At 39.0% G+C, this 72,089-nt stretch overlaps 1 protein-coding gene across 2 annotated transcripts; it reads left to right on the top strand.

Moving 5' to 3' along the window:
- The first annotated feature begins 32,873 nt into the window (after positions 1-32,873).
- On the top strand, positions 32,874-71,400 carry tsc22d3 (TSC22 domain family, member 3). Of its 2 annotated transcripts, none has more exons than XM_036568551.1 (3): positions 32,874-33,513; positions 69,477-69,528; positions 69,965-71,400. In XM_036568551.1, exons 1-3 carry the CDS (start codon positions 33,200-33,202, stop codon positions 70,217-70,219), a joined length of 621 nt encoding a protein of 206 aa, XP_036424444.1. In that variant the 5' UTR covers positions 32,874-33,199; the 3' UTR covers positions 70,220-71,400. The 2 variants fall into 2 exon arrangements, with proteins under 2 accessions (XP_036424444.1, XP_036424445.1); XM_036568552.1 differs by lacking the exon at positions 32,874-33,513 and adding an exon at positions 68,603-68,908.
- The last annotated feature ends 689 nt before the right edge of the window (positions 71,401-72,089 follow it).

Raw genomic sequence — 72,089 nt, 5'->3', positions numbered from 1 at the left:
AAGGGTAAAACCCACAGGCTGGCCGCTGTGGCACAGTTTGGGCACAGTTAAAGCAGACAGATGGTGGACGGTCACTTCACTGATTGGCTATGGCTCTTCAAGGTCACCTCCTGAGTGGCTGCAAGTTGCCCTGGACAGGACACTGAAATGCAACTGAAGGTGATCATTTCCACCCCCTGTGTCTTTGAGGTATCTGCAACACATCATAGCACGGGGTCAGTGAAAGAGCAACACAACACTTCATTCTGTGTGGGAAGTGGAACAGATATGAATGCATGGTGGAAACCTTAGAGGCTGATTATTGGATTAAACCGCAGCTAATGCCACAAGGCTAGCAACATTACTGTCATAAACAGAGCTCGATGACTCAGTCCTGCTTAATGGTAACATTGGCTTCACAGATACAGTATCAATATCAGCAGAACCCATGAACTCATAAAAAGGGGCTCTTCAAGGGTTTCTTGTAAAGGCAATGGTTACACGTTACCAATAAAAAGTTTGGAATCACTTTCCTTACCATATAGACAACAGCAGGCATTAATGTTTGGCATGGTTCTGGCAAAAAAGGATTATTCTTAGGGAATGGAAATCTGAATTTCTTCCCTCATTTAAAATATGGCTTTCTGAAATGGTTTCTTCTATATACTTGGAGAAATTACGATGTATCAATACAGGTTCACTCAAAAAGCATAAGAAGGTATGGGACCCTTGGATGAACTGTAACTTCCCCCTTGGTAATTTAACTTAAATTTTTGTCTCCTCTAAATTGTCAAGATAATAACACCTGCTATCATGTTTTAGATTTTTGTAATTATTGTTTTAGTCTTAGTGTTTGGCATGGGTTGTATATGTACAGTTTCTGGACTTCGGCTTTTTCATTTCTTTTTTTTTGTAATTGGGCATTTTTTTTGGGGGGGGGTACACTGTATTAAAGTATTAAAAAACCTGTATTAAAGTATTTAAAAAAAAAAAAGCTTTATATATTTTTGATGATAAATGCAGATGTAAGTAATTCCATAATAACTGGCAAAGCTGTACAGTACTAACAATAAACTTTATATTAGAAAAGTGATAACCAAATCCTGCTAATTAAATAACTATCCCCAGTATTTCTGTGACAAGAAATTTGAATAATCAGATGATTACAGTTTATTATTTAATAACATTTACAATGTCAAATGTCAAATGACAATTTCAAAATTTAATGTTGTTGCTAAAATACTGTAAAATGGGAATAAACCTTTTCTTTAAGGTTTGGTGTCTAGAGTTTACAGATAGAACCATGGTAGATAGAACCATGACATCTCAAAGAACTATTTGATTGCTTAAACAGTTCTTTTGCATACTTAAATGGTTTGTCTCCATGATGGACAACCTGTCATATATTGTTACTGTTGCTACAAAATCTGGTATCTCAAAAAATGGTATTTAACTTTGAATGGAAGTTAATGGAACAAGATTGTAATGTAATGTAGGGTAATGTCTGTTGGTACATTCATCCTAAAATTTGAAAACATCATAGAGGGTGGCTGGCATTTTTTAAATAATGAGAAAATATAAAATGACAACCTTTTTTTGATGCTACGGTAGCTTTTTTTACACACTGTAGCTTTTTTTTTTCCTAGCCAATCACTATATGTTTAAGTATGATACCCTGTATGTTTAGTAGAATTTTGGTAGAAATGCAAAATATAAATGAAGACCACTATTTAGTGAGAAACTACTAATTTCAGCCTTACAGATTCTAATGGATCGTAATGATTTTTCAAACCAAATCTGTGTAATTCAGCCATTGATCAAAGGCAGATTGACTGAGATGATTGCACACCCAGTGCATGCCCCAGGCCTTTCAGATTGTTTGGAAGCTCAACATAATTACCTCATGAATAATTAGTACTGTGTCAGAGTGCACTATTTTCCTGTTCAGTAAATGGGAACTGGTGTTCAGACAAATGAATAGCTGATCCGGGAGAAAACAAATGCTAAAGAAAGTAGCAGTTCTGACTGACGAAGGGCCTGAGAAATAATGTTACATGAACAATACAGTACCCAGAGGGGGGATGCTGGTGTCAGTGTGAAGGAGGGGAGCAGAATAAATCTCTCAGAAACATCACGGTAGTCTGAATAGGAAATGGTGGGTGGTTGGATGACTTCCGTGGTTTGAAATAAGGGGCAATTATGGGATATCTTCCCTCTGATGTGTGAAATGCATCTTCAAGGGAGAGCGTTTGTGAAGCAGGAAAGGATAGAGGGAAAAAAACGCTGAGAACTTTTGAAAATTGTGGAGATATAAACATTGAGTGGGCTTGATCACAAAGTATCTGATGATCTGAATGAGTCATAATGAAGCCACTCAGTTTATCAGTGCAGAATGAAAGCAGTGATGAACATTTCTGAGCTATGCCGCAATACAGCAAAAATTCTTCAAAACACTCGCCTGTGTTTCACTGACAATGAATACTGTAGTGTAGTCGTGATGGGGGGTGACTAGGGGTGGTTTTCTCAAGCGAAGGTTTTGTCTTAAAGCTCTTTTCTATTGTTCTTTTCATGCTGAGCCTCGAGTTTCCAGCTTTTATGGCTTTTCTGTTTATAAGCGAGCCAGAGCAAAAGCTCTGCAAGCACAAAAAAGCCTGTTGGAGCAATACTAGAAGATGTCATGTAGTGTAGCCACTCAGGGGCTGTAATATCTCTCTCAGGGCAGGCAAGTCAGGCCTATTAATAGACAGAGATGAGGAAGCAGTGAGCCAAATATACTCAATTGTTTTCTGCCGTCATTTCCTACAAACAGCAGAGATGGGGGGAAAAATGCTGTGCGAAGGCTCAGATAGCAGGTCCAATACTAAAAGACTCTTTGTCTTGGTGTCTTGGGAGACTTACAAGTGGTCAGGCCCTTCAGCACTGGTGTTAGGACTGTCTCAGAGGCAGGTACAAACATGGTGTGATGACCCTTTGCCCCAGTCTGCTCTTATCACTCTTGGCTAATCCTGGACTACTAGGCCCCCCAAGCAGATCACAGCACCAGCCAAAACTTCTCTCACTTCTGTATCCCAGCACTATACTGCACATACTGGGGCATGCACACAAACAAAGGCCTCCCAGATAGTTTAAGGCTATTTTCTTTCAGTAGGTATTGGACTTATTGGCAAATTTAACCAATTTATTGAGCCCACACCTCAACTGACCTGTTTAAGATCTGCCCACAAGTGTGTTCTTTAGTCGCAAATGCAGTGAAGTTGGACAAGATTTATAGAACACTTTCAAATCCCATTCAGCCTATTGAGAAACGATAGCATTCTTTGTTTACAGTGGCTATATAATATTATATTGCCATTTCAAACAAATGGTTCGGCAAAAAAATTGTACACAATTTGCCACTTTCTCCAGATGTAGTTGATCAGCCAAGACATGTTTGGTGCCAAATCTTGCTTTTTTAGTTTAGCACTGGAGCTATGAGGCAAATGCTGCTAACAAACACTAGAATAGTCACCCAAATGTTTTCCATGAATACATACCCCAAACCTCTCTCAACCTGCTTAAACCACATCCAGGTCTTCATTAGGCTCGCACAGACATGTCAGCTTGGTTTAGTACACCTATGGTGAACAAAAACAAACAAAAGGATGAACAAAAACTTTAATGCTGAATGCAATGGGCAGCCATTTTAAACAACAGGTGTCGTACTGAATTCCCATTGCGCTCCCCTTTGCATGCACTCATGTCAGACAGGCATACAAATGCTACAGATTACATTCAGGGTTTCTTGTTATAAGTAACTGTTAATCTTACTGTTTCCTAACCGAAGATATGTTTATAAACAACTTCCAAATGTAACCTAGCATTCATAAGCCTAAATGACCTGTTTGCACCAAAGGGGAGAATTCAGCACAACACTTGTCTAATAAGGCTGCTCACACCATGCAGCCACATGGTGAAGTTTTGCTCATTTTTATAGATTGTGTCCTAAACCACATTGAAACGTCTGTGCAACTTTAATGAAGACCTGAATGCAGTATGAGTGGATTGTAAAAAGTTTTGTAGATGTATTTGCAGAAAAGATTCGTGGATGTCTATTGTCATGTATTTACAGAAAAGATTTGAGGGTCTCTATGTTAGCAACGTTAGCATAGTAGCTCCAGCACAAAAGTAAAGAAGCCAAATATGGACATCAAATGGACATCCAATATAATAAAATCCAGAATAGACCAACATAGCTGGTCAGCAGCAAAACCAGCTTATGTTATGTTTTGGATGCTGCAACATGACCATGCTGGGCGACCAGCTAAACCAGCACCAAACCAGCATAGTCCAGCTTAGACCAGCATGGAATTCTAGACTATAGGCCAGACTAAATCTGGGGCAAGTGAAAAAGTATGTAAATTAGATTTTTGCAAAGCCATTCTGTACAATGCTACTCTGCTTAGCTAAATTACTTGTTCTTGCTAATCAAAACAAGGCACATTGGAAATGACAATGACAAATTTGTCAGCATGTTAACATTAGATATATAGTACGACATAAAACTATATCCAATCTATTCTAACAGTGTGCACAGTGATACAAAATAAAATGAACAATAAAATAAACAAAGGCATGGAAAAGTCAATTCCTTGCGCTCATAGCTCGATAAATTACCTATTAGATTTTGTAGCAGTTGTCAAATAGTTCATACTAGTTAGTAGATAATAAGCCTATCACTTATTCATTAAACAAGATTAACTAAGGAGTACTTACTCCAGCAGTTAAAAGCCTCATGGGCATCATGCTTCAGAGGTAATAGGCAATTTTGTGAACAAGAGTGTTCTCTCAAAGGGGGCAGAAAAATGGAGAATTTCTGTATATTTTGACGTGAACCCCAGCAAGAAGACTGAAATATCTCATCAAGTGGGAGCAGAGAGGGAGATAGAGAGGGGGTGTGTTGAAAACTGACATGACCCAAGGTTAAAACAGAGCTGCTACTGCATGCGTGCACTGCAGCACCGGCGCTGAGTGATTTGGAATAACACTGTGGTTAGCTCGGAGTGATGTTGAAAACAAACCTAGAGAACAAATTCCCTTAAGACCACAGCAGATGTTCAGACCTCCCAGTGACTGAGATTCACTCTTTTTCCTGCTTCTTCAGAAAGACTGTCTGGGGAAAAGCATAAGAAATAGAACAATAAAGTATAAAAAAGACGAGACCGGATTTAAAGAACAAGTTGATACAATGAACCAGGTATTCCAAAGCTGTAAAAACCTTCTACCTAAGGTTTGGAGGTAAACTCAAGTGAAAACTGACAAAACTTTCGATGGCAAAGCAGTGCTCACATCAGAGGCTTCGTGTTGAGGAATCTGATGCCTCAGTTAAAGAGCCTCTTCAAATGTTGAAAATGTCAGCAAAATAAAAATATCCTCCAAGACACTTCAGTCTCTCTGAGTGAACTCCTTCCTGCTTATAATCGTAACCTAAGAGCATGTAAACTCTCATGAACTCTATGCAAATAATCCAGATTGAGCTCAGACAAGTATTTATTCAAGCAGAGTCACCTGAGGGGAAGTCATTAGACAGAAAGACTCACTGATAAAATAAGCATTCGGGAGTGGTGACTGAAACAGATGATGCTGGGAGAGTAGACTGATGCACCTTTCACGAGAATGGCCACTTTAGAGACTAGAGTGGATCTCTCACCTTCAAGAAGACAAACTTATTAGATGTCCTCCACTCATAGTGTTGGATATAGGACCACAAGATATGCAACATGCTAGTATTGTGATTATATTGCTACATTTTGAGATTGAGGTATGCTTTTAAATCTATTAAAATGCCTTGGTAGCTGAAGTTTTACCTGTATCACTTTGACCCAAAGAATTCATTTTTGTTGGACTACATGAATATCATTATTTATTAAAACCACCCACACAAAAGACTCATTTGGAGCTGTTATTAGCCATCACAGCGCACAGTAAAAAACATTGTGAATGGATCTGGCACTATTCTCGAAAAAAAATTAAATATACACTCCCTGAGCACTTTATTAGAAACACCTGAAACAACTGCTAATTCATGTAATTGTCTAATCAGCCAATCATGTGGCAGCATGGTACTTGGCACCAGATGAGCTGGTTTGAGTACTTCTATAACTGCTGATCTCATGGGTTTTTTCACGCAAAGCAGTCTCTAAAGTTTACTAAGAATGATGCAATAAAGAAAGGCTGCAGTGGGCACAGTCTCACCCAAACTGGACAGTTGAAGACTGGAAAAACATAGTCTAGTCTGATGAATCTTAATTTCTGCTGAGGTACACAGATGGTAGGGTCAGAATTTGGAGTGAACAGCATGGATCTATGGAACCAACCTGCCTTGTATCAACAGTCTAGGCTGGTGGATGTGGTGTAATGGTGTGGGGAATGTTTTCTTGGCACACTCTGGGACTGTTAGTCATTGCCTGAACAACACAGCCTATTTGGGTATTGTTGCTAACCATGTGCATCCTTACATGGCCACAATTTACCCATATTTTAATGGTTACTTATAGCATGAAAGTACACTATGTCACAAAGCAAAAGCCATCTTAAACTGGTTTCATAAACATGACAGTGAATTCAGTGTTCTTCATTGGCCTTCCCAGTAACCAGATCTGAATCTAATAGAACATATTTGGGACGTGGTAGAATGGAAAAATATGCAGAAATTGCATGATGCAATCATATTAACATGGACCATAACCTCAAAGGAATATATCTTTAACATCTTGTGAAATCCATGCCACAAAGATTTGAAGCTGTTTTGAGAGCAAAGAGAGGCCCTACCCAGTATTAGTATTGAGTTCCTAAAGTGCTCAGTGAGTGTATATTGTCAACATAATATTTGGATCAGTTAGTTCTGACTACACAGTCTGATTGGTTCATTCTACCTGTGCTGTTATTTGGATAACAGTACTGTTTTGTTCACAAAAGTTGAATAAGTCCACTAAGTATTGGTTGCTAAGTAGTTGCAATCCTTTCGCAATATCAGTCTTGCAAAAGCAAATGTTGTGCTAATGATTAACAGATGATATACACCAATCATCCACTTCATTAAGTACACTTCCTTGTATCTACACTCATTGTCATTTTATCAGCTCCATTTACCATATAGAAGCACTTTGTAGTAGAATTACAGACTGTAGTCCATCTGTTTCTCTGCATACTTTGTTAGCCCCCTTTTACACTGTTCTTCAATGATCTGGACCCCCACAGGACCACCACAGATCAGGTATTATTTGGGTGATGCATTATCCTTAGCACTGCAGTGACACAGATGTAGTGGTGGTATGTGGTGTGAGTGGATCCGACACAGCAGTGCTGCTGGAGTTTGTGAACACTGTGTCCACTCACTGTCCACTCTATTAGATACTCCTACCTTGTTGATCCACCTTGTATATGTAAAGTCAGAGACAGTAGCTCATCTGTTGCTGCACAGTTTACGTTGGTCATTCTCTTGTCCTTCATCAGTGGTCACAGGGCACTGCCCACAGGACGCTGTTGGCTGGCTATTTTAATTGGTGGACTATTCTTAGACCAGCAGTGACACAAAGGTGTTTAAAAACTCCAGTATCACAGCTGTGGCTAACCATTCATACCAGCACAACACACACTAACATGCCACTGGTGTTTCTGTCCATCCTTCCACTGTGAGAAGACTCAACACTATGAGTCTGAAAGGATGCGTCTTTGTTTAAAAGCCTTTATTGAGAAAAAGGAAAAGACAAAAAAGAAAAAATATCAAAACTGGACATCTGACATGTGGAGTAAGATGAACTGATAAGTCACCACCAAATCAGTGTCACTGCAGAGCTGAGAATGATCCACCACTCAAAAAAGACTCGTTCTGTGGTGGTCCTATGGGGGTCCTGACCACTGAAGAACATTATACAGAGAAACAGATGGACTACAGTCTGTAATTGAAGAGCTACAAAGTGCACCTACTAAGTGGAGGTAAAATAGACAAGGAGTGTTGATACAAGAAGGTGTACTTAATGCAATGATTGGGTGGTGTATTGTGCAGCTCTTGTCAGAATATATCTTAATATGACTTTGTGAAGCTCTCATAGACACAACTCGAGAGTGTCCATGCCTAGCATTCTCTGCACCCCCCTCCAGTGCAAATAATGTCCCAGCTAGTAGGAGCATCTGTTTGTACATGTAAACACAGTCAGAGAGTTAGTCTCCTACAAACAAGCATTTCAGTGAGCAGCTTAAAATTATGCAGTGCTAGGCTTCATACACAGAGCACACAGAATACCTATGCTGTTGAATAACACAGGAAAGGCATTCAGAAATGTAAATAAGGCACAATTTGGAGAGGAAAAACTGCCAACAGTGAATAAGAAATGTTTTTGAAAAAGTTTTCTTACGTAAGACTGACCTACCAAGAAATAGCTGACCCCATCTTTTAGGGGCAGACCAATGGCACAATTAGAAATTTTCACAGATGACTTAACTATCACTTCAGCTCATATGTGACAGCGGTGTCCATGCAGCACTGTCTCTGACCCTAAACCCATCTGTCCTTTCTTCAAACACGGACCCCAGAATGTCAGTAATGCTAATGAGGGAGCTGACCCTCAGCAGGGAGCTGCAGAGATAGTCTAAGACTGACCTCAGATCAGACTCACAACATTGAGACTCAACGTCTCTGAGCTTGGCATTCTGCTACAGTTAGCCATCGGTACAGCTACAAGGCCATTGAAGCCGCTGCTTCAGTCAATGTCTTTTGCTGTATCAGACCTCTTTATGTCCTCAGTCAAAAGAAGAAAGAGGACATAAAGAAGAGAATAGAAGGAATGCACAGTTAAGACTTGGGTTAGTCAGTGAGTGTGGATTCTTTGATGGGCATGCATTCCTCACGTGGTTATACACTTTGACAATTATCGAATATGCCAATCAAACTCTGCACTGTATTGACAAACACTGCTGGTATCTACTGCCTGAACATCCCCTGCTGTCTATTTCACCTGAAGCTGTACAATAGTGCATATTTTTATAACATGTACAGTGCTGTGCAGAAGTCAGAGATACTCTTTATTTTATTTCAAGAAAAAACAGCATCATAAAAAAGGAAGAAACATATTTAACAATAATCCTCCAACATTAATTGTAATGTCTAATCTACCAGTGTTTATTTGTCCACTTTTTACTTTTGTCCACCCTACTGCTGCTTCCATCCTTCCTTCTAATCTTAAAACCAACTAGTTACAGATGTGTCCTCCCAACAAAAGTTGTTTGCAAAGGAATCACTGACATTCTGTTCTCCATCAAAAAGACAAAAACATTCACACAATTTCTTACTCATGTGGAAAAATAAAGATAGGAGTTTCCAAAGCTGGAGGTTAAAAAGTTATTAAGAGATACAGAGAAAATGGGATTCCTAACAGCCTTGCAAGACCTGATTGAGAGAGAAAATCAAGCTCTGATCAGGCTCAAAATCCACAGGTGTTTCTGTCCATCCTTCCACTGTGAGAAGACTCAACACTATGAGTCTGAAAGGATGTGTCTTTGTTTAAAAGCCTTTATTGAGAAAAAGGAAAAGACAAAAAAGAAAAAATATCAAAACTGGACATCTGACATGTGGAGTAAGATGAACTGATAAGTCTAAATTTGTAATTGGGATTACCAGTAATCAGAAAATGCAACCAACTTCTAAGACTGAACTGTGGAGAAAAGTATACTTGTAGATTTCTTTGGAAAATTGAAAGCAAATCACCAGAAAAGAGTACCGCTATAATAAAAGCAAAGGGTGGACACACTAAGTCGATGCTGTTGTTTTAATTAAGTTTACTTAGGTTAATTTGGTAATTTAATGTAGTTTAATAAATAACTTAATAGCCATTTTGACTCTAAATTGAGTAAGTGAAGGGTGGTCTCTGACTTTTGCACAGTACTGTATATGATATGCTATGAACTCCAAAGTCATCAGATGTCAAACCCCTGTGAGAGATTTTGACCAGTCGAGTTAGACAGCTCTCCACCATCATCAGAAACAGCATCTGAGGGACTATCTTTTTTCTGTTCTGCATGGTGTTCCATCTCTCCAGTACAGCATTTTTTCTTTAATTTGTCACCTATCTAGTTCTAGACCTTTGGAGTAAAATGGAATGCTTTTGGAGCTTTAAAAATGGCAAAATATAATTAAACATAGCACAATATTGTACTTTTGATTATTTTTAATAAAATGTTTTGATAGGTTAACACTCTAAGGAATTTTGTAGATCACTTTGGGTTAGGACTGAGTCACAATAGTCTTTAGAGTGAGATTTCCTGGTTGAATGACTTTGGAAATCCCCCTCATATGATGTATCTTGAAGGTGCATGTAAATTTTGAAAGACTACAGGTGCCTTGTGGCGAATATTTGTGGTGAGATTGCTTAAACTTTTGCATGTTTAAATGTTTTTATTAGCCTAGATCAGTGGGTAGAAGCCAGGATTTGTTGAGCGCTGTGAAGATTCCCAATGGTTATGTGATGTGATGACAGACAGCGCTACTGTATTTTCCTGCTGATCCTGATGATAGAGTGCTGCATTTTATGTCATTCTCAGTAGGTCAGCACTCCCCAGAGCCATCCAGCATACTGTGTGGTGCCAATCATGCTGGTGGGCTGCCATAAGCATCTGTGATTAAATGTCCACAAGGACACTTCAAACGCAGCTCTCCAGCTCCGCTTGTGGTCAGAAAGCACATTAACATGCATGTTTTAAGGCTTTGTACTAGATAGCAAAGCTGTATCTCTTGCAGAGTAAACCAGAGCATGGTGTTTCAGCTGCATGCTATGACCAGCTCACTGATTTTTTTTCTTAGTCTCCATGGTGCTTCAAACCTCACAGGGGAGGAAGCTTAGTCACTGAAAGCAAACAGGCCATTACTGGGCTGTCCACAGGGAAATGACCCTATACCAACAGGCAGAAATGGAGCATGTAGAGCATTGTGTGGTGCCTATAGATGTTAAATAAACTGTTGTGCGTTACGTAATGATTTATGTTATGCTTAATGTGGGTATATAGCAGTGCTCAAGATTCACAAGGACAAAATGACTCTAATAGGGTCTCTGGAGGTACAAGTGTTTGAAGTATAGCACATTTTAGCTCCCTGCTGATTCAGTTAAAGAGTCCATATCCTACATTAATCTTTTCTTCCCTCTGAGTTTAACTTATGATGCTTATGTAAGTTTACATACCAAAAACAGTAATTATTCTTATGTTTACATGTTTATTGTTAACATTACCAGTTTTCATCTTTCCTTTATGATTAAACAGGCAGTTTTGTTACGGTGTTGTTAAACTGTTGTAGGCTGAATAGGCAACATATGGTACTGTATATTAATGTGCTGTTTTTTATGACACCACCCAAACAATGAGCTCAAATGGGCTTTTTTCAGTGCAACCTCCATACATGAATGGTGTAGACTGAAGATTGAATGATATGTTTTAAAACTTTAACAATGTTTAAATATGACATCTAACTTATTTTGCTGGACTGCCTAGCGAGCTGGCCTAGAAGAGTCATTTTCACTCAGGGTCTGACTGCTTGACTAACTGAGTCACTTTGTTGAAACACACATATACGAGAAGTGTAGCTAGCCACATATCAAGCTAGCTAATGTTAGCTAGCAAGCACTGTAACACAGGCAAGAGTGTGTGTGAGTCCTTGCTTGAAAATGTGTATTGGTCTGCATAAACCCAACAGAAGCTATTGTTTTGCAGCATTACAACATTTTTGATACAAAAGTCATTATTTGTTGAAAGCTTGATTTATATATATATATATATATATATATATATATATATATATATATATATTTCACTTTTTTAAGATGCGAACAAGGTGGTCATGTTGCTATTACTTAATCTTACACTGCGGTTTCACTGTAAAAGAGAGAATAACAAAAGGCAGTCATGTTATCATTCAAACAAGTACGTGTGCAAGTCTAGCTAGCTAAATGTGAGTGAGAAAGAGGTGACTATTTAGCATGTCACCCCATCCTCAGTTGACCTGTCTTACAGGACAGTAGGAAACTTTAAAGAACAGTACCAACACTGCCAGATATTTGAACGATCTCATTCATGTTAACATGAACAACATTACCAGCATTAACAAACTGAAATAACTGATTAGTCATTATTTTATAAGTAGTCTAAACCTGAAAGTGAAAGCGAGAGTGAATCAAATAACAAAAGTGACAGTGCAGTGCCTGCAAAGAAAGGAGGTTTGAAGCAGGCTAACCAGCTAGAGTTAAAAGCACAATAGGTAACACTTCACAATACTGTTCCACAGTTAGTAGGTAAACATTCAAGGACTAAGTTCATTATTACCTACTGAATAATTAATTAGTTCTCCTTGGTAGCTAATAGTAGTTACTTAAGTGTTAATACGACACTTTTCATCCCTGATTAGTTTCCAAAAAAAATACTTATTAACTACAAAACAGTAATGAAAAATGTTACCCTACAATGTTTTTATTCATTAAAACTTTTAGAATGTTTTATGTGGAAGTAAAGCTGAAATTTATGGGGGATAATGCCTATGATGTCTAAGCGTTGAACGGTTTATAAATACATTAACAGATTGTTTTAAATCACTTAAATTGTGCCCTGATGCCTCCTGATTAAATTGAACCTTGATAGAATGCAGTAGGATCTTAAAATGTGATTTCCTCAGTTTTGGCTTTTCAGAGGTGGTGGACTTTAAAATGTCAAAAGAGAGTCTCTGATTGAGGTATCTTAAAAAAACAAAAAGTAATAAATTTGTAAGAGTTACTGGCCATATTTATCTTAACGACTATGTCATTTAATCACATGAATTCTGTGCTTACCTAGCCACATTTCAATCTAGCTAACATTAGCTAGCAGGCAGTGTGTTAGGGACAGTTGTAGAGACAAGAGAACAACTTCTAATCAGAAGCATAATCACTGCATATCTGTTGCTGAAATGCCATTAACACTTCTGTGACAAACGCTATGCAATCTGATGGCAGTCTGACATGTTAATAAGAGTGAGGTTTTGGAAAAGATTAGTTTTCCATGATACGTGTACTTGCAAAAATGATTCAGAAATGGTTTTGGTCATGACTGCCCAGCAGCTTTTAACTGGTCCACACCCACAGCTATTTTTTACAATCAATCAGCATGTTGTCATGGAAGCTTTCTGAGTGACGGATGCCTGTTTGTAGCAGTCAAACCTTTACTTTCCCCAGTGTTCTTTCTGCACAAAGACAACAAGACCCTCAGTAAATAAACACAGCCTCGGAGCATTGTCTCAGCCTGGCTATTAATAGCAGGCAGGCCCTAAAAAGCAAATGGGCAATCAATTGCCATTGACTGTAAGAATAATAGCAGAAGGCTTCCAAACTAGTGCAAGGACAATTCCAATCAAGGAAGCAGCTCAGGCACTTTACATTACTACATAACGTAGAGGAAGCTACAGCAGGAAAACAAGGCAGATCTGCCTTCTAAAAACTCTCCTAAGGCTATTTCTATATTTGTTATTCTCTAGCAGAGGAAAGAAAAAGGGATGCAAAGCTTAAAAGATATTTTCCTTTAACTGAAACACGTATAATGTATCTCACTTGCCAGTTACAACGGCATTCTTAAAACTCAGCCAGCCAAAGCTGCAAAATATCAAAAGGTCCTGATAGAATAATTTCAGCATTGTCTGCACTGATTTTTTTAAGCAGATGTTTTTGGAGAGATGGAGAGTTACATGTTGCAAAAAGCCTATAATTTAGAAAAAGATGAGAAAAATGCAGGACTTGAGGCTGAGTGAGGTTTAAAGCCAGGTAAAATCATAGAGAACAGAACAAAGCCGAGAACCAGCTCTCTAGACTGGACCATGACAATTTGACTTCCTGACATTCTTCAGACCGTCTGACTGTCTGAAGAATGTCTGCGCTATAATTACACCAGTGAAAACTGTTCTGAAATGTTTACATTGTGTAAGTGATTGAGCAATGGCACAGTCTTTCTTTTTGGTCCTGTGTACCAGAATATTTGGGTTTAAATGAAACAATGACTTAGTAAATAAGTTAACTAAATAAGTTAACATATATAATATCTGCATTAATTGGTAGGGATTGCATCTGTGTTTAACAGAATGTGAGAGTATTTGAGCCGAAGAAAGAAAGAGCCAAAGAAAGAAACACTATGAAAGTGTCCAGTGACCTGTCCATATTCCAGCCACTAATGTGTTCTTTCATTGCAACTGTTGTGAGGTTGTAAAAGAGTTGCAGAGTATTGGAAAAATTAACCTATTCATAATATTCGATTACGTCATGAAGAAGACCACGTCACCATTTTGGAAGGCAAGCTGTGACATTGACTGTGCTCTGATGGAGCTCATCTCATCACTTTTACTGCATTTACAATCCTGCAAGTGGATAAAAACCAAGCAAAATAGACTGGAATGACCACTAAAAAAGATTTAAGGGCATGTAGATGCTTTAGATGCATCTCCAGAAAAGGCTACCAGGAGATTAGCTGGATTGGTGGAATGGATCCATCTAACCTGCACAGTTTGGAACATTCCAGTGCGTGATATTTTACAAAAACTAATAAAAGTGGCTACCAAAGCTGCCAAAGCTCTTAAAGAGCAAACTCAGGAACAAATATTAAGCTCAAGTCAGTTTCTTATTCACCAATTTCTCATTTGAATTTTTCGTTCCACCCTAAATGGTACTGCAGTTACACAGAGGCGCCTTAAAAATAGATTGAATTCCGAATGTTGGCGAACACAAAGCTAACATCAATTTACCTCAATAAATGCATCAGTTTACCTCAAAAAATCATCCTTAATCAACAAATACCTCAAACCTTTGCTTGGAGATATTTAACCATTAATTCCACCTAATAAAAATTCCACACAGTTCAGTTTTTGCCAAAATACAGAGACTTTCAGTTTTAGAAGTGTGATACAGTGGTGTAGCCTGAATTTCATTTTGGGGTGGAGGGTGGGGGACTGGTTACAGCTTTTGGGCAGCTAGGAAGCATTATATCCCAGAAATATTGCTATACTTGGATGATAACCATAAACAGCCTAGTCACTATAACAGCTGACAGCAAACCACAGTGAGTATTGGTTAATTTATGGAATCCTACTTTAACAGCACTAGGATAGATGTTTAGGGCAAATAGTTGAAGACTCTGATTTTTCTCACAATTTTTTAACGGTTTTTTGATATTTCTTTCTGTACCACAGTCAATTTGATTACTCACCAAGCTCATAAGGTATAGTTCACTAGGAATGAGCACAGATGGTCCCTTCACTTGGAAGCCAGTTACTGTGGACCAGGTGGAGCACTGGTAAAGTCGACTACTTTATGGTCTGCCTTATATATGCTGAATACTTAAAGTGGCATGTGGACTGGAATAAATGTGGACTGGAATAAAATATTAGTCAAACATTTCAGGGCAGGAGAACAAGATGCATCATCCACATGACAACTTCCATAGACGTTAGTGCTTCATGCCCACTAGTCTCAAGGGCTCAACTCTAGCAACCCCATTAAGGCTAATCAATGTTTCATCGATTCTTGAACAATTTAGCAAAGCTCTCTCTCACACATGCGGGCATGTTTCAAAAGGTGTCAGTGGTAGGGAGTATCTTCAAAGAGTAATTATTTCATTGAACTCTTGCCTGCAGCACTTCTGGGACTTTCCTAGTTTGCTTACGAAACCAGTTTCTGTTATATTCTATGTTGAATGGACCAACAATAGGCTTAGCATAGTGTTGCAGTCCACGCCAAAATGTATTCACTGTGATGGTATCAGAATACTACGAAACAGTCTCTTCAGTTTTGCCATTTGCTGTTGCATTAGACACAGCTTCTCTTCTATGCATCCTCAGAGAGAATACCAGTGCCAAAGATAGAGCTGGGCTGAATACTCTTGAAATACAGCACAATGTGAAGAATGCTAAGCATATTTCCTGCGATGAAATACACAAACAGCTCCCAGAGCCTGGGAACAGATGGAAAAGATGGCCTTATCAAAATGCAACCCAGTCTGAGATCACTGTATTAAACTTCATTCAGATGGGCTCAGCCTTCCACCGCTTGATTAATGTTAGTTGGATAAATAATGAAGCCCGCAGGGAATTTTTCTCAGGCTGAACAAAAGATGTGAGCGCATACTTCAAAGTGCTTCAGCTACCAAAAGAACTCTCTATTAACTTTCCATGAGCACTTTATAAAGCCAAAGACTAATGAAACACTGGCACAGTGGGATTTCAACTCTTTGAATTGAATTAGAAAGAATTTATTGTTGTTTGTTAAATCACATAAACTACTGACCTTCTTCCTAAGAAACCGAGGCAGTGATGTTTCTTAAGATTAAACCTAAATATGTCACTTCTGTAATGAACTGCGCTTTACGTGCTATATCTACAGGTTCTCCAGACATCTATGGCGCTGTCACTTGAAAAGTTAGATAACTCTTGTAAATGAGAACTTCAGTGTCTGTTAAAAAATAGGCTTTGAGATGATTTCTCTCAAAAAGTCTGCTCCCACAAAGATGTGTCTTGGTATGTGCCTTGCTACAGAAGTCGTGAGGCTTTGAGGCTGTTCAGCTTGACAAGCACACGTTGGCTGTGCTCTAGATTTAGAGCTGTCGCGAGGAATCACGAACACATCACCCAGAGCCTGTCCGCGCAGCCCAGCTAAATTAAACTACCCTGGGCTTCCGAGCCCAGCTCGGATTTGATAGAATCTCCAATCTGACATCAACTCTGACATCTGAGTCAAGTGTTGCTGTGAGAGCTCCACAGCTCCTTGACTTTGAGATGGCACCACTGGCTCCCCTGAAGGATTTACACTGACTGAGCTAAATCAGTCATCCATCTTACCTCTGGAGGCCTCACTTCAAAGCCTGGGCTTCAGGTGCTGGGGGATAAGGTCCAGTTCTCTGAATTCAGAGCAGTGGACAGCGTCAATAATCTCAGTGTGAGCTCCAGCAGCATGGAGTCTACTGCTCCCAGGACTGGATCTGGACCACAGGAGGGCAAAACTTTGCTCAAGGTCTTTCTCTCCTTAGCCTGGAGTGAACAATGCGCTCTCTGCTTGCTTAACTCATTGATTTTACTTCCCCTTGAATCCAGCACAGTGCTAAAGTTAGTTTAGAGGAAGGCAATGAATTAATTACTCTGCAAATTAGCATCTATTGCCGCAAGCTCTGCTGCAAAGTGATTGAAGCTTTTATTGCCATAATGTGTTGTGATAACAGTGGTGGTGTTCAGTCAGGCCAAATTATATGCTCAGATCCTCTAACTTAAGGTAATTGAAAAATTGTGTAAACATCAAAGCACATCTTTTGGAGTAAATGCTTCCTCAAAAACAAGCTTAGTTATAGGTTTTGAAGATGCTTAGTTTTCCACCAAGAACTGGGAAATAGGCCATAAAGCATTGACAGAACTATAGGTCATACTGTAAAGGAGTCCACAAGCATCCAGAAACATCTTTTTGTTAGTGAATTCAACTACTTTAAGGTGCAATTGTGCACACAGCTTGTATAATCTCCACAGAAAGCATTGCCAATTAAATGGGATGCTCTGGAGCAGCCACACATGAGCCTCAGGTCACCATGTCTAATGCCAGGTGTTGGCTAAAGGAGTACAAAGCCCCCAAGAATTGACCCTGTTGAGCAGCATAGTTGTGTTCCCTGAAGTGTTGTTATTCAACATCTGTACTTGACCTTATTAATGTTCTTGTGGTTGAATGCAATCAAAAACGCACAATGATGTTCCAGCCTCCAGCATCTGAAGCCTTCCCAAAAGAATGGAGGCTGTTACTGCAGCAAAGAGTAGACAAACTTCCTGTTTATACCCTTGATTTCAGAAGAAACACTGGATAAGCAAGTGTCTACAAACATTAAAGACATAAAGAGCTGGGAAACCAGCTGGATTGCTGGATTACAAAACATTCTAAATAGAGATTTTCCACTGAAAGGGGAATATAGTCTTATTCTCTGTCAAGGAAACTGATACATAATGTGCATAACAGGTTTAGATATTTTAGAACTTTGTGCCATATACCATGATCAGTTCAGTGCTTCAGTGTGTTTAGTGCAAATTTAATATGTACTGTTATAAATCAAGGACCACAATGGAAACAAATCTGGTATTTTCAGCCTGATGAAGGCTTTGTTGCTGCTCTGTGTGGGCTGTAGCCTGAAAACTCATTAATATGTGGGCTGCTTGCTCATGTTTTTAGTGTTTCTATAAAGTAACATAAAGCATTTTGAAACTTTTGGATAAAAGAGTCTCCTTAGTCCAAGTGTGGGACTTGAATATGTAATCCTCAACAAATAAGCAGAGAGGAAATCTTGATTTTAATGTAAAATTAACCAAACCAAACCAACCGTGAACATATTCCCTTTCAATATTAGTTGGTCCAACTCATGGTGCTTTCACCAACAGATGTGTACCTACACTACAGGATCCAATAATGTACCTGCGCCTTACTGCACAAGCCCCAAGGTGCACTCAGTATTCAGAGATTTAGGGATTCACTCTGGCTGTTATCTGTCAGTATTATCTGGCAGTCTTTTATTAAGAAGAAAAGCAGTAATTCATGGCTTTGAAGTTGAGTCAAGATTCTTCTCATGTCAGCTGCACAACACATGAATGTGACTGTTCCTGTAAACGCTCCTGCAGTGAGCTTGCTTTATGGAGAGACAGTGACCTCTGCTGTCCTGTCCTGTTTTATGACCACCAGTCACAGTCAAAACTGCAGTGGAAAAGAAATTTAATTTTTGCAGATTAGATTAAGTTCTCAGAAACTGTTAGAACTATGTGTGTTTTATTGTACAACAGAAGAAAATATTAAAGTTAATGAGCATACTGCATCCTCAGGGCTTTTCCGACCTACTGAAACCTGCAAGAGTGAAGTAGATAGAAGCAGAAGCATTCAAGGCAAAAGCACCAATTTTATTTATTTATTTTTTTCTCAGTGTGCATGTGTGGGTGGGGGTGGCTGAAAGGGTTGCGAGGCATGAAAAACATCTTGATTGATTGTATCCTAACTCAGTCTGGCTAAAGTTTTTCTCTGAATCTTAATATCATCTAATCTCAGCCTAGGATCTTGCAGAACAACCAGATGAGATCAGCAGGGTCTGGGTCTGGGTCTGAGTGGGAATACTGAAGCCATCCATCACTCAGCAGACCCTCGCCCAAGGACCTGTTTGTTCAGCAGATTACACAGTGTTCCGGACAAACATTAATATGTACAAATTTCAAATAAAAGGATATGTTTTGGTTGGTGTGACAAATCTAGTTCTTTATATAAAGTGACATGCAAAAGTTTGGGCACTGCTGTTCTGTTTGTGTGAATAGCTAAGCGAGTGAAAGATGACCAGATTTCCTAAAGGCATACTGTTAAAGATGACATATTTCTTTAATATTTTAAGCAAGATTACTCTATTATTTCAATGTTTTATAGTTTAAAATTAACAAAAAAAGAAATGGGCACAAAACAAAAGTTTGGGCAACCTACATGGTAAGTGCTTAGTAACATCCTAACATTAGGATCATTATCCTGTTGTAGAAGACATCCTCTTTTCATCTTCAGCTTTTTTACAAACAGTGTGCTGTTCGCTTCCAGAATTTGCTGGATCCACCCCCATGCATAACAGTTGGAGAGGTGTTCTTTTCATGAAAATCTTCCTATAGGTCTTCTGCAGTCAAACAGGGATTTTGATTTGCCTTTCTAGTAATCCTACGAGCAGTCTTCTCAGAAAGTTTTCTTGGTCTTCCAGACCTCAACTTGAACTCCACTGTTTCTGTTAACTGCCATTTCTTAATTACATTACAAGCTGTGGAAACAGTTAACTGAAAATACTTAGCTATCTTCTTATAGCCTTCTCTTGCTATGTGGACATCAATTATTTTAACTGATGCCTAAGAACTTAGGAAACAGCTACCTGAAAATGCTTTGCTATACTCTTATAGCCCCATCCAGCTTTGTGGGCATCAATTATTTTAATTTTCAGAGTGCTAGGCAGCTGCTTAGAGGAGTCCATGGCTCCTGATTGTTGGAACAAGGTTTGAGGAGTCAAGGTATTTAAAAGCTTTAAAATTCGCATCACCTGGTCATCACCTGAACAAAGATTGTAAACAAGCCACAGCCCCAACAAGCTAATTAAGGTCCGAGACCATGATAAAACTTATCTCAAATCTAGTGGGGTGCCCAAACTTTTGCATGGTGCTCCTTTCCTTTTTTCACTCTAAAATTGCATGAAACAAAAATACTACACCAATTTTGCTTAAAATGTTGAAAAGAATGTTTGATCTTAAACTTTATGCATATTGGAGATCAGTTCATCTTCTACTCACTAACTCACTAACTATTCACAATAACAGAAATTTTGACCAAGTGCCTAAACTTCTGCACGCCACTGTAGAAGCACGAATGATGTTAACAAACAGACAAAGATGAATCCCTTTGAGCATGAGAGAGGATGTGGGTGCTGAAACCAAACCACATTTGTTTACTTAAGAAAAGTGAGAATTGAACTACCTACAAACACAAGAAATATCAGGCTGTCAGGGTCATAATACTAATCTCTGTTTTGGCTTCTGTTTTCAACTCCATTATTTTGTTCTGCGCCAAGTACTGCATCCCACTGCTGACACAATATTTATGAAAAGACTGGGCAAATATTCTTAAAACCATTTTTTATGATCACTAATTGCTTATAATTAAATACTTAATATTTCATTATATGATGCAGTACTGTGCAAAAGTGAGACACTACCCTTCTGTTTATATAATTTCCAGACAAAGCAGCCATTGAGTACTAAGTTATTAATTTTTCAGTGTCAGAGACAAGAAGGAAACATATTTAAGAGAAAATAACAAGAGTATACTATGTAATAAGAGATTCAACTTGCATTGAATTTATAAATGCAGCAATGAGCAGTGTTAATAGACAACGGTTTTTGGAAGTGTTGCTGAGCCCTTGCAGTGATCTCCACTAGAGATTCATGTCTAGCCAATATTGCTTTTCAGCCTTGTCCCTTTCTCCAGATTTCTCTGGATTGTCTGAATCTTTTAGTTATATTATGTACCATAGGTGATGAAATCCACAAGTTCTTTGCTATTTCATGTTACGAAATATTATTCTTGAATTGTTGCACTATTTTGCAACTCTGTCTTTCACAGAGTGGTGAATCCCTCCCCATCTTTACTTCTGAAAGACTCAGCCTCTCTGGGATGCTCTTTTTAAACCCAATCATGTTACTGACCTGACTATAAATTAATATTTCAAATTTTACAGGGTGACTTGCAGCAACAAACAGAGACCATGTTTCTCAGTAAGGCTGCCTCTTTCATCTTTAACAAGAACATTTTACATAGTGCAGCTTTAAAATCAAGTACATTACCCTTCAGAGATTCTAAATCTGATGTGCATCTAAAATGGCTAAAAGAGGTATTTCTAAGGGGATCAGATATAAGATTATCAACTTACATATGCAAGGGAAAAGTCAATGGAAAATAAAAATGCAGTGAAAAAATGATTAAAAGGTACAGAAAAAATGGGACCATGCAAGACCTTGTCGACCACCAAAACTGTCACCATCAAATAGTACTTAAAGCTTTCATTTTTGAGAGAGAGGAGATCAAATTCTTGCTTTAGATCTGAAAAAATCCACAGGTGTTTCTGTCCATCTTCCACTGTGAGAAGACGACTCAGTGCTGAGTCTGAAAGGATGCGTAGCTGTCAAGTGTTACTGAGAAAAGGAAATAGGAAAAAAAGAAAAAAAAAGAATTTCCTCTAGAAAATTAAACTGGGCTTCTGAAATGTGGAGTAGCTTTATGGACTGATGAGTCTAAATTTGTATTTGAGATTTCTTGGGTTGTGAGAAGCAGAAAATGCAACCGACTTCTAAGACTGAAGTTTGGAAAAATATCCCTGCAGATTTCTTTAAAAACTGAAAGTGAGTCTCCGAAAAAGAACGGAAGCTCCAAAAAAGACAAAGAGTGGACAAACTGAATACCGACAAATTCAATATTATATTCAGTTGTTGTAGCTTCTGTGTATTTTATGTTAAGTATATACTTTCTGCTTCTTTTCTAGCACAGAACAATGAACAAAGTTGTATTTAATAGCCATTTTGATTGAAAATAAAAAGGTGATCTCTGACTTCTGCACAGTAGCGCATGTGTTTTTAATATATGTAGACAATTAAAACGAATTGTTCATATTGTTCTTTTTTAAAATGCATGGGTCTTATAAACACCAATGAAAAAGTCACCAAAAGCAGGGAAATTTCAGTTTGAACCTAAATCTAGGAAGACGATTGTTAATTTCCTGCCAAAACAGGTTTACTGAATGCTTGAATATTTGAAGGAGTTATGCTATGGTGCAACTTTTTGAAGGAAATTGTAAATGCTACTTTTTATTTTGTAATGCATTGTGATGCATTTACCTGAAAATATTTCAAATAATGAACTTTTAATTTATTTTTTTTATGATCAACATTGTGCTGAATAAATTGTCATAGGTCTATATAGTGTGGATTTCTGGAGAGTAAAGCATAAAAAGCTTACAGATGCCAGCAGTGTTGAAGAACTTTCATAAAACTCTCTAGAATAACTCTCTCCTAAAGGGGGCAGCAATGCTTTAGTTTTTACATTACACTATTGGTCCTTAAGGTCCTATTGGGAGGTTAGTTTATTATGTCTCAGTGGAAGGTTAAAATGACTTCAAATAAAATCTATAATTCAGGCATGCCAGTGATAATTGTCATGTAGTTGAAGTTTCATATCTGAAATAAAGGGGATGTTTTAATTTTAGGGCTATACTAAAATTATTAAAACTACACTAAAATGATTCATTAATACTTTTTGCCTTACTTCATGTTTAGATGCCAGCATGCTGACTGTTTGGATCAAATCAGTCAGATTTAACTTGTTTTACTTGTTTAGGTTTTGGGTTCAGTTTTGGGTAAGGTTAGTTTTGCTTAATTGAAGTAACATGTTAAGCCTACTTCATATAACATATCAATAGCACATCTACTTAATGTAAATAATGTATCAACAGAATATCTTCAAGATATTTACATCAACGTATTCAGATGCTTCACTACTACTACATTACTGATATGTTGTTGATGTGTAACTGATACTCTGTTAAGAGTTTATTAATCATCTACAAATGACCACTCAAAGTGTTACCAAGAAATTTTAAGTGACAGAGGTGGAAGACCTTATGTAAAATCTGAAAAAGCTGCATTCTATGCAGGCTACTGAGACTAAACTAGATAGTTTAGATAGTTAGGCTTTGTGCTCATTGGCAGTAGCAGAATATTCATTATAACTGTAATGCTAAATGCTGAAGGACTGTTTTTGTTTTTAGAAAGCATTCAGTTCACTGACCAGCTTTGTCTCAATCAGTATAGCCAGTATAAAGTCACTGTTCTTCGAATTTTCAGAACATTTTATGACTCATAAGTTTACGAGAATCTTTTGGAAACAGCAGCGGCCTAGATTGCACTTGATTGAATAATTAGTGGCCAGAGTGCACAACAGACCAGACCAAAGAGAGAGAGAGAGAGAGAGAGAGAGAGAGAGGGAGAGAGAGAGAGAGAAGGAGAGAGAGAAAGAAAGAAACAAAGAGGTTCCTGTGTGTTCAGCCTCTGCCCTCGTTTCTCAGGACACCTCTCTCACTCTCGGGCAGCTGAACCCAGAGGTTAACTCACAGTGGACAAACACAAGACAGCACTGCATCCAGGCCAAATGACCCACTTTCATTTCATGCATCCCTCACTAACACACATTTCTGCCCCTGTGTGACCTAGCGGCCCTGACCATGGCAAGGCTGCCCAAATAGTTCACACTGTACTATTACACAGTTTGTACATAAATCAGCCAAGCCCACATCATACAACTGTCAAAGAAACCACTTCAATCCGGAATCTTTAGACCATTTGGGGAACAGCTTTCACTTGTCATAAAGGCTGCTTTTGTCAACTGTGGTGTCAAGTTGACATAACACCTACATAAGTGACATAGATCTTTGCTGACATTAGGTTGCATCATAACACTTTCTGGGGTGAAACGATGATAGTACTTTATTTGGATGGTCCACTGTGGATGCTTTGTAAATGCTCAGTATATCTTTAAGTAACATTCAACTAAATATCTATTAACTGCAACTTGACGTGAAGTTGAGTGTTATTTGGATGGTCCACTGTAGATGCTTTGTAAATGCTTAGTCTGTTCTTAAGTAACATTCAACTAAATATCTATTACATGTAACTGAACTTCAAGTTCAGTATGAAAGATTTTATGAAATCTATTCCTAACCCTAAACCTAACCCTAACCTTAACCTCAAGGCAAAACCTATACCTACTCCTAACCATAACCATACCGTTGTTGATAATTAACTGAATATCACCAGAAAGTTTCTTAGTGATTTAGGTGTAGAGCATCTATAGGGGACCATCCAAATGAAATGTGACCAAAATGACATAGCAGGTTATGACAATTCACTTTGTAGCCCTGTGTATTTTTAGTATGTCAAAGACATAATGGTGATTATGTGACATAACTTGGCTGGTTGCAAAACTTAAAATTAGGATATTTTTGAATACATATGGCAATGCCATGACACCATAATGACAGTTATGTATTTTTTCTGTGGTCCTGAGCATCATATTTGTTCTTCATGAATCACTATCAGGGGTGGTCTTTCCACTAGGCACAGATAGGCAGCCACCTAGAGCCCCCATGAGTCAAGGGCCCTATGAAAATACATATTAGATAATGAATGCTAAATAACCAATTCTGAAAAATATATTGATTATAAAAATAGCTGTAATTTTTAATTGTTGCTATTATTTTCAGTAATTTCAAAGAAGCCCCACCCCTCAGTCATGGTTATAATGGACTATTCCATGCTGTTACATGATGACATAACTGCATAATGACTGACTGATAAGAGCAAGGCAATAAAGTGATAATCTACATTATGGAGAGCATTTGTATTTGTGTGTTGAGAGGGAAAATCTGAAAACGTGAAAAGTGCAGCAGAGAAACACAAAGGACGGGGATAAGCAAAAAGTTTGTGGCTTCAGAGAGCTACACTGGCTCAGCAGACTGTACATAATGCAGCATTAATGTTAGCATAGATAGCTACTGTGTTGGGGTTGGGGAGATCCAATGCAAGATACTAATATCTAATTAATAATTAATAACGAATTAATAACTAATGAATAATTTTGCTTAACAAAAACAAGAGTGAAACAAGAAAACAGTATCTATTAGTAGTTAAATAATCTTAAACTTTTCTCACAACTCTCTCAAAATGAGATATTAGATATGGTGACCAGATTCAAGATTATTTCTAGACACTTTTGCAGTGTAGATGGGTTGTGTTGTTTTGCCTTACCCTTAATTAATGTTGTAGTGAGTGAATGTGTTTTTTATTCTTACAAGACATGTATGACTTGCTATTGCCTTGCTGTCATTGCCTTGACACTGAGTTTTCTCTTGCCCTCAAATGACTTCCATTTAGCTGTTTTTAAGATATTATGAATCTTTACATTAATACCATAACCCTGAACTGACAGTTATGTAACATGTTTTATTTTCTTCGGCCCTTAACTAAAGTGAGCAGTTGTGCAATTGTTTGTCAATGAATGTTCTGTCTCTCAAAAGATCTGCTTCACGAGGCCTCATCATTGCTAACATTTCAGGGCTGACTTGTAGTGGCGTGTCTTCACTGCAAGAAAAGGCATTAAAGACTCATGTCATCATCCGTGAATTAAAAAAGGTGTACAGTTTAAAGTTAAAAGTAGTAAACTAACTAGCTAACTTGTTAAAGTTAGCTAATGTTTGTTAAAGTTAGCTGCTACCACTATATTGTACTAGGCCATTTTGAAGTAGATTCACTTTCAGTCATGTTACAGACGTTGCACAATGGGAAAAATCTTCTTTAGCAAAGTTGTGCAATACAGCAGAAAGCACAAATAAACCTGTCCAACCAAAGACAACATGTCTGTGAGAACTTTCTGAACCGATGTGCTGTGTGAACGTTATCTCCCAGCATGCTGATTTATAGATAGTCAAGTGGTCGCCAGGTTTTTTGTTTTCACACCAAACTGGGGTACTTTAGAAACAGTATTGTGGGTGTAAAAACTTTTAGTTAAAGGACAGCAAGATTGGTTTTAAAACAAAGCGATCAAAGTGAAGTCAATTTTCATGCAACCATTATAAGACTATGGCAAGAAAAGATCTTCTACAGTGTAGATGACCATTTCTGTTGTGGTACACAGTACTTGCAGTAACTTTGACTGAAACTGTACAATAGAGACTGTACAATATTCATGTCTTCACTACTAATTAATAAAAATGGACACTTTTCTCTTTATGCGGTTCTATAAGAAATTATTAGCACAACTTTCATTTCTCATTGAAACCTCGTTGATAAAAATTAAGAGACTTCAACTATGTTGTCGTTGTGCTGAGATACCTTTATGTAGGCTAGTTTCAGGTTTTTTTGTGCAGTCTTTGGGAAGTACTCAAGTACTAGGTCAGAAATTTTGCCAAAATCTGGCAACTCTGGAGAGCAGCTAACATTAAAATATCCAATAAGACTTCTGTGTAACATTTTAGGAATTGCATGTAAAATATACACTATTTCGAACAGAAAAACTGTGAAATTCTGCCAAAACAACGTCACAACATGCTGTGTCATTTCACTGCCATAAATGTTATGATAGCAAATATTACCAATAAAAATTAAAAGCAGCCTTTATGGCAACTGACACTTGATGGAATAAGCCCTTATAAATGCTTATATAGGTTTCTGTCAGTTGTCACAAAAGGCTTACAAAGCTGCCTTTCAGTAAAGTATTATTGAAATCAGAATGTTCCCTTTGTCAATTTGCTTTTTTGCCCCTTTAAATCCCAGAGTTATTACATACTAAGGCAGATTATTCAGTAACCACAGAGACTCCAATGAAAACTGGTTGAGTTATTCTTAGGTTATAGAAGTGTATTATATAATTTTCTGGTCTTTTAAGGGGTTAACTTATCATGCACTGGTGGTCTTAGGCTTGTTGTGGGGCTGCTCAATCACAGAGGCCTAATCAGTGAAGCTTCTGAGAACTGATATTTTGCTGACGCCTCTTCCAGAAGCAGTTTGGAACTTGATAGTGAGCTCTGCAACTGAGGACAAGTGATTTTTGCAATCCTGTTCTGTGAACTGATGTGTTCTATCACTTTGTGGCTGAGCTGTTATTGCTTTTGGATTATATAGACTTTTTCATTTAACAATAACAGGGCATACAGTTAAAGTACGATTCCACCAGTTTCAATACACGTCTGCAAAATTCAACTATTGAGATGTCTTTAAGGTCATTCAAAGTGTTTCAGTGTGGAATGTTTTATTATAGAGTAACTAACCAATTAAGATTTCTTTTTTAGTGGTGCTGATAGGAACTAGGAAAATCTACAACACAAATATAATCATTTTATTTACCATTTAAAATTATTTGTGAACCTAAATGTGTTTGGGTGGTACTTTACCTTAAAATGTCCTAGATGTAAATATGTTTTAGGCCAAAAAGCTATCTTAAACTATCATGATGCAACGTTGAGGAATCAGACAACATATTCATAGCCATTTGTGTAATATCTTTCTTTGAATTAGCTTTTAGAGACATTAAACTCTTCAGATGTCTGGTTTCTATCACCACTGTGATGAACAAATCTCTCTCTGCAAGTTCCTCTAAAATGAGAATTCAAGGTAGAAATGTGATAAAAAGACCAGTTGGGAAGCTGGCATCCTATGACAGCGCCACACTGAAAGTCATCCAGCTCTTCAGTACGACCACATGGCAGAAATGTAGTGTATTAAATGATTCTCAGGTTTATTTTGAGGACAAATTTTTATGACAATGTTTATAGTTGTACTACATTGAGAAAAATGCCACACCTCACTCGTTTTATCACCTTGTTGTGATGTTAGCTCTCATCTGCTGTTAAACCTTTCAGGTGTTAAAAATGCCTTTGAGCCAAAACAGTTTCAACATGTGCTTTTAGCCCTGAAGCACGTGACCCAGAAAATGACCCATGACCTAATGAATGGTTTTCTTCATAGAAAAGGTATGCTGTTTTTATCTTGAGCTACAACATAATGTGAAATCATTTAAGAATGTGATAATATACTAATATTTTAATATTTCAGTCGTTTATTTGATCACTTTTCATGTACATACACAGTAAAGAAAGATGAAATCCAGTACTGTTTAAATTAGAACAACTTCTCATATAACTCAGCAAAGAGGCACCAGAATAAAGTTTCTCGATAACATGTCTGTCAGTAATACAGTAGAAGCAGCACGCAAAATTTGCTAGATATCTAGGGTTAACTCATTAAAACTTGCTAGCTAGCTAAGTATTAGCTGTAGTAGTTTGCTAGCTTGCTGGTTTAGAATATCTGAACATCTATGTTTCAAAATGGTCAGAGTTTCGAAAATACAGTAATAGTAAACAAAACTTACGCTACATTACCACATCCAAGTGTATCCAATGTAGGCTAAGTTTTGCTTACAATTACTGTATTTTGCAGTATGAAACATATCAAGTGATGAAATGTTCTTCAAAATGAAAATTTTGATAAAGATAAAAAATGATGATAAAAACTACTATTACAAAGAGTAGAAGTCATATAAATATTTATAATATAAAGTCTTTTGAAACTAACATTACTACATGGAACACCAAGAAATAAAATGTTCTTTTGGACAAAACTTGTCAAAAAGTATAATAGTCAATGAAAATTCCACATGAAATGCATAGACTTTACAAAGACTTGGGTTAGTGATCCAAAAATGTTATTTTTTTAGAACCTGTGACCAAAAACATGAAAATCACATTCATGAGGCTAATAAACAAGGTCAATATGTGGCATGTCAAATAATTAAATGTTTTTATTGTTGAAATATTCACATAACATCACATTGCAAAACCTTTTCTTCATAATGAGAAAAACACCTCAATAAACATGAAACTGAGTGTTGCAAAATGTACCCAAAGTATTAGTAAAGAGCTGTCTGATGTTAACAAAGCCTGGATGACAGTGTGAGAGTGGCCGAGGTAATGCCGAGGCTGGGTCAGATTAGTGTGTTTCCAGAGAAGGCCCGACGGCATGGGTGAGGGATGGAATGTAATACAATACAACATTCCCATCTACAAAGTACTAGTTGAACAAACAGGCAGGTTGCTGTCAGACATTCTGAGTTATGTTTCTTTGATTACTGGCTGAAACGATGCAGTGGAAAGGGAGGTGACTTTAATGGATAAATAACCTTCGGGCCTGAAGACTGTGAGAGATATACGTGAAGGGAGTGACGGCTCTAAAACAGAACTCACAAACAATCTACACAACACACTTTGAGTCGAATCAAGGATAGTTATGATCTAGTTGCATATTGTCCGCTGTATATAATATTAAAATAATTTTTAAGCAGAGGTAGTACAGACCTCTCCACGTTTTTAAGTGCAAAATTCATGTTCATCTAAGAACCTCATGAAATAATCACTCAAAAACAAAAACAAACAAAACATACAACACAATAAAAGACTGATTATTATTGTATTGTATATGTATCATTGTGTATTGTTTCTGTGTCTCAGCCCAAAAGTATCGTTTTACTCCAGCCTCTTTGCACTAACTTAGCAAATAGACAATAAAGCACATCTGTATGTTGCTCTGGATTCATTTCTCAAAAGCTAAATAAGAATGTAAATGTATGGATATTATTAGCTGGTCAGATAAAAAAAGAGGTGAAATGGTGACACTCAGGTATATATTGCATCATGGTGTTGTTTTCAGTAACGCCCTGTGATTCCTGTATTTAAACAACAGGGGGCAGTGATAAATTCACTGCATTTCACCTATAATTCTCCTGAGTACACCTGCCCACCTTAGTGGTCACCAGAGAACAACATACGTTCACTCAGTTAGGTAAAATTGATATATTTGTAAAATTCTGATGCATTTTTAAGTGACAACACTTACAAATATACTCCACTAAACAAGTATTTACATACTCAGAAACATCATCTATATTTATTTAATAAATCTGTTTTTTGTATTTAATTCCATTATGCTACATTAGTGACAGCATCTGTGCTGCTTTGTGACTTCATTATTTCTCTAATACATATATATATATATATATATATATATATATATATATATATATATATATATATATATATATATATAATGTAGTATGAGTTATTCATCAACACAAAAAGCACTTTTAGTGTGTACTTCCTTTGACTTTTGTTACAGCTTCCATTCTGGAGTCTTGCTTTAAGTGACAGTTTTCCATACTTCCAAAATTCAGTCTCAGAAGTTGGTTGCATTTTCACATAATTCCAAGGTAGTACTTTTGTCAAAGTTTGCTGCTTTTGCAAAGAAAAAATGGCAAGATTGAAGTTTCAACTTTGTGATCAGCTGTAAACTGCACTAAAAAGCTCATGCATTAACCCCTTAAAACTCCAGGCTCATTACATCCTAAGGGTTACTGTTCAGGATCATAATGCAAAGTGACATAGAGTTAAGTTATGCAAAGATTTTATCTTAAAATACCGACGTGTATAATGGCTGTAATGTATTATGTATAAAACACTGAAAACTTTGGTGTTTCTAAACTTTTGACCAACCCTTTTTATTGGAGTGCTGCAGGAGAACTGGAGTGCAAAATTTGACATATTTGGCAAATACTTTACATAACACACTTTACATAACACTGTGAGCAAATGCTGTCTGGCCAAAGAGTTACAGTCCACTGATATGACAAGTGCCATATGTCACAACAGCTTTGGAGATACTGATATTGAGTGAGCTCGGTGGTCAGTGACATAACACAGCAGATCAGTCTCTGCACATATCAAACAGGCCTGAGTGTTTATGAGAACTGCTTCTGTCTGCACAAAACAGGAAACTTCACCTTAAAGGTCAGTTTTTTTATGAGGCTTCAACATCATACTTTTACATTTTATTGGGGGAACTGATATTTAAGTCGAATTTAAGGATGTTTTTTGTGGTCATGTGGTCTGTGGCGGCCTCTTGACTTTTGCATGCAATGTCAAGTCGAAACCACAGCATTTCTCTATCTCGTGAAAGAAAAACAACAGCGACCCTGTTTGCACAATCAATGTGCTCTATCTGTCTGATATGGGGGGGCGCCCTACATAACCCTCCACAGAGAATATCCTGAAGTGAAATATTGCAATTGTTATGGACTTCAATCACAGAACACAACCTAGGTGCATAAGTTCAGTGCAAAACAATCCAGGTGGACTTTACACAGGCATTCCTGGATTCTTTCCACAGACATTACATTGCTGTCTGTCTGGAGAGCTAGCATGCAGACACATGCATGCGCACAAGCACACACATCCACAAAGAGGCAGAACGTTGAGTCTGTAATTATACAGTGGTTCTAGAATGGTGCGCTTAGGCTGAATCGGTGGTCATGGAACATTACGTACAAGTTGTTGTACAAGTCAACAATTGAGGCGGGAATGGAGACACATCGCCAAGAGGCTTTCATAACCAGCTATAAACAAAGCAGCGAGAGAGAGAGAGAGAGAGAGAGAGAGAGAGAGAGAGAGAGAGAGAGATACATGCATTCATGTTTAATGGAGTGCAATAAACAGAAAGGAAGCAGCATCCTTGCCTGTCTGAGTGCATGCCTGTGTTTGTGTGTGTGTGTGGGTGGGTGGATTTTTCCCTCTCTCTGTCTCTCTCCCTCTGTCTGTTTGTATGTCTCTCTCTCTTTTTCTCTTTTCTCTCCCTTTCTGTTTCCATCTCAATCGCTCTTATTCCCCATCTCTGTCTCTCTGTTTCTCTCTATTCTTTCTCTGTCACTCTTTTCTCTCTCTCTGTCTCTCGCTCTCTTTCTATTCTTTTCTTTTCTCTCTGACTGTTTGTATCTCTCTCTGTCTCTCTTTACTCTCTCTCTATCTGAGTGTCTTTATCGTTCTCTCCCTGTTAGCCTCTCTTCATCTCTGACTCCCTGTTAGTCTCTCTTCTCTTTCTTCTCTCTCTCTCTGTCTCTCTCTTTCCTGTTCCATTTTCTCTCTGTCTGTTTGTATCTCTCTCTCTCCCTCTCTCTCTCTCTCGCTTTCCTGTTCCATTTCCATTTCTTTTCTCTCTGTTAGTATCGCTCTCTGTCTCTCTTCTCTCTCTCTCTCTCTCTCTCTCTCTCTCTCTCTCTCACTTAATTAAATTCAGAATAACTTTATTGGCATGACTGTCTCAAATACATTGTTGCCAAAGCATGAAATACTTAATAGTAGTAACAGTTTTAGAGTTGATGATGATAATGACAATAATAATTGATTGCAGCAACATCAACAACATCAAATTAATAACAAGAAATATATATATATATATATATAAATACACACACACACACACACACCCACACACACATACACATATATGTATATATACATACCCACACACACACACATATATATATACATATGTATATATATATATATATATATATATATATATATATATAGTACTGTGCAAAGTCTTTGCACCCAAATTGAGACTATATATCTCAGCAGTAAGCATGTGGACAAGCATGCTTTTGCCTCATTTCTTGTTTTTTTCTCTCTCCGTCTGACTTGGTTCCTCCCCTAATTGTGATGTGGAGCTCAGGAGTGAGTGTGTGTGGGTGCATAAGGGAGGGGCTGCGTGTGTGTGCTGAGCGAAATCTCTTACCAATCACAGGGGTTTCCCCACCCTCCGTGTCTCTGTACTCACGCACAGGGGCAGGGAAAAGTGCAGGGTGAGGAGAGGAGGAGAAGGAGGAGGAGGAGGGAGGAAAAAAAAAAGCTAAGCAGCTTCTGGTTTTGCTTTCAAGCGCGCTGCTGCTGAATCGCCTGCCCCCCTGCACACAAAAGCAGCGTGGCTCACGCATTCTCAAACACTCTTACTCGCGCACACACTGCTGTCACTCTCAGGGAGGAATCACACGCACACACAGCTTTAACCTTACCACCTGGGACTCCAACAAGAGCACCTGCGAGGCAGCCGCTCGAGGAGGTCTACTACTACTGCTTTGCTGGAGGAACTCATCTGAAGAAGAGGCTGCTGTCAGCACTGCCTGCTGGGTGCGTGCGTGGTGAGTGTAACTTTGTGAGAGGACCTCTACCTGTCACAATGTCGGACGAGGAGTGCCGCTCGCCTATCGGCCTGGACTGCTGCAGCTGCTGTCTGGACCTGGCCAACGGCTGCGAGCCCGAGCCAGGACGTCCCGGCCACGCCAGCCTGGGCAGCCCCACCTCCGTCAACCACTTCAGGCAGCTTCGCGACCAGCTGCTTTTCCACAACCTCAACACAGACAAGCTCAACAACATCATGAGGCAGGACTCGCTGGAGTCGGTGGTCCGGGACCCCTGCTACCTGCTCAATGAGGGCATCTGCAACAGCAACATTGACCAGACCATGCTGTCCATCCTCCTCTTCTTCCACAGGTACACCATTCTTACACAACAGTTCTGGAAAACTTCTGACCCTATTGATCCAGAAATGATGCCTCTAGAAACTAGGCTCTTAATCTTCAGGCTTATTGTCTGGAAGCCTCTGAGAATTATTCAGGAAATTTTATGAAACAAGTCTGAATGGATCTGGACCTACCAAGATGTCTTTAGGGTTTAAGAGGTTAGGCATTATTGTATGAATTAGTGTTTTGTTTCAATATTACTATTGTACCACAGTTTTCTTTCAACTAAATCCATAATCTCATATCAAAAAGGCTGTAAGCACAAGCTAACACAGATATTCAGTAATTAGACCTGCTAAGTAACTCAAAGCACAGATTTCTCAATCCATGAATGGAATGCGTCAAGTGATTTGCTTTCTTGTCTGGTTTGAGGGCTTAAGAGAACTTTGGGTGTAAAACTGACAATGTATTGAAGAAAGCAATGTATTGAATTTCCTAGATCCAAAATTTGTTAGCAGCACTGTCTTGCTAGCACATTTTCTGTACATGCACATTACTTTATGGATTTCTCAAACCACATGGAATCTATAAGGCCTTCAACTTTGTTGCACTGAAGAAAGCAATGCACTAAATCTACTTGATTCAGATATGTTACAGTAACAAAATCATCAAAAGACAGCAAACTGAAACACAAAACTTTCTTGATGCAATGTATTTGGAAATGATGTGAACCTTTGAATCAAGTAAATTCAATTTATTATCTTTTTTCTGTGTAGAAAAGGAAAATGCCTTTCAACTTCCACACACACACAGAAATCCATGGAAAAACAGTGTCTATTTGGAGAATGCAGATGTACACTGTTGTCTAAACTGACAGCTGGTAGCATTGCATTCAACATACACTGTCTAACCCCTTTATTGTAGATTCCTCATGCACAAAACACTAATCACAGTGTTGAACTCAATCAATCAGATTTATCCCAAGACCTCAATATAAAGTATGTCACCCAGCCCATGGGGGCAGAATTCCTGGGGGAAGTTTAATTACTGCTCATTTCCTGACAGGATGTGTGTTATGCACCAGAGTTAACACTAAGAACACAGATTAATGCCCTGAAAGCAAGGTTGTGCTTTAATGGCACTCTTTCCTTATACTCATGGTATGTTAGAATAGAGAGAGAAATTGCAAAGCATGCTTCACTTTCAAACTATGCTTTATTTACATGCCAGTCTTAATGGCTGCATGAAGTAGCAATTCCAACATCTGACGTGTGCACGTTCACAAGCTTCAACAGGTGAAGTCTTGGTTCCAAAACAAGGTTCTCTGAGAAGCTCATAAACCTACTTCTAATAATTGACAGACTATATACATAAAGTCAATTGGCAGACGACAAATGCACGCTGACGTGTTGTAACAGATTAAATTGTCAACAACAGATTACACGCAGTTGCCCGCGAGGATTTGGCACCTGTTTGCAATTCAGGATCAAACCAAGAGTGAGGTTTTTTCCGTGAAAACATCCATGCACTCAAAAGCAGAAATCCAACTCTTGTTGACATGAGGACAGCTTGTAAAAACTGATACAGTTTGACATGTTTAGTCTGGGGGGGCAGTTCTGCATGTGAAAAATTAGTCAGATGAAGCCAGGTGAAGTGTTACTTTCTTAAAAATGAAGTTGCCTTTGGAGCAATGCTATAGAATAGAAGAACCACTTTCGGCTTCCTAGGGAACCTTTCAGTGAATGAAGAACTAGTTCTCAGGGACCCCTAGATGGTACACATTTTGCTATGTGTTGGGAGTGGGATTGAGCGTCTGGTGACCGTCTGGGGCTACCTGAGAATCACTGCTTTTTGCAATTGACATGTGAGCAGCCAAACCTTTAAGTAGTTTAAAGAACTTTCACTTAATGTAAAGCTTCTACATCAGTTATAGGTTTTTCCTAGAATTGTAAGGTATAAGCCAAGATCCATTAAGGAACCTGAAGTTTAACAGTGTAGAGGATTCTAGCAAGATGATAATGATGCTAATGGTGCTCTCATTACACAGTACCCTTTGAAATCTATATATCTGAAAATCTGTGCTTTAATGTCAACCTGAAAAAAACATTTATGGTACATACCAACTTGAGTGACGTCAATCAGGTCATAAAGTCATAAAAAGCACATTTTTGTTCCAGGGTCTCTGCTGGCTCTCTGATTTGACGTCATGAACAACTTTGTTCGCTAAGAGACTATCTCAAGCTGCTAATTCAGGGCCTGATAATGACCAAGGCATCAACACTGGAACTGTGAAGCCAGACATGTAGATTATTTTGCTTAGTTGCTTGTGAATGCTATGGAAACTGACTGATTACAATGAACAATTGACAAATTGCAACATAACTGATGGGAACTTCATTACTATCCGGCTAAACTCAGTATTAGTAAACCAGGAGCTAGAGCCCAGTGACATAAAAAGTGTAAGACTAAAGCAAGCACAAATTTATTGCAAGTTAAATTGAATGCTAATTGCTAGCATTGGTACCATGAGTAAAAATGGTAGTGATTTTATCTGCCCATACCTTTTCCTGCACCCTGGTGGTACGAATGGGCAAATATCTGCAATATAAGCTCCCTGTAATAAACCACAGCCCAACACGCGCAATCAGTGTTATCAACACATCATTAATACCTCCTTCAGTGGAATCTTTTTATGGTTGGTATTTTTATAGCTCTAAGTAGATCAGTGATAAAAAGGCTGCGAGTTCATTGTCCATCTCTGGGGCTCTCATTGCTATATTGCATTAAAAGATGCCACTTTGCTTAAAATATATATTAGGACCATCACTTAGTGGTACAGTTAATCTTTAATCCACCTTATCTTGGTATCCTGCCTTTTATACGTGGCTTTGAAAGGTCACAGGCGAGGTTGGATTATCGATTTTGGTTTTATGAGCAGAATTATTGATGTTATGCACAGCAACAGCAGGAGTGTACCCAAACAATGGCGCTTAAGATCATGAGCAGATTTCACAGTCTCACTTCACAAGCAAAAATCATTTGTGTTTCTATCACACCCACCATGCTTCAGTAGTCTTTCCTAGAAAAACTATCAAACAGCCACTGTTAATAAATACCCCAGCGCTTTTCGTCTCTCTATGACCGGAAAGGCAATTGTGCTCAACAGTCCAGCACATTTCAAACACGGATATTCTCTGCTTTATGAGGAATGATATGTTTTTTCCTCTTCATCCTCCTTACATAATATATCATAATTTTATACGTCATTCGCTCCAGAGCAGAAAAATTCACTCCTAGTAGACCTAATTGGTCTCTGTATTTTTTTCCAGGACTGAAACCCTTGATATTTTTGTGAATACAGTGTTATTGATATGACTGAGATAAAAGAGGTGTGTCTTTAATAGATTTGAGGACAGGGAGTAACTGTTTTTCTGGCAGGAGCACCTCCTTTCTGTTGGTCTGTGCGCAAAAGAACTCAGTGACCTTTTTGCTACGAAACAAAAAAAGCCGGAAGAGTTTATTTAATGTGTTAGAAGTCGGCTTAGCGGAGATTTTGATAGGATGTTCACGGTGCTGCCGTTGCACTTGCAGCGCTCTGCAGTGTAGAATACTATGCATGAACTGTAGCTTTTGTGTTGCCTTCATGATCCAGTATCCTCTTTGAGGATTAGCTCTGGATGCAGATGTTGACATAAAATATCACTTGAATCTGGAGATGCATATTGCTGTGCATGCTATGTGTAGGACAGGATTAAAGCTAAAGCCATTGCGTGAGCATGAAACTGATGTATGCAGATCTATCACACTGGCTCAGGTTATAGGTTAGCACTAATTATGACCCCATGTTAGCATATATAATCTCTCTGAAAAGGTAATCGCTGGCATGCGATTAACAAGCACATTCTAAAGCCTAATAAGCTCTATTTATCATGTCTATCACATGAGAAGCAGATAGCAGCCTGCAGATAGCAATGCTGCCACCTTTGCGAACCGAGGTCAGTTTGAGATAAAAATGTGTGGCACTGAACTGTTGAAAAAGCTGCCCTTCAGCTTTGCCGACACTCTCTCTATACTGACCAAAGTATTTGCCTGACAAACACAGCCCAGGCCCAACCGCTGGGCAGAACATTTTGTTCTCCGGCCTCCGTCTCAAGTGTGAGCTTGGCTGTTATTTTCACAGCGTCACTCTTGGTCAGAATATTGAAGGCCCATTACAGCAGTTTAAAAGGCAGCAGCAAGCGTTAAGCAGCGGCAGCTGTGAAAAGAAACACACGGCCACTGGCACACAAAGATAAACGGCTCAGACGGAGTCGTGTCTGCAGCACGGACTGAACAAAAACAGCACGCGCTGAGTCGTGTCTACAACACAAACAAAGCAAAAACAACAGCAGCATGGTGGCACTCTTGGGGACCTATGCTTCGTCTCCAGTGTAAGGGAGGGAGTGGTGTGCAGTAATAGGAGGCATCCCAGACATCACATGTGGAAAGAGGAGCGGGAACACTGTGGACGAGGGCGTAAAAGGCTAATTTCTGCCACATGAGACTGCGCAGTGTTTTCTTCTCATAACTTCGAGCGCCAAGGGTTGGAGCATGGGAATGTGCAAACCCCTTTCGATCTGTGTTGTCTTTCTTTATCTGGCAAAAAAAAAAAAACAACAAACCCTGCTCCTGTTCTTAAAGCTGTGCTTATGCCAGCAGCAGTGCTACAATAGCTCATTTGAAAAGCAGAAATTACTGAAGGATGAGGCACATCTTCATGGATTCTTTTGGAGTCAGCGGGGTATTTCTTGAAAGGAACATGGGCCAGACTGGTTACGTAAATGCTTCTGGGGTCATGGAAGGCGGTTGAGGTTTTGGCTGAGGAACTTCCCTTTGAAAGTTGTTTTGAGAAAAGCAAGCCTGATTCTGCAGGATAGGGTGGAGGAAATCAGCGGCTTTGAGGATCCCAAGCCCTGGATCCTTTGAGGATAAACTCCCTCCTACCTCAGACTCTTTGGCCTATTTGAATGAGGTGGCCACGTCTTGGAAGGAGATCAGCTGAATGCATTTTCACTAGTCATGGAGGCTGCTCCCATCTGTGTCAATAGAAGTAAGGAGTTCTGGGCAAGATCTCTAAAAGTCAAGTGGGTCAGAGGCACAGTGTGAACAGAAGCGCTGAGTCAGGGTGATCCTTCCTCTGAGAAAATGTAATGGTCCTCGTAACTTGAGGACATCCAATATGATCTCATGAAGAATGTGTAGAAATTTGAAAAAAGGGCAGTTTCATATGAAACTAGCCACAAAAAAGCTAGGCACTAGGTGTAATCACTAACTTTTCATATGACTTCGTTCATCCTATAAATTGGGTAATCATAAGCTCCTTCTGGAATATTTGTTAGAAAGTCTGTGTGCTGAAAGTAGTGGATTGTGGTTCAAGCTAAGCCCTAAAAAAGCTAACTGAAAGATGATAAATGAGTTGATGAGGCAGACGCCATGCCAGAATTAATTGCCTATTGTCTTGGGCCCCACATATTTCGCAAATGTTTCTCGCAACCACAAATTCAATACCCAATTTGACAGGTATAATCTTAGTGGATATAATTAGCTAAATCAGGTGGTTGCAGATAAAAGGTGTTGGTCTACACCATTGGCGTCTACCAGTGGGGTTCTAAGAGAGTAGGTAATTTAAAAGGATTAATTTAATTTGCTTTGTCTCAGAAAAATCACTGAATAGATGTAATTTACTTTCATAATAGAAATCATGATACAACTCAGCTGGAACATAATGTGTTGCTCATAATGGGCCAAGAGGTCAATGGGTCTGGATGCGAAATAGCTTCAGTTGAGCTGTCACAATTGGACAATCATGGATAGAGGTGTATGATATCGTTTTAATTGAGCAGCTGAATAGCAGCGTTGTTATGACTAGGTCAGTGGAGGGCTGACAGGGAGCCAGGGGCAGGGGGCCAGCTGAGGCTTTTGTTGCCCAGTATAAGGTGCTCCTATTCACAGAGGCAGGGCTCCAAGCTCTGAATGCCACTGTCTGCAAGGCACACCCAGCAATGGTATTCACAGGAACACCCCAAACACCTGAATGAATATAGAGTTAAGCTAAACTTGATTTCGTTGGTGGACCCAACCCTTGGTAAAGTGTAGGCACTGACTAATCGCAGCCTAATTCACCAGCACTTATGAGTCATACACTGCATCTAAAACAAAAACATCTAAAACACGCTGCTTCAGGGCTTTTCTGTGGAAAAGGGACTAAAGGAGCAGAATGACATTTTTCTTTGCAAGACAAAATGTTCTCTGAGAGAAAAAGCTACGTTGTTCAGTGAGGAACAAAAAAGACCCATGAAGCTCATCCAAAGCGGGAAATTGGTGTACAGGTCAGAGCAATGCTGGCCAGTGGAAATAGCACTGGGTAGCTTATGAAACACATTGGGGTCATGGCTTTCTGGATAGATAAAACAGAGACTCCTTTTTGGGTGGCTTCAGAGATTTTTATCACACAGACAGTGGAAGCCTGATCATGCTCCAGGGAATACCAAGCCAGCCACGATAACATTTGATCCAGAACATGCAGGAATCCCATATCTTGTTCCATGGCTAGTGTAATTAAGCTTGTCAGAATAAATGGGCAGTCTTATTTCATGAAATCTTCTACCTTGACACTACTGTGCTAACTTCTGAATGTGTGCAATTCATGAAGTTGAAAAGCCAAAAAGTCAACAAGTGCAAGTGCTCGGCTCAGAAGATTTGTGGACCAGAGGGAGTTCAGCTTTATCCAAGACATTCTTCGTTATGACCTCAATGGCCTCTGGCAGCAGCCGCCGTGGACTGAAATAGCTCACCTATGCTTTCAGACCTGGCAAAATGTCCTAAAAAGGCCAAAACCCTGCCCTGCCCTGCCCAACCATCAGGAAAAACTCCAGCCACCTTCACTTTTAATATAAAACAATATTGTGAATGAAGTCCCTGACAGAATCAGATCAATTAGGAAGACAGATGGGGTTTAAATTAACTTTCAAGGAACTATGCACACACCCTTCCTATGTAGGGCCACCTATTCATTACCACTTTTTCCTCTGTTGTTTGCCTACATTGTTTGTAGCTACCACAGCATTTGGAATGGTTACCAACCAAGTGTGTTGCATAAGACGTGGTGGACGAGGTTGTCGAGCGCTGGGCTGTGGTGAGGTGCTGGCCCACATTAGTCTTATCTGCTCACACTCAGGCAATGGCATCAATTAAGATAATGCAAGGGCCTGTCAGCAGCAGTTATCCTCCATCAGTGCCATATCACACTTCTGCAGTCTGCAAGCCTGGGCTGATTCATGCAATCAGGGTCTGTTCACCATGACCTAGACACTGCAACTGACAAAGGCTTTTTGACATTATAAACATGGCTGATGCACCACTGAACTGCACAAAGAGGATAATAATATGTACATTGTTTTAAATTTATTTGAAAAGTAAGTCTATTGAAATTGCTGCACTTTTGTTTGCATGACGAATTAACACGTAGAGGTGAAATATGTTCAAAATGAAATAGAATTTGTACTCTATTCTTGTGGTATGATTCAGAATTATGCTTTAAGATACATTCAGTACACAAATGTGAAAACCTATGAGTTTTATTTTGGCCAAAAAAAAAAAAATATGATCATATACCTTAATAGACATAATTTTAATTGATTGTACTAGATTCTAAAAATTGATACATTTGAATTGCCACCTTCAGGTAATTGCATCACAGTGCATTGATGCATTGTTGCACATGCATGTACAGTTGTTCTGGCTGAGCATTTCCTATGTTATCGAGCATGTTATGTAATATTCTGTAACGCAGCATTGCATCTCTCAAACGCATCAATTTGACAGAATTCTTGATTTCTTGATGCATCATCTGAAGGAGTTTTTCTTTATCTTTAAACTGGAAAATTTCCCTCTCAGGACTATTGTGGCGCCACTGTAGGAACCATGTAGGCACGTTTACAACAGATGTAGCAATGGTTAAATGTTTGGCCAGAGTGCCCCTTTAAGTCTAGCTGGACACAAACCAGCACAGAGTGAAGAGTGAATTTAGCGATGAATGCGGAAGGTACCTTTTAGTTGCACCCAGAGTAGTCTTGCTGCAGTCAAAGGCCTGTTGGTACCATGTTTACACTGCTATATAAGATTAACCCCGACAAGTCCTGGCCGATCACAGGCTTGGCCTGAATGGCTCAGAACATTGCGTCCCTGCCTGCGTATCCCACGGGAAAATGTGAATCACTCGGCCATCACAGCTCATCCTTTGTTACGCCGGAGAGCTCCAAATAATGCTTCTCCACAGGCTTGTCCTTTGGCAGCTGGAGGACCATGCCCCTACACACGCACTTGCCCAACAGTTTGTATTCCCACTGCATACCACTGAAACAGTAGGCTCCTACTGGCTTACGTTACCTTACGCTGATGTGCAGGTCATTGTGCGTGCACCGGCTGCTGTAAATTGAGAATACCATGTAAGTATGAAGTGGATTCTTTCTCTCCAAAACAACTCCTTCTCTTGGTAAACATCTCTAAACTCCCTGTTTGGTTCCTTGGCCTCTGATAGGTAATTACAGGAGTTTCATAAAACGCCACTCTCACGTAACGGCTGCAAAAAGACTGTGATTTTCTTCAGTGTATGGTTTGGTCCGAGTTCACTATTAATGATAATTTGTCTGCTGTTCCAGACTCTCAATTATTTTAGGTTTGGCTAATAAAAGCACTCTTATTTGTTTAACATGCTGAAGTTGGGTGAACGAACTTTATCTACCTTAAGTGTGTGTACAAATAAAACATTAGGCAATAATGCTGGCATGCTGTCTTTATGTTCTGATTTTAATCAGAGAGTTGAGAAACTGCACAAGCACCACCCACCTTATCTTGCACAAGGATTTCGATAGCGTTCAGAAATCGACCCTGTTGCAGAAAAACACCTTTGCCATGTGTGCAGAAAAACTGAGTGAGGTTTCTCAAGGCATCACAAGACAAGATGGAGACAGAAAGACTATGCCTTCAGCTTAGTTTGGAGAACAAACTCAGTTGAGTAACTGTGACATAGTGTTGCTGCGACACAGACCTTCCTTAGGTAATTTCGTAAATGATGTTGCTTCAGAAAACACAGCCGTGTACTGATTTACACTCAACATTAAGCTGATATGATTTAAACTTATTATGCCACATATTTCCAGTCAATCAAACAGAGTATATTCTGCATATGCCAACATTAATTAATGTCAACATATTTTCAGTTTATAAATCTAACAGCCAACTTGGGTTATTTTTTGAGTGTATTTAGGGGACATAAATAATTTAAAAGGCTTAACATACAATAAATGTCCAGAAGAAGTCTCTGGTTTGAGGCCTAGACAAACTCCACAGTTAGACGTCCCTGACTCATAGCCCAGTCAAACTCTGCTACTGCAATGCATAGAACTCTCAAGCCAGCTGGGAAAATTCAAAACAAAACAAATCGCAAACATATCACAAACAACACAAAACAAACCCCCAATGTAAAGTGGCAACCAGAAATATACTGTTCTTATATTGGACACGCATAGACGCATCATTGCTTGTGTCTGAATGCAACCTATTCCTCACAGCAATGTTCCAACATTTAGCATCTAAAGCCTTTGCAGAGGAAATGAGGGTGACAAACGCCTGTTTAATACTTTTACAAACTCACAGTCACAATCGTGGTAATTAGGAATGACATGCTTAAGTTGCCTTGCCGTCTTCAGTAATGCATGCTTTTTTGGGCATTTAACAATTTGTCCTTCCCTTCACAGCCAGTTCTCCTATTGCGTTTACCGCAGCTGTGGGAGAATGAGTGCGAGGGCAATGAGAAACTGAAGGCAATTGTTAGGCAACCTTCCTATGGCTTTACAGGAAACTATCAGCCTGTCCTGGAAACACCTTGTTTCATGTCTGTGCCAACTGCCTTCTCCCCTTTCACATATTATTACGTGTTGATTTATTATTTTTTCATTTGCATCTAATTTTCTCTGCCTCTCAAGATTAGTCAACATGAGACATTCAGCCTCTTAAAAAGTCAGTATGGGGTTGTTTGCCCAGTGAAAACCAGATTCAGAAAGAAAAATGACACTTTTAGGCATCTCGTTTGGGGTCGTTTCTGTCCAGCCTGCTGTCGAAAGAGCGCCCTCTGCCAAGTTCTCAGATGCTGTGATTGTCTTTGCTCTTGGCCCAGGTGAAAAGCAGGCTAAATGTGCCAAAAGCACAGGCAAGATGTATCCTGCCTGACCTTCTGCTCCTATGTATTGTTGCCAGAGGTACATGGGTGGCGTTTGCATGGAGCGCTAGCACCTTTGCATGTGCTAGTTCCACTGCTATGATATAAGCACTAATTACTGACTCCATTTAACTAGTTTGTGGCAGCATTCTTTCCACTGAGATGTCATAGAGCAAAATAGCAATGTGGGACAGCCTGCTTGCTAACACGGCAGCAAATGCTAATAGTTAGGCAAATGAATCAACAGAGCGGCTAGGTCTGGTACACAGAACACTACATAAGAGTGCAGCTAAAGCTCTGCCAAGGAACCTGAAAGACTTGAGACTGGAATGTGAAACATGCTGCTTTCTGCCCTGTATAAAACACTGAACAGGTTTCTTTCAGGCAAGCACGCTTAGCTGTAGTCTTTTTCTGAGACCCACCATATACATATACATCTTATTTGTTAGTGAAATTAGCAATTGCACTGCCCAGTTATGAGCAGTTAACTCCTTAACCATTAAAAGTTGTGGTTATTGCTGGAGACTACAGAAGCACGTCATCATTTTATTTCAACTATTTCTCACTCATAGCTCTTTGTTTTAGTACATTAGAGATCAAATTCCTCTAAAACTTCAACTGGATTGTCTATTATGCTAGCTAGCTAGCATATATGCTACACAAGCTTCATTTAAACATTGCATTTTACTCGGACTGAGGGTTTTACAATACTGAATGGTTTGTTATTTGAAGCTGTATCAAACTTGATGCCACTTACAGCTTCTGGAGCTGAATGTTTTTTTTAGTTTGGGTTTACTTTTGTACAGTGCCACATCTGCAGCAAATGATGAGACTAGGCACTCACACCTCTGAGACTCGAGAAAGAGATATTTTACTATGATTTGAATTTGATAGACAACCATCCTCAGACTCAGACTCAAACCTGTCTATACGGAATTTAAATGAATGTAAATGTAAGTAATTTTATTATTATATAATTTGATTCATTTTAACTAATATAGCAAAACAATGGTATTAACTTAACTGCTATGAAATGAAAAGGTTATGTAGTTTCAACAGCAAAGAACTGAAGTGTAGGCCTACATACAGGTCCATGCATGCATGTCCGTCTCAGACTTCTGGAAAGAAAATAAAATAAAAAAAAAACCTGAGAGTGGAAGGAAGCTGCCCACTCGTTGGCCCAGGGTGGGTACTGGGTTTGGGTAAAATAAGGTCATGGAAATTTATAATTGAGGAAGTCTTTGTTCCTGTTCATAATGTATGGCTGTGCTCCATACATAGTACGGCCAAAGGAGTTCCTGTTTTAACACTCCAAGAGTACAATGTTCTTTGTAATCCCACAGTGTTTCACAGAATTGCTACAAAACACATGTCCCAGGAAAGAAAGACATTCTGAGAAATAAGTGTGCATTCTCATTATTACCTGTAGTCAGCCGTTGCGACAAGTGTTTTTTTCCTTCTGATTTGAAGTACTGAGGTGAACATGGTGAAGTCAGTTCCAAGTTCACAGTCAGTTGTGTTTAGATAAGTGAAACATTCATATACTGACAACATTTATTTATAACTAACATTTACTTTCAAGAGTCAGTGAGCCAGTTCACCACTTGTAGCTCCATATAATGCAATTCAGCACAACAGAAATTGAGTTTTTTCACATTTCTAGCTTTTATCAGTGGCTTTGGAAAGCCAAGACATGCAGCCCAACAGCAGGTTTTCATGTCTTAGGTCTAGTATGTTGTTGGCTTTGACTGATTGCGTGCTGAATATAGAGAATGAAAAAAACAACTCATGTCATTGGATCTGTCTGATAGTATCATCTTACTTGTACTTTATTTCCCCATTCAAACTAAAATCACACTTAAAACAGAAAAGAAAGGGCATATATTAGAAATGCTTGGTAAGTAAGTGGAATCTAATATAATACAAAGGGAGTTTAATGTTTTATTGTATTTCTACCTGCTATTGATTAGATTAATGGTCCAGGTAGACACGTTACATAACAAACAGACATGACAGTGATAAGAGCAAGTGTTAAGGACACAGCTGTAACAATGGTCGTTTTGTTAGCTAGTGCTTGACATGGCACTGAATTAAATGGATTTCACACTTTGGATCTCTTAAGCTTTGCAAAACACTGTTTGCTTCATTCTTTGCTTAGAAAAAAAACATTATGTGGGTTTGTTAAAGGCCTACAAGCTCATGTTTACTGGCATGCTCTCTAGAGACCGCTTCCAATCTCTGCCTTTCATCTCAATCAAGCCCTGAAGTGGTGCATCAGTTTCACGATGGTGCTTATGTTAAGTGTTTTGAATGCAGGCAATTGATCAAAGTCTTGTAATGCATATCATATCTAGGCCGTTAAATGCCCTTGTGCTTATTAGCTCCTTCTGAGTCTAGACAAATGCCTTTAGACGTGTCACTAGAAGCAAACTGAAATTCAAGAAGGTCTTATCTTATGGCCGTCACCATGGCTACAGGGAGAGCCATGGCCGTAATGGCCGATGGCCGTTACAGAATGGGAGAAGTATTCCAGAGTAAGTTCTTCTTTTTGGCCATCCTGCGCCAGCACGATTCTTGCGAAGGGTAACGTGTGATGAATAGATTAAAGAATTAAAGTCTGCTCCATAAGCTGATCCACTGATAAGAGGCTAATGATTTTCCATGTGTCAGCATGTTCATTCATGTGACCGGTGACAGCTTAATATGGGGATCAACATGGGCCTCATGCATACATGTGAAAAGGATAAAGGATAAATTATAAATGCTTCATCCTTAAAATGTTCCAGAAAAGACATCAGTGATGCTATGCAATCCACTATCAATAAAAAAGGACACACTGAATTTGCGTGATTCATTTCCACACAAATACAAATAAATTTTACACTTTAGGCCATAATTGCATTGATGCTTATATTATATTTATGTGGAAACCACTGGGCCTTCATAGAAGGCCTAATGATTTCTTTAGAATTAAAAAAAGCAAGCTTTTCCCATTGGTCAGGTCTTCAGGAGCTGGACTGAAGGCCTAATGTGTCAGATTAACCACCAGTATCAGTAGGAACTGATAGTGGAATCATAGTCAGATTTACAATGGATAGGACCACTTTCACTCTGGGCCTTCTGAAGGTTGTAGATACGTCACTGACTATGAGCACAAGTGGTAGGCTAGCCAATTAGTTTTATTACGATGGAAAAAAGGGGAAACAGCAGCAGTTCTTTGCAAAGGCTGTTTACTGAAGTCACTATAAAGCTGCTGCAATAACACATAAAATACAGGTTAATGTCCATTACAAGCTTCAAATAAAACAAGCTTCAAATGTCCACGTTAAATCTAGAATGGCCAAGCAATATTCATGCAAACTTGTGGGCTAGCAAGCACTAGCCTTATGATAGATGTTTTTGACCAGATCCTGACATTTATGGCCAAAACTGGAGACCTTACACTCATTCAATAACATTCAAAGCATTTTCAGAGATCCGGTTTGTTCAAGAAGTTGGTTCCTCACAAAATCACACTGTTTTCAAGTGACAACCAGACATAAAGTTCAGAAAGCAAGGCCTTCATGGTCCATTGGTGGCAAAATGGCCATGGAAAAACCCATTAAAACACAGGTAAAAGCAGCGCCCTATTTTACACCTGATATGTTCTTCGTGCTGCTGCCTTGTCTTGTTCATTGGCACCATTTTTTCCTTTTAAAAACTCTTCCAAGGTGATTGTGTTTTCTACAGTTTACCTAAAGAACTGGGAGTACAGCCAAGTCCACTATCAGAGGAAGCACAGCAGAACAACAGCTGTGAGAGCCCTTGCTCCCGCCTCTTTCTCTTCCTCATTTTTTTAATTTCCCTCTTTCAGTGTTCTCTCGCTCAGCCATCCCCTCCCCCAATCCCACACAGCCGTCAACTGTCTCAGACAGTGACACAGGACACCCTTCGCACGAACGTTAGTCGAAGTCACGTCACGTGAGCGTCTGGAGCTGGAAAATGTTTTAATGGCAATATAAAAACCTGTGTGTCTTTGCTGCGTCCAGTTCCAGCGAAAATATTCAGAGCGAAACTTGTCACCACCTTAATAATAAGGAAACTACTGATAATAAAACAATAATACAGAGAATACTGAACATACATGCTACCTAATAGTGGACAGTGGCTGTGGTTACTAAAATGCTGTAACGATACAATAATAATACAGTAATAATTTATTGCAATAATGTATCTGAAGAAAATGACTTTGTTAATGGTAAACTCATTTGAAAAGGATGAATAAATGTTAGAAAAAAGTTGACTAGTTCTAAAATGAACCATTTGTAGTAAAACCTCTCAAAATGCACATGTACTCAGACTGTTATGGCACCTGAAAACCATTATTAAACTACAGAAAATTGGATGCAAGTTGCAAAATAAATAATTAGTTCTAAAATCTTTTAAAATGCACATACAAACAGAAACAAAGTGCAACAAAACATGCTGTAAACAATTTTCAGCTCTCAGGTCATGTCCACGGCTCCATAACATTGTACTGAAGCGAATCCATATACTGTGTGTTTTGGATACAGTTCAGTCGTGTCGTTCTTCCTCAGGAAATGCATCAGCAGAGAACACTCAGCAGCATCTTAAAAGTGCAGGGGCCTTAACCGCCGCTTCCATGCTAATGTCACTGGGGAGCTGTCTAATAATAGGGCCTTTCTGTGGCCGTTTGCTGTCCTCATGTGAGGGTCATGCACAGGCTCGTCCTGCAGTCTGTTTACACACCGCGTTGCCAGGAAACTCCTGGTTACCATGTTTGTATACAGTCGAGTTTGAGGCGCACTGGTAGTGAAGTCTAATCTCACTGTAATCTCACTTTTTTTTATGCTATACTGTATGTCATAACAGTTGGTTACTATATAATGCAGCTAGGCAAAATGACTGTGTTAATGTCTCAACTGAAAACCATAACTAAACCTGAATATATTACAATATGGGTAATGCTTTCTTTTACAGTCCCCTAAGTTCTAGGTATTTAGTCTATGTGCTAGGCCATTATTTTGGGCAATGTGATGGTCACTGTCAGGCTAGAGTCTAGTTAAATAACACTGAAATGCCCAATATGTTCTAGGAATTCATTGGATGTACAAGCAGAGCCATGTCCAAAAGTGCTAGGTATTTATGTCAGGTAAAGGTGAGGTAAGCACCCAGACAGTCTACCCAATTTACACTGAAATTCCCAAAATATTCTAGCAAATAAGCCAACAAATCTTATTATTGGAGAATAATGTAAAATATCAAGGTGGGAATTACAAATATACCCACAACAAATTTCACTGTACTGCTGTAACTATATGGGAAAAAGATGATGCAAAGACACTTCAAGACAAGAGTATTACATAGTATGTACCCTGTCGATTCACCTAGAAACAAAATCCGATCTGGGCTTTAAAAGAAAGCAATGATTCTTTTACTGGGTACTTGCAATTTACTTTTCTGCTTAAACACTTGACGATACAGTATGAGTTTGTTTGTACTTGCCACCTTGTTACTCCAAATATTTATCCAATTATGAGATATTTTACTAGTTCTAGTTACATACTGTCTGTGCTCACTCCCATTTACAAAAAAATAATTACTTTGTACTTTGGAGATTTTTCTACACACATACTTAGCGAGTTCCTGAAATCTTTTGCATTTTGGTGTAATTTAACTAGATTATCCTTGCACTTACCACCATTCTCTCCCAAAAGAGTTACCTAGTACTTTAGAGTTTGTACCTATAATTTAGCTGGATCATACTTAGAACTTAGTTGGTTCATACTTAGAACTTATCAGACTGTAAACCAAAGTGTTGTCACAATATGTTGTCAGTATATTTCACAATATAAACAGAATATATTTGCAAAATATAACTTTTTCGCTGCACAAATATATACCACTCCACTACTTTTACAAAATGAGTGTAATACCTGAATAAATATCACCATGGTATTGTGGATAAGTGGTGAAAAGTGATGAAAAGAATTTCATTTTGATACGCTGCTCTATCAACCTTTCGAGCACACACCTTTTATGTACTCTCCTATGAAGGCTGACAGATGTACTGACAGGGGTTGAGGACAGTCAACAGTCAGTATCAGTGGAGCATGCAGAGGCACAAAGGGCAAGGGCAGAGGCCTGAGAGACAGTGCAAACAGAGCTTTACCGCTGAGCAAACAGACGGATCACAGCAAGTTCTGCAGAGCGCCTCACCTTGTTGCCTGCCCGAGGGCATTCCTGATGTCAGCAGACAAAGCCCGACACCTTCAGCCATGCCAGAAATAGCTCAGAATCAGACAGCAGGCAAGCCAGTCGCAGACATGTCAGAGACGTGTTAATTATGGGGCGGGCCAGCCGACGGCATACTCGCATGCTTCAGGCTGCAGGAGCTTAGCATGTTGACACAGTAAGGAGATCATGACAATCAGTAAGGGCAGTGGTACCAATGGTAGTTAGTGATAGGGCGGCATTACAGGGTGGGCTGGAGGAGTTGAAATGAGTTGACATTGATTATTAAATATTACGCAATACAGCTGGTATATTCAAAATAAATATATTAAAAACATGAAAAAATAGGAGTTATAATAGTGTCACAAAAAAGAGGAGAAAAATATACAGTAGATCTGTCCAAATGAGCCACACACTCAACAGGAGAGCCACTTTTAAATGTTGACATTTATGAAGTTTAAGGGGTTCAACTACACATTCATAAAAAAAATACTACCTATCTGGTGCAGTTTTTCCAGGCCTTCCTCAGAGATGCTCTACCATACTTTTTGCAGCGCAGCCCAAAACTTTTAATGGGTTTTATATACAGTTTTAATGGGTTTTTATACAGTGCAAGGTGCTGTCTCCGTAGAGGCTGTTTTTGTCACTCTGCTTGCCCTGCAGCCACTCTAACTGTATTTGTTCCTTATGTATGTATGCTTTTGACAAATAGATAACCAAACCACACAGTGTACATGACTGGTAGTAGGATCTGACTTTGCACAACTAGGTAAAAAGCCAGGTTGTATTTCTCAAGAAAAAAGATTTAAAATTTCATTTAAAAGTGAAACAGTAATAAAAGGTCTGAGATGTTTTTAAGATAAAAGGAGACTTTGGGTGTGGCTAGCCTTTTCTCATTGTTTTCACTTCTCTAAAAGCCTTCTCAATGAGCCTGAATGTGTCCAAATGACACACAAAATATGGATGATAGGCGTATATAATAGGCATGAGCGTTCTCCATATAAAATGGGTCTGTTTTCTTTTATTTTTGTGATCAGAGCATGGTTAGAGGACATACTGTGCCATACTGGGTGACAGAAACTGCCAGTTTTTCTTCCCTCAGAGCTGGTCGACTTTTTCCATTTCACCATATAATGGATCTGACCACTTCTATCCTGTTTGAACTGGGATCAGACTTTCCATATGGGCCGAAAAAAAAAAGCTAAAAATGACTCAGGGCTCATTATGTAACAGTTACTGGCAAAGAGTGTGAGAGGGCAAAAGACTCAGCCATTGTTTGCAATAACGTTTGGAATGTTGTTAGTGTTAAAGTTAAAAATAAGAACAATATATATTTTTAAAATATATATTTTTGTAATTAACAGTTTTTTAAGAGACAAAAAAATAAAACACAGAGATCAAACAGTAACAAAAGTTTTAAAACATTACTGCCCAGTAAAATGCTGTTAACAACAATAACAACAATCCACCACCTTTCATTTATTTATTCATGAAAGTGATTTATCAGGATATATTTATGGACATTACACAGAACATACTACACTTGGATAAGGAAGGAAAGGTCAAAGAAAATAAGTCACAAAGAAGTGGTTTCCAAAACTGTAGTTAAAATTGTTTTTAACAAATATAGAGAAACTGGACTCCTAACAACTAATGCTGAGAAATGGAAATGGAAAAAACGAAAAGAAAATCGAACAAAACAGCTGCTGGTGTCCTCAGAACAATGGACTGGCCACCCCAGAGTCCGGACTTCAACATCATTGCATGTGTTTGGGATTACTTGAATTGTGAAAAGTGATAATTTCAACTAACTTCCAAGACTGAACTTTGGAGGTGTGGATTTCTTTGAAAAACTGAAAGCAAGTCTCTGGAAAAACTATGGAAGCTGTAATGAAGGCAAAGGATGGACACACTAATTATATTTAGTAGTTTCTTTTTTTTTTTTTAAATTCATGTTTTCTGTGTTTTTTCTGAAATTGAAAAATGAACTTGAAGCATTTTTGACTGGAAATTGAATAAATACATAAAGATCACTGACTTGCACAGTACTGTGTCCCTTCACTCAGTCAAGCTGAGCTGAGATTAGCTTTAGTATTAACATAATACACTGGTGTATTCATTGATTATTGGCATGCAGTTGGATGACAGCATAGTCAGTCTATACAGTACCCGTAAGGAATAACGTGGGCTAATGCACAGTCTTCACCTCTGCTGACCCCTGTGTACATAGCGTGTTTCTGGAGTGTTGGCAGTGTGCCAGCGTCTCTCCGTCTTTGTGGGAGCCACCTCCAGTATGTCTGCACTTCCAAATTGTTGTGGAGATAACATGACAGCTAGCTGGCTCTGAGCTGTGCCTACGTGTGCAAATCCTACACATCAGCTACCTCCATCTCTGCTCTGTTCTTTTCACTTGCATGCTTCTCTCTGCCTGGTTAACTCCAGTCTGAGCTTTTACGTCACTGCCTCGGCTACCTGAACTTGTATAATTTTTTTTGTTCATGTCTTCAAACCGTTAAATCCCCTCTTTCTAATGCTAAGAATGCAATGATAGGTACACTGCAAAAAGTAATGCATTGAAATGTGTGCATTTCTTCATTAATAATACATTAACCATCAACATATAATGATGTACACATTCGAGTGAAATAAATTCAGTGCATTGCTTATTTTAGTGACATGCACATGCAAAGACATGAAAATACAAGCCTACAAACGTGCAACACATGAAAGCACATATACCGGCAGTGAAAGGCTGGATTTCAGTCAGATCAGAGAGCTGCGCAGAGTTGGCTGCTTCCTCTGGAATTTCTCTTGAGCTAAGCTCCATTCATGGCCAGAAGCAGGGCTGAGAATGTGTGTGTAGGGCATCTGGGGGGAAAGGGAGAGGGAGGTAAGAGGAGGCGGCCTGGGCCAGGTGCACTAAATCTGCCCTGCCTGCAGCCTGCAGCCTGACAGCAAACACTGAGCCAGAGCGCGTGCCTCTGCTTTTATAGCCTCCAACACTTTCACTCACCATTCTCACTGAAATGCTGAAACTAGACCAGTTTAGGAAGTGCAAACAAACTTTATACGTCCTTGTGTGTCTGTGCAGTCTGTAAAGTCTATGTGCACAATAGACAGCATCTTTCAAAACCCTCTTTAAGCCTCTAGCACACTGCAGAGCTGGAAACATTTTCTTTTACTTTTTAATGAAGCAGGAAAACATACCTGCAAAGGTTTTGTTAAATTAAAACAACTGTCTGCTAATACTTTGAGTATAGTTTGAAGTAATCGGCTTCATGTTCAACAAAGGATCTAAGGTAACACTTTACTTGAACTACATAAACATACTATAAATATGTGCTGTCATAAGTTGTCATAAGGGGACTCTAGTTCTGTGTCATGACCATTATGATGTCTGACCTGGACATAATCTTAACAACTCATGACAGCATATGACATCTGACATGACATGGGATATGGCATGATTATGTCTGTGGCAGGGTTCAAGTAAAGTGTTACTGTATCTCCTTTGCTATGGATAGTAGGTTTTAAATAAAAATGATTTGATGTTTTTTTCCTAAACTTTTGTTAAAACTTTGGAATTTTTTTTAGAAGTAGAAAACCAGTTGCTCTTTATATGGTGTGAGCATTTCATGATGAATTGAACAATAAAAAGATTCAAAATTACTTGGAGTAAAAACCCATTTTGTTAATTTCCATTAAAAAATAATTAGGATAATAATAATAATAATACTCTCAACAATGGTAACTAGTTTGTTGTGATAGCAGTGAAATAGCACCACATTATTGGGCTAATTAATCTTTAATAGGTTGACCTCTTGAATGTATTAGTCAATTCAGCAGTTATTAATCTAACTTTTATCTTATCATTAAATAAAGACTTATTATTCAGTAACTACTATGAAATTAATATATACATGCTCCAGCCACAGTCCACTATCAGTCCTCCACCCACAAATACAATCTTTCACAACATCTATTATGAGATTGGGCAAGCTTCACAGAAAGTTGCCAAATATGACTTTCAGTCTGTGATTTTAGGTTGGACTTTAGATTGGCAAAGTAGTGTTGACATTAAGGTTTCCAGTTGGGTGGCTGGTAGCTTAGGAGCAGTGAGCCTGCACCTGGAAGGTAGAGGGTTCAAATCTCAGGGCAGACTGTGTATACCTGCTTGAGGCTTTGGGCAAGGCTCTTAAACCCCACTGCCCCAGGTGGTGCTGGTCATGCAGTGCTACTACCAAGACTGGGCATAGTTAGGCTGCAAAATGACAAATTTCCTTCGTAGTAGTGAATCAAAAACAATGACTTTGCCACCGTGTTAACTTTATCTCAATTACAAGAAGAAGAAATTATATGCTATCTGTCCTACTAGTGTGATCTTTCACACACATACAAAATAAGTATCATTTGAATTTGCATATTTTCACAAATAATTCCTTCTCATGTTGAATAGGATTTTTATGCTTTGACAAGCTTGTCCAACCTAGCAACAGTTGTCATATAAAATGCACATTTGTGGGCAGAGCATGGATAGGTCAATCCTAAGCCATATATGGGCCCTTGCAGTTAAGATACTGTAATTTAAAAAACAAAACATGCTTATGTGTATTTAAAAGAGTTTGAAAAGCTAAGTGTCCCCATACTATTGCAGGGCACTCTATAATATAAGACGTAAAATAAAGCATTACTCTTTAGCTTGTGGTCTGTAAGGTAACTGATACAAAAGACATTGACAAATGCGACATAAGCCCAACATGCTTTGTTCTCCTCCACCTTGTTCTACATTATTCAATTCGCTAAGTACAGAGATATTAATGAAAGCTTTGATGTGACTAATTGGAGCATGACTAAGCCATTTGCCTGATCACACAAGTTCCTTCACAATAAACACAGAACCATTTTAACTCTAGCTGCAATACATCAACGTCAGTTGCGGTCGCTCATATTTCTAGAAAACACCTTGTCATCTTGGCCTGCCTTTTTTTCCCCACTCCTGTCCTGTAATGCTAATTGCACTTGCGCACACGAGGTAATGAACTCATTAAACTGTGGTTGTCAAGAGACACAGTGAAAAGAAATATTGAATTTCAATACATTTGCATTCATTTTCAGGCCTCATTGCCTGCAGCAAATAAACAAGACCTCCTCCAGACCGGAGACACCAAGGAGTACCTGAGGAAATGAATAAGATGCGGTGCACGTACAAAAGTGAATATATGTGGTCGAGTCTATCTGGAGGGGAGATGTGCTCTAATGAGTGAATTTGGGCACAGGCTCTGAGCCCCATGAAGCCTCACTCTGCCCTGTGTGCTGATGCCAGCCAGTCTGCGTGAGAGCGAGTGCTCTGACATCAAAATTGCGCCAACCCACCTTCCTCCTGGCACGTTCTCCCTCTGTCCGGGCCAAAACACAGACAGTGGCCGAGCCCTAAGCACTGCTGCTTTGAAAGCAGGAAAGGCAGGGGCTCCTTGACCACCCAAACAAAGTCCCTGTGGCGTGCCCCACACCTCCTCTAGTCCAGCCATGCTGGTCAGTGACGTTATCCACCGCAGGGCTGCAAAAGGAAAACTAGCATAAGCATAAGTCTGAATTATATGACTATGATAACCTTGTGAAAACTGTAAAGTTTAACTGTTGTTTTATATTATTTAAATGCAGGACTGTGTGTAACATTTTGAGCATGTAGCACTGGTGCTATAAAAGTTGCTTTTTTGACACTGAGAATTAAAACTACATAAAATGTTTCTAAATAATCTCAATAAGTGGAACAAACTGTCATTTTAACTGTGAAAAAAACAACAAAAGCATTGTAATAGGTTTGTAAAAGGTTTGGACTTGTTACTTTTGTGAAATGTACAGATGTTCTTCTTCTCCATTATAATTCAGATTAATTACAAGGGGGTAGTATTAACACTGAAGTAGCATTTTATCAGCATCTTTGAGCATAAAGAAATCCACACCAGTAGGAAGCTTAATTTTTTTGTCAAGTTTTGTAAGAGGGTTGATCTCCTGGAGTAGGACTGGGCAGTCCTAGTTTAAACAAAAATGCACTAAAAAATATAGTGATAAAGATAGGCCTACCTGTGTAGCCATCATCAATTTTTCAAAGGCACATTTAGCTTTTGTCAAACCTTAAAACTGTCGACACATTTACCTATGATCAGACCCATCCAGAAGCTGATGGATATGGAGATGGTAGCCATGCTCTGGCGTACATGCGTTACAGAGTGAAATGATACTGGGGAGGCAGTGTTCAGGCTCGTGGCTTCCTCAGGCCAAGCTGCAGATGGGGTCAGTTATATAAGGCTGCCGTGACAGCAGGACCCACTTTCTTCAGAAGCAGCTCTCTGTGCAGCTGAGCCCATAGGAGGCCATTGTGTAACAAGAGGCATCGATTAGTGTAGCCCAAGAGCATTCACGCGTGAGTAACCCACTCCGATGTTTCTGGGCCTCCGCAGAAAGTAATGCATTATTAATTGAGCTTATTTGCAGCAGCACGGCTGCTGCTGCATGGCTGCAGTCACATCTGGAGCAATCCATTTTCATGCCTGAGCAGCAGGGGCCAGTTTGCACATGAACTGTAGATACTGACAAACTATACAGTAGCCTCATCAGAGACGTGCTGTACAAAGTTCCTCATGGAATCCATTCTGCTTCCAGGAAAAAAACATCTTTCTGTAAGGTGAACTCAGATGACCCTCCTATAGCTCACTCCTGGTGTATATGCCTTGAAAGTAGTCCATTGAAACAAGAGAGAAATTCTGTCAGAGTGGTTTCTAAACTTGCAGTCCTTACAATTATGTGATTAATTATGTAATGAATACCTAATGTAAAGTGAATACGTAGCAAAATGACAATAATAACTCCACATTTCTAAGGTACAGTCAACAGTTAACCACAACATTACTAGCTAGGAATGCCTATACTCAAGTATGCCCATTCATGAAGGTCATTATGACAGATTTAGAGGGACTTTCAACAAGGATGTTCCTCATTTATCAGAGCGCAGTCACGCTGGATAGTGAAAGCATAATTCACTCTAGGACACTGGAGAGATTGTGCTAAGATTGATAGAAGCTAATCAGATTGGTGAAGCTGATTGGAGTCATTTGCGGTTGGGCTACAGCATGGGATTTAATCATGCACCTTCAGCTGTGGGAAGTACTTTTTTGCTTTCACATTTATTCGTTTAGCTGTTTATTTAGTTTCTCTTATCTGAGGTGCCTCACAAAATGTGCAAAATAGCACTTTTTCAGTAATGCAAAGCTGTACAAGAGGGCTTCTTTTAGTGCTTGACTTCTCAAGGCAAACCTAGAGTGCAAACATAGTTTGTACTCTGAATATTTTTAATTAGGAAGATATATATCCAGAGAAGACTATGCTGATATGGCAATATGTCATAACTGCATAATATTATCATAGTACTGATATTCACCTAAATTACACTCACAAAAAACTGCAGAAAGAGACTTAAAAAAGCCATACATGTGTTTCATGCAAACATATAAAACCTTATACATTTATATTACAGTTTTTGTCAGGTACCAGGGGCCAATTGGACAAGTTCAGATGTTGGTAAGGTGTAACGTAAGTGTTTACTAAGTTCAGATTTATGCATTACTAAATCAGATGAGGTTGTAACACACACATTAGTCTGTAGCTTAGTAGCTAGTGGCAGACTTAAAAAATTACTGATCCAATTTACGTATAATATTAACCTCTTATGAATTAATAAACCAAAAAATACAGCCAAAATGCACTGACTAAATATGATATATTCAAAATGTAATTTTTGACAATGACCAGTCAAAATCCTTGTTTAAGCAAAAAACATAACTGTGACAGGTTTGCTAAGCATTGCTCTGTCCTGAGCCACCTGCACACTCTCAGCTATAGTTTTTGGCACTAAATCAAGCACATCTTAGCACACAGATAGGAGAGTTTAGCAGTGATGCTGTCAGCATTTTGGGGATAAATATGTGGAGGGGCCCACTGGAAGCGTATGAACATATCTTGTTTCAAGCATGAAAGTAGCCAAGAAAACCATATAACATTAGAAATGTAACGTAACTACAGTTATCCAACTCTCGACATTGTGCAATTATCAACCAGCTCATTAACACAGAAGGCATATGATAGACATTGAAGTTATGTTGGTCATTATTGCTCCTGCACACAAAGCAAGAAATAATTTTGTTGTACTTTAATGTGTTTAGGTGGACTAGCAGAACATGGTTCCTACTGCAGTTTTTTTAAAGAGATGTTCATCTTGGTCATAGTCTATACTTCAACTGATGCAGCCTATTTCCATCCATCCATGACAGAGAAGCTCATATTTCAGCCTGCCAACAAATTTGTCGTGCCTATCCGAAACAGCAGTCCTGATGCCACTACTGCCATAGAATTACATACAATTGATGCAACCCAGGTCAGGTCCAGACGTGTGTGATTTCGACTCAGCAAACCCTTACAGACCGCTCAGCATTTCTCTGCTGAAAAACGCTCATTCGGAGTTGGCGCAGAGGAGCTGAGCACAGCTGAACTTACAAAACAAGCAGACGTATGGCTTTGACCTCTGTGACTTTTTGTTCTACATTAACTTGCTCTATAGTCACACTTTCTAGGCTCCATAAAGCCCCTTGAGGGAAAAGTGTTGGTTGTTAGCTTTAACACATGCTTAACAGAAAGCTTTGCACGCCATGCTCAGATTTGTACACAGACAGACTTCTACAACCTTCACTCCACGACAGAAGTGACACCATAATGGATATGTTCACACCTAGTACATTGTTACAGTTAACCAAGCATGCAAGGCATTTCAATTGTTTTGCAATATCTACGCACCTAATTGAACTAAACTGAGCTGACTGTCTTCAGACACCAAACTTGTCTTGTCGATGAACTACATTTGAGGCAAGTGGGAAAGTGTAAATTAGTCACTGTGTCCCTTTAATATCCAGCAAGAACTGGGAATTCATGAATACAGTTCTATACCCCATAGTTTTGTGTGCGTGGGCCTCATGTTTGGAGGGAGGCTGTAGTTGGGTGTAGACAGGACAGATGTTAGCAGATGTCAGTGCTGCAGGGTCAGGGACAGGCCTACACCTGCTTCATAAGGCCATATAAACCTGCTTATACATATGCTCACAGGCCATTCGATAACTATTCAAATAGAGCCTTACATAAGTGTCCCCTCAGTGTCATCAGATAACGGAGCCACTAAACGCCTTACCAATCACGATAGCTCAATATGTCACATGACCGTCGCAGAATTATTTGTGTGGGTGTGGAAGTGAATGACGGCTGAAGTAGCACCTCGTTAGTGCGTGTTGATGGGAACACACAGACACGAGCCACATAGTGCTAAGCCCAAGGCCACATCAAGATGTTTTCAGGACAATGCAAAGTCTGGTTATAACGCATGCATAACATGCCACTTCGTGTGAAAACAGAGCAGGAAAGGAACAGTTCATGCTTTGCTGTTTATCTTCCTTCCTTTAAAGCTGTCACAGTGGCAAGCTTCAGGAGAAGTAATTACAGACCACTGCAAGAGGTACAGTCTGATGTTTTTGTGGCTACTAGTTGCAGGTTTGGACACACTTGATTGAATACATGTTTTTCTTAATGGTTCAGTTTTGATTTATAGGCTTCAAGGCTTGACATTTAATAAATATAACTATATTGTAAACAAGACCTTTGACTCCTCATGAACCTGCATAAGAGAATGCCAAATGCAAACCTGTATCAAGGCAAAGAGGGGGGATCCAGATAAAATGACCAATTCCTTATGCATTATTTTATGTTTTGATGCATTTGTTAGTGCCCTAAAATAGTAAAAGTACGTGAAATCCTTCTATGGAGTACATGTGTCCAAACCTTTGACCAGTACTTTAGGTGAAAGGTGACTGTTTGGTGAAAAACAGCGAGAAAAAATATTGCCTGCTGAGGAGAGATGCAAACAGAGTGCTTAAAAGGGTGGTGGGCCCAGCATGAACAATATTTTAAAGCTTGCCATTAACCTGTCTTATTGCATCAGGCAGGCAATTTGTAACAGGCTACCACTGTGCAATGTTCTCAGATGCTGATTTTCCCTGTGGAGTCCACATGACACTTTTTTGTCTCCCCTTTTCTATTACATAACAAAAGCATATTGAAATATTATTCCAAAGAAAAGCAAAATCGGTGGCTAAAGATGCATTTATATCACAAATTAAAGGACCTATATTATGGAAATACAATTTTTCAAATTAAATTAAAACATGCTCAAACATCAGAAGTTAACTCAGAACAAGCTAGAAAAAAACAAGAAATTAGGATATTGGCTCCTTAATCCAATTTTTCTGTGACACGGAGCAGACAAATAAATTCATAGTCTAAATGAATTATAGACTAAACCAATTTCTTAAAACTTACCTTATCCAGGTAAAGCCTTGCTCTCGACCCAGCCCAATCAGACCATTAAATATATTCAATAGATTAAAAGAAATTGGGTTTTAATCTCCCGGCTTGAATAGGCAGCTCCTGCTAAGACATGTTTTTTTGAAACAAGCGCTCCGCAATAATTCCGGACGTATAGAGTGATGCTGTACTGCATGATTGTGTTCTTTGGAATATGATCGAGGCTTTTTCCTGTAAGAGATTTCTGGCTATTCACTCATAACAATACTGTCTGCAGGCTGAACATTAGACTTGTATCAGTTGAAACATGTCGTCCGAAGTCTTTCAACAAAAACGCAATTATCCTGCGCAAAAGAACAAACACACAAGATTTATGGAGTCTTTAAGATGGGCATGATAATAGTTTCTTTCAAGAGATGCTTCAGGGAACAAAACAAGACAAATACTTTAATCATGGGGGTTTTATCTGGTTTTAGAGCAATATTGAAGCAGACAAACAGAAAACAGACAACTTGAACCATGTGACCTTGCTTTTATTTAAATATACACTTTGAATACACAATTTGAATACAGTATCAACATTTTTTTTTTTTTATTTAAACTGTACCGATACCTCCCCCCCAACCCCAAAGGTTTTTCAATTGCTGTCTGTGTAGTATGTAACTCCATGGCAAAACAAAGAAAACTGTATCAGTTTTACAGTGACTATTTCAATTAAGAGCCCTGATATAGAACTGCTGACCCTGTTTTGAATGCATTCGTCAGGCTACTGCTCATGTTTGCAGTCAGTGACATATTCAGGACTTCCAGAAGGCATAGAATGACTTTTTATTCATGAACGTGGTCCCACCCATTATTAATCAAAACATTATTGATTCCATTGTCAACTCCTATAGTTTAGTTGTTAATCTGATGCATTAGGCCTTCAGTTCAGCTCCTGAAGTCCTAACCAATGAGAGAATTCTCATGGCTGTATCTACCTAGATACCACAGAGAAAAAAAAAATCCTGATCAGATCATTTTCTGATTTTAACCCTTTTGTTATAACTTAACAATAGAATTAGAGTGTTACTACAACACTTCCCAACTAAATACTCCAAATATAAATATATTAAATAAAAATGCTAAAAAATACAGACATTAATCATTATTGTTTTGACACGTTACCATATTAGAACCACTGCTCGCCAATCGGGCATTCTGGGTATTTGTCTCGTTGTGCGAAAAGTCCGATAGAGCGTAGAGGCAAAGAAAAAAAGGAAAACATTTCCGAGCAGAGAAAGGAGAAAGGGTCCCTGTCTGTTCACTCTCCTCCCATTCAGCTTAGAGAATGAGACACTTTCACCCACGTCCTGACCACTCCAAACTTCCTGCACAATACTCAGCTACAGCCTGAGCCTGGCACCGAGATAACTCATCCACTACATCCCGCAATCCGCATTCAGCTCCAGCCATGAGCTTCCAGCCCCCCTACTCACCTAGCCTATTCAAGAGGAGAGACAGCAGGCGGTAAGTGCTGCACAGGCCAGGTTGTGTAAGTATCATTAGTGCTGACAGCTGATGGATTAGTTGCGTGGGTGTGCGGTGAGAGTGAAAAAAAAAAAAGAAAAACCAGAGTGCTCGTCTAACCGCTGCCACAATCCCAAGGTTAGGCTTGCAGGGCTTGTTCTACAAGGTGTGAAAATTGGTAGGTTCAAGTATGACTGTCATGAACAGGCTCATTACATGTCTAACCTCATTACTTTAATCAATGACAGATGGACTGTTCTCGCGTTCTTTGTTCTTGTGAACTGTGTAGTTACAGTCAATTTGCACTTGACAGTACAAAAAAGCACACTGTAAAAAATTAGGTGTTCGGCCTACTTAAAGGTGATATTTACTGATTTTTCAAAATTTCTGCATAATTAAGTCATTCAGATGTAAACAAAGTCATTTGGAATGGTTTGATGTGAAATACTTTGGTCTAGAGAAACGTACCGAATCAGAATTGTTAACAGTGATGGTGACAGGAACCAGACATCCAAAGATATTAATGCATCTAAAAGCTCCCTTACATAAAGTTATCACATGAAACTGTTACAAATACATTGCCTGTTGCCACAGACATTGTTTTACGATTGGTTTGATAGTGAATACAATGGGCCCCTGGTTCCTATCACCTCCATTGTAAAGAAATCAGAGCTGGTAGGTTTCTCTACAATTAACCATTTCATATCAAGGCACTTTAATTGACTTTGCTGACATTTTAGCTTTCTAAATTATTTAGAAAATTGGAAGAAATTGAGGAAATGCCTTTTTAAAAAACCAAACTCAATAGTTTGCATGGATCGTTTTGCAGTGTTTTAACATTTTTCGGTAAAGAACTGAAGTCACCACTTCTATTGTCAAGTCGGCTTAAGTAGGCTTACATCAATTTGCACTCTGTCAAATCTAGTCCAGTAAAATGGATGTTTTAACAAAAGTAAGGATATGGAAACATTACTTGGAAATAATATTTTAATATTGTGTTATAATAGATAACAGATTTAACTAAAATCTCAAGAATTATTAAAGTATTATTGGGCCTGGTAACAGTTTTTACAGTTCAGGGTATGTTTATATAAAGTGTTTTTATGTAGAAATTAACACTCTGCTTTTGCAGTTAACAAAACTAAGCACTAATATAATAACAACAACAACAAAACAACAACAACGACAACAACAACAATACTACTACTACTACTAATAATAATAATAATAAAACTTACAATACTTTTGCAATTTTAATTTTTGTAACTTAGGAAAGAGATTTTTAATGAAACACATGCTAGCCATAACATAATTATCAGTGTTGAGATGCCGTATCTGGTAGCTGACATTGTTACTAGGAAACAGAAATGGTCTTGTTACATAAAACATTACAGTGTAACCTAGTGTGGCCTTTCAGCGCTGTGCTTTTTCTATTTAACACCGTATCAGTGTTTAGTATAAGTCTTAAAAGGTCTTCAAAAGCGTATCACAGCAGCAGCCCAAAGCAATTGTTTATCTGAGGGAGCTGGAGACGTCTCCACCCTCACATGGTGACAGGGCACACAGTACAATCTCCCAGTTCCGTTAAAGCAACATGATGTGCGAGGCTTTGTTAGAGCTGGCAGCTACTTTCTCTCAGCACAATCAGTCATGGCTTTGAGATGCATACAATTGAGAGAGGGAGATGTCATATGACTAGTGCAGTGGTGCACTCTCAAAAATTAAGCTTCCTAAATGGTCTCTGGCTTGATTAGATAGTTCCAGGAAAAACGTTTAATTGGTAATGTGAGGCTCTTTAACCATTAACCCCCTTAAATGGCCAGGGCCCAGTGGTAGGCCCAAAGTTTGGTTACGGCCAGTTTAGATGGGTATCACATTTTAGGGAAAGCATATTTCTGTTTCTATAATAGCACATTTTTGCTTGGTGCAAAGAAACTGGCACTGATTTGATTTTTTTGTTGAACAGTTTGTAAGAATGACAAAAGTGTATGTACTAAAACTGAATGTACCAAAAAAAGTCGTTTTTACATGACCATTTTCCAACATCTGTTTTTCTCTTACACTGTTTTTGTTATCGTGCCTTGAAACCTAAAATATATGCAAATGATCTCTGTTCTGATTGGCTGTCCTGGATGGCACCTCATTCAAAGCACTCCAGGTTGAAACAATGTTTTAACATGAGCTAGCCTGCTCTAGGCTAAGTAGGTGGATATATGTAAATGAGTGATATGACAAAAACAGTACATTTAAAACAGGCTGTTTTTGCAGTGTAGATTCCATACACACAAATATGAACTGGGGCAGTGATGTTCACACAGTACATCAAACACTTCTAACTTTAAAATTCCCAATTTATGGACCCTTTAAGTTAAATCATTTTCCATGAAAGTACAGTATCTTTACTCAGGTGCTTTACACCACACTAAGCTAATGTGGCATATGCAGGAACTTGGCTGTCATCATACGTCTAATCAGAGGCTGTCAGGATGCTGCTTCAGCACAAGGCAGCAGCAGAGGGAGTCCTGTAATTATGGAGCAATATTATGCTGGCAGATCTGCGCTTTGCTTTTCCACGTTCGCAGCAAGCTACTAAAAAAAAACACCATTCCCTTGATGACGGTTACATAACAGCGAACTGTGGTGCTAACTGTACCTCACCACCTGCAGGGATCTCACCATGATGCACAACCTTGCAGGTTAAGAAGAGATTTCTCCTCTCTCCTCTGCCTCTGCACTGTCGTTATTGTTTCATACAGCAAAGAGTGATCAGCTCTCACCAATTAGCCTGACCACAGCACAGCAGGGGGCTATTGTCCTGGAGAGAACATGTAAAGACTTACCTCTCGGCAGAGCTTCTATGAAATCCAACCTGGCAGCTTCACAGAGTCTGCATAAAAACGAAATGTGACAAGAACTATTGACACTAATGTGTGTTCACTTCTTGCCTGTTAAACTTCTTTAAATAGGATCAACTTAGAGCTTTTATGTTTTCTACATTCTTAAAATTAAAGGTTCCTTGATGGTTCTTGGGCTTGACACATGAGTCTAGGAAAAAACTTTAATCGGTGTAGAACCTTCACAGATCTCATTGTAAAATTTTGTTGAAAGGTTCTTAGGGGACCCACAAAGGGTTCTTTTATGACATCATTCCAAAGAACCCCTTCTGGCACCTTAGTACAGTACTTAAAACTTTCATCTTTGTAGCGTTGGGCCAAAAGAACAGCTCCGCAGTGCTGACGTAGTGTATGAGTGTCCATCAGTGCGAGCTGTAGAACTCACTGCTGCATCACTCATGTCACGTAGAGGTAGTCAGTGTGGAGAAAAGGACTGTCTGGCCAGTGGGATGGAGCGATAGAGAGAACGCTGATGCTCTGACTTTCTGAAAAGTTATTCCGCACTCTGAGATAAAAATCACGTCGCCCAGATTCCAATCCGTGTTGATTATTTAAACCACCTTTATAAGACTAATGTTACCAGCTTATTACTTACCCAGAGATCTCAACTGATGAATATGTATTTTAAGGATTGTATTTATATTTTATATGTATTTTAAGGAGTGTTGAGTATTTTTAGTACCTTTGTAAGACTAATGCTACCATGTACCCCCCCCCTCATGTCACTGTCCATTGCAAAGTTGTCCTATAGACACCATCATATGCCAGTTAGATTGACATCGCCCTACCCCTATATCTTTGAGAGAGAGGAGAAAATCAAACTCCACTCTTGCTTTAGGTCTAAAAAAAATCCACAGGTGTTTTCTACTTTGAGAAGATAACTCAACGCTATTGATCTGAAAGAATGTGTAGCTGTCAAAAAGCCATTAGAAAAAAAAAGAAAGAAAGCTACTAGTGTTCTCAGAGCAATGGACTGACCACCCCAGAGAGAATGGATGATTTAAAAGAGGTAAAAGGTGGAGTCACTAAATACTGAAAAAAATGTATCTTATATTTAGTTATTGAGCCTTCTGTGTAATTATCTATTAAATATATGTTTTCTGCTCTTTTTCCTGACTCTAAAAAATGAATAACTAAGTAATTAATTGATTGCCATTTTGACTAGAAATTAAATAAATAAGGGGGGTCTCTGACTCTTACATAGTACTGTATCTCTACAAGAGAAACTGCACAAAGCTGTGGTGTTAATTTGGTTATATTCGTACAGAGTGATATTGATTTTTCTTAATAGAGCCTGGAGAACATAATAGCCTGCCAAAAGTGTCTCTGGGCCAGAGAGGGATTTGAATTAGTGAAATAGCAATTACAGTTATAGAGCAAAAAGTGACACAAAAGACTTGATTTGTCCATTGGGGCAGCTCTGTTGTCAATATAGCTGTAAACCTAATCAGCCAAAATCATTAGGGCTAAGGTTAAAGCTATTAAAAGGCACACCCATTCATTTACAATGAATCCAATAACTTTTTGCTAATAGAAACCTATTGATTTGATTTTAGGATGCTGTGGTATTTCATTCATTTTAGGCTCAAACGAAATCATTAATCTAATGCAGTATTTCCCTGGGGAAATTGTCCCAGTCAGCAATCTGAAACACCTATACAGAGGCTAACTAGTCAGTGAAAGCTCTTGATTGGCATGTGATGAAACTCTGTTTTCCATTTTTCATATGTAAATGAGGTCACTTCACACTTTCATCCTTACCATAGACTGCAGACATGAATCAATATACAACACCTAGTTTTCTGCATGGGGTCACTGTGTGAAAAGGCTGGACAGTACTGTCATTGAATAATGGAGCCCCCTTTAGGCATCCAGCAATAGTATGGTGTTATTTAAAGCAAGTATGGGGTTTATAAGCTTTATGTTATAGATATTAAAGTTTAGATTCTGTGAAAGTGGACTGTTGTGAGTTTTGTTTTGATTAAAACCTTCACCTGGAGCAATTCATTTTTCCAAATACCTTAATCTGATACTTACTCATAAAGCTGTGTAATGAATAACCACTCTAGGCCTAGTTTGCTTTTTATTTCATTGATTTAGTTGAGGCAAGACAGTGGGTTTCAGTGAGGGATGTCTGTCGTTGTGAATAATGTGAAAACTGCTTTGCGATATGTATTGACATGACACACATAACATTGCTGTTGCGACACAACATTGTATCTCCAAAATGCAAGATAAGGGAAAAACATACTTTGAATAGAAATTAGTAGATTTTTTCCAACTCATTTTGGTGCATTTATATTGATGCATTCATCATGAAATTTTTATAGAATGTAAAGGGCAGTTGGCATTTTTACATGCTATTTTAAAAAAGACAAAAATACAAAGTTTTGGTCTGCATGTGCATCCCAGCACGTGATAGTAAAGGTCCTTTAACAAGGCACGTTCTGTGACTACTTGTAGAGTACTGAATAGTGGAGTAAATGGTAAATAAGAAGCATGTGCCTGTCCTGATAGTCTGTGTGAAACACTCTCATGCAGTGAATAGGGTCTTCTGCCTGGACATGTCCTCCCAGGCCATTGGCTTCCTTCTTGACAAGGCATAACATGATTTATACATCCAATAAGGAACCTAAACCATCTGCTAGGAGCAGAAAATTACTGTCAGAAAGTAAGAACGAGACAGTCTACTGTCTAGTTAGCCAGTTTTCTGTACTAAATATAGTTGGTTTGTTAGATAATGAGACACTATTTTTGCTTAGTTAGATGACCTTTCTTTAATTCGAGCCTGTGCTTGCTGCATGAAGTAATATTTCAATCATAGAAAGGAGGGATTAGCAACAGATGCAGAGTAAGTGAATCTTTGAGGATGGTCTGATACTGTGGTAACATTGTGTTCCTATGAGCTTTCTGGACGTGGCTGATATTTGGACTACTCCCCCATTACTGCCTGCGGCCATGGATGAGCCTGGCTGTAATTATACAGTTTAGCCACTAGAGGCCGGAAATGAACCAATAGAGAGGAGTGAGAAAATAAAATAAGGAATGGAAAAACACGTTTGAAGGAACAACAGATTATAGGGAATAATAAACAATCTAGCTGCGAGATATGAATGCCAAATTGCAAATAAACCACTGAATTTTTCATCGCTCTCTGAACAAAACTTCTATTTTTCTTCATAGTTTGAGAATGTCAGCTGCCATTTACACAATGTGATTTATTTATTCATTTTCTTATTTTTATTTTTATTTGTTTATTTATTTATTTTTGATGTATGGACTGTCCATAATTACTTGGAATACAATATTTTTTGCATTAACTTTTGCATTAACTATGATTTTTTCCCCTTTCTCCTGTAAAGTTTCCATTTTGCAGAGGTTTTGCCCCACAGTAACAAGATATGTATATATGTAAATATTTATTTTAGATTTATTACTTCTTAAATGCTTAATTAAGTATTTAATTCTTTAACTTTCTACAGAAGAGTTAATGAAATATTAACAACATTAAAGTAGATACGATGAAGTCATTCAATTCAGGGCTGTAGAACTTTTCAGTTCTTTCCTTCTTGTTATTATTTCAGCTACTTTAGTAAAGTCTGCGTGCACTTTGTCAGTGCTGTGTGCTCGCTGCGTTACTTATCTCTGCAGTGCATGTTTTATTGTTGCTGTTTTCATGTTCTCGTTTCTGACCTACGGGTCGTTTCTGCTCTGCGGTGTTCCTTCAGCGAGTTCAGGGAGGGGTCAACGCTGCCAGGCTCATTTGCATAATTTATTCCCCGCGTCATGTGGCGTCACCACACAGCCGATATAAAAGCGGCGCTGCAGCAGAAATAGCATCATTCGCCGACAGAGTTTCGCAGAAACCACAGTAGAGCTTTAGCGCCCGGTCTTTCATAAGCATTTGCAACAAAGCAAGGCGAAGCAGCCGATAGTGTACCTGCTTTAGTGTTCTAACAAGTCGCAAACGTGGCGAAAAACATTATTCAGACAGCTTTAGTTCTCAACATGAGCACGGAGATGTTCAAAACGCCAATGGAACTCGCCGTTTATCAGCTGCACAACTTCTCTATCTCCTTCTTCTCGTCGTTCTTGGGAGGAGATGTTGTGTCTGTCAAACTTGACAACAGGTAAATATTGGATGTGTTTTACTCGAACCTGACTAGTTTGGGCATGTTTTGTGTTGGACTGGTACGCTGAACTTAGCCTACAGAGCTAGCCTGTTTATCGAGGGAACGCATTGTGTGGTGGCTTGTTGTGGTGTAAAGCGAAGTCGATTTAATGGTCGTTCTGAACATGTCTTCGCTATTAGCTTTACTTTTCTTGTTGAGAAATGCTTATGTGGTTTTGACTGCTTAGATAACTTATATCTGATGATGAGAGCCGTCTAGCTAATAAGCTGTGACAGACTCACTGTTTGCTGCTTTCTTTAGTCGTACTGTATATCAGCCTCTATTGTCTTTGGTATTACTCTGACATCTGTTCGCACCTACATTGTAAATTTTAAAGCAGCTCATAACTGGTTATTTAGTTCTTTGGTGATCTACTTATTTGCATCCCTCTGCCTGTTTGCCTTCTTTGTTTTTCCCCCTCTGTGTTCACTGTGCACTATGCACTACACCCATCAGTGTCACTTTGCCTACGTGTAGTGATTTACTGCTTCTGAGAACTAACTTTTCCTTTTTTTCCCTTTTGCAGTGCCTCTGGTGCAAGCGTTGTGGCCATAGACAACAAGATCGAACAAGCAATGGTAAGAGAACATTCTTTAAAAACCATCAACGTGCTCATAAAAATAAATCCCTATTTCCAGATGTAGCTAAATAACAGCGTTCTAAGGACGACGAGTTATTTCCATGACTCATTTGGTATTGTGTTAATCTAATAATTGTAAGCAGCTATAGATAAGTGATGCGCTTTCCTACTCATACTCTGGCGCGCCACATTCAATGCACATGCCCCTACGCGTGCTAGAATCATCTATGGCACTGTAACGAAAGTGGAACTGCATGCTGCGTTCTTCATGGGTGGCATGCATTCAGTTTGCTTCGTTTTTGTCATAGCCTGGAGCTCTCTGTTTAAATTTCAAGATCAAGCCCAAGCCTAGTGCTTTAGCTGTTAGACTAAAAAGTATGTTAAAGTGAAAGTAAATCTGAAATCTAAACACTTCTTTTGTTCTTCTTGCTCAGGATCTTGTGAAGAACCACCTAATGTATGCAGTCAGGGAGGAAGTGGAGATCCTGAAGGAGCAGATCAAGGAGCTGGCTGAGAAGAACAACCAGCTGGAGCGAGAGAACAGTCTGCTGAAGAACCTGGCCAGCCCTGAGCAGCTGGAGAAATTCCAGTCGCGCCTTCCCTCGGAGGCCCTGCTGCCAATGGAGGCCCAGGACCTGGAGGCCTCAGAGCAGGGCAGCCAGTACAGCGGCATGGGCTCCGCTGTGTAAGTGGCTCTGCCATGGGGCGGGCAGAGCCACAGCTCTCACCTGAAATGGACCTCCTGAGTCGTCGCCGTCATCGTTGTTGTTGAATGCGCAACTTCTGCACGAAGCTGGCTGTACAGACGAAAACGAACCTGACCAAAAACGAAAGATTACGATGTTCCAGTGGCCTTGCGTGTTCTGTAATATCCGACAATCTCTTCGGACTAACGCAGAAAAAGAGAGTGCCGTAGACGTCCGTACAATGGGACCACCAGCCATGCTGCAGGGGACCCGGCCTAGCCTTTCTCTCGCTCCCTCTAAACGAGGAGGAGAAGGCACTCGTCTGACGGGGCTGTCCCGGCAGCCTGAAGCCGTGAAGCACCACGGCCCGCAACGCCCTTGGCCCGTCCAAGCGAAGCCAAGGACACGTTCCCTAAGAGACTCTCTTCCAGTCTCACAAGAGCCCCACGTGGAGTTCTCACTGCTACAAGCTACTTGGGGTCACACAAGGCTCCGTCCTTGACTGACTATACCTAACTCATAGTCTCGCATTAGTGGTCCCTCGTAAACAAGACCACAATGTAGTTTGAAGACTGTTGAACTGGACTTTGGCAAGACACTGGTCCTCAGTGGTGATTTTTACCATATGATTCATAAGAATTACTTATTCTCTGCAGTTGGGGCTTGCTGCTTATAGGGGAAATACTTTTTTGTAACTGAACAAAATCAACTTGTTTATATGCGCTATGTATAAACTGATTGTTTTGTTGGGGTAGAAGTGTATGTATACATTTTGCTTAGTTCTGTAAATAGCAGATGATGTAAAGTGAAGTGCTTTGGAATGATGGAGAGGAGCATTTTGCTCTTGCTGAATATGCACTCCTGATAGACCTGATTTTGTGTTCTTTTGATGCCACATGCCAGCTTACCCGCTGGCAGGATTTGTGTGTATGCGTTGTTTTGTCTGAAGAGGAGGACCTCTGTTTTCTAACTACCAAAGACTTGCCTCATACTCACAAGCCAACCAGGACCATGTGTTTGTACACAGGGCGAAGGCATTTTATTTTATTTTATTTTTTTTTTTGTTTTGGTCCACAGACTTTAAAACATGGGTATTGTTGCTTCACTGTGTCCATGGAAAAGTGTTTTTCAGTGATGTATGGATACAGAATGCACACTGCAATAAACCTGATGTTTACACTAAAGTCTTATTGTTTCCAGTCCACTTACTGTTGGATACATTCTTTAACGCAGTAGATTCTACCTTGGAACAATTCATAGCTGGCAACTTGGACTGTTTTCATAAGTATTCAGATGTATTTTGAAATGGATTTATAAGACCCTAGGGGACATGGAGTGTTCTTTATAAATAAGAAATAAATTTTAAGCCATGTTGCATAATATTTTTCTTAGTTGTCCTCCACCCTTTAGTTATATAACTCTTATCCAGTGTCTTAATGGAAATCTAGCAAGGGCACCATGACTGTAGCTTTAGATGACACATTGTGGTATGTACAAGTTCTTTGATCCCTTTACATAGGGGAGAGGTACTGTGGTTTAATTGATCCACTTCAGCACACCCTTGTCATACATAGTTTATGCCATTGTAGATGGGATGTTATGCAAGGTATTTATGACTGATCTGTCCCACTTCTATATGTGTATATATATGCTCAGCTAAGTATCTTACACAGTGTAGCATTGTGGATTTAAAGAAGGAATTCCACCCCTTCTTCATAGTTCAATTGTTAAGATGTAAACAAAGTCAGTGTTTTGATGTAGAATGGTGCATTGTAAAGAAACTCAAATGGTATTTCTTTACACTTCTGTTAGGAACCCAGGTAGTGATCTATACAGTGCAAATATAGCCATTTTTCTTACTCTCTAAAATGAC

Source organism: Colossoma macropomum, unplaced genomic scaffold (genome assembly GCF_904425465.1).
Source record: "Colossoma macropomum unplaced genomic scaffold, Colossoma_macropomum, whole genome shotgun sequence".
NCBI classification, from domain to species: domain Eukaryota; kingdom Metazoa; phylum Chordata; class Actinopteri; order Characiformes; family Serrasalmidae; genus Colossoma; species Colossoma macropomum.
The sequence above is the reverse complement of the archived record's forward strand: the minus strand, read 5'-3'. Positions and strand labels throughout refer to the sequence as shown.

Excerpts from the sequence above, each read along its gene's own strand:
- tsc22d3 (XM_036568551.1), top strand. The coding sequence starts at position 33,200 with ATGTCGGACGAGGAGTGCCGCTCGCCTATCGGCCTGGACTGCTGCAGC. Across the intron at positions 33,514-69,476 it reads ATCCTCCTCTTCTTCCACAG|TGCCTCTGGTGCAAGCGTTG; the intron begins GTACACCATTCT and ends TCCCTTTTGCAG. Across the intron at positions 69,529-69,964 it reads ACAAGATCGAACAAGCAATG|GATCTTGTGAAGAACCACCT; the intron begins GTAAGAGAACAT and ends CTTCTTGCTCAG.